The sequence below is a fragment of the Mustelus asterias genome, unplaced genomic scaffold (assembly GCF_964213995.1).
Source record: "Mustelus asterias unplaced genomic scaffold, sMusAst1.hap1.1 HAP1_SCAFFOLD_339, whole genome shotgun sequence".
NCBI classification, from domain to species: domain Eukaryota; kingdom Metazoa; phylum Chordata; class Chondrichthyes; order Carcharhiniformes; family Triakidae; genus Mustelus; species Mustelus asterias.
Genome location: NW_027590300.1, coordinates 131,423 through 203,511, shown reverse-complemented (window position 1 = coordinate 203,511; position 72,089 = coordinate 131,423).

Sequence of the window (72,089 nt, the reverse complement as noted above, 5' to 3'; positions counted from 1 at the left end):
TGAGCATTCTGCCGTTCCAGTCTCTCCACTGAATTTTCTGTATCTCAGTCTGCTTGCTGTATCTCAGCCGCTAACACACTCTCCTTTAATTTCCAAGGTTCAAACAATCCGACAACTTCTGACCCGATTTTCCTCATTGCAGTTTGTTCCCGTCTCCTGCACGGAATTAAACAGCGGCGTTTACCTGTGTGTCTGTTTCCAGGGAATCAGCTTCTTCATCCTGCAACAGAATGGTCCTGGAAACAAACAGTGTCGGTTTTAAGTGGATAGCAGGTGAGGATCCGCCCCTATTGACAAAGGAAGTTAGAACCAAAAGAACCATAGAAAATTACAGCTCAGAAACAGGCCTTTTGGCCCTTCTTGTCTGTGCCGAACCATTTTATGCCTAGTCCCACTGACCTGCACTTGGACCATATCCTTCCACACCCCTCTCATTCATGAACCCGTCCAAGTTTTTCTTAAATGTTAAAAGTGACCCCGCATTTACCACTTTATCCGGCAGCTCATTCCACACTCCCACCACTCTTTGCGTGAAGAAGTCCCCCCTAATATTCCCTTTAAACTTTTCTCCTTTCACCCTTAACCCATGCCCTCTGGTTTTTTTCTCCCCGAGCCTCAGCGGAAAAAGTCGAAGTCACTCTCCTTGTACTAGCGTTCAGGTGAAGAGCAGGTAATGTTTATTTTGACACTGAAATGTTTAAACATTACGTTTTGAATATGTTTAACACTTGTTTCAAATTCACTAAATTAAATTCTAATGCGAACAATTAAAATCCATCAAATTATCATTGGAACATCCTATCATTGTCCCTAGTTGAAAATGTAGCGACTGTTCCTTGGTAATATGTTTTTTAAAAAATATCTGAATCAGTTTGGAATGTATTCGAGGATTAGCGCCATTCCTACCACTCTCCCCTGTCCCCACCCCCACCCCAAAATCCCCAACGCCCCCAACGCCCCCAATCCCCAACGCCCCCAATCCCCAACGCCACCACCTCTCTCTGAAAACAGAAACCAACAGGCTACTGACGCACTGAGAGTGGAAATTCGAACTCATCATCATTTTAAATAGTCTTATTCTCTGACGTTGCCCCAACTTCTTGATCCGCGCCTGTCCAAAAGGGGAAATATTACCTGAGAATTCTCCCTGCTCGATAGGAAAGTTTTATTTCGTTTATCGCTCGTTAATAATTTGTTTGATTTCAGAAACAAGGTGATGACATTAAATATCAGCAGAGGTTCGAGCGTTGGACAAATACATTCTGCTCCGACATTCCCATTTTTTTCATCTTACATCAAACATGTGTTCAGATTGTCGACAGTTTCGGATTTTTTTTGGCCTTTCTTCATGCATTAAACCTACATCTGGAGAGAATATAAACTGAATACATTCTCTTATTGAAAACTTAATTCGATCCTTAATAACAACCTCTGATTCAAAGCTCCAATCTATTCCATTAGTCTGTTCCCAGTAACTCTCATAGAGTTACAGAGTCAGTCAGCACATAAACAGTCCCTTCGGCCCATCATGTCCATGCTGGCCATCAATTACCAATCTGCAATCATCTCATTTACCAGCACTAGATCCGTATTGGATTATGCCTTGACTATTAAAGTGCTAGTCCAGGCGCCTGTTCCATATTCCCACCATTCTGTGTGTGAAATAACATTTCCTCATATCCCCTCTTAACCACTTTCCCCTCTCCATGTTCCCATGCCCACCTGCCAGAGACACATGAAGTAAAAGTTTACTTCATCGTCACTAGTAAGGCTTACGTTAACACTACAATTAATTACTGTGAAATTCCCCTAGTCGCCACACTCCGGCGCCTAATCGGGTCAATGAACTTAACCAGCACGTCTTTCTGACTGTGGGAAGAAACTGGAGCACTCGGAGGAAACCCAGGCTGTCACGGGGAGAACGTGCTAACTCCACACATACAGTGACAAACGCCAGGAATCTGAGCGGATTCCTTGGTGCTGTGACACAGCAGCGCTAACCACTGTGCCACGCATCTGCCATTGGGAGAGATTCTTACAATATACCGTGTCTACCTTTCTGATAATTTTGTGTATCTCTATGAAGTTTCCCCTCAGCCTCCGTGCCTCCAGTGAAAGTGAACCCCGATTACCCTGTCTCTCCATAATGGCAGCAATTTCCCGTTCCAGACAACTCCTTGCTGAATCTCACTCTCAGCCCTCTCCAGTGGAATTATTCCATCCAAGAGTTTGGCGACCAGACTTTACACAATATTCCATCTGTGGATTAACTAATGATCTGAGATGGGCCTGGACCCCACTGCTCCTATAGCCTGTGTCTTGGATAATGAAGGCAAGCATTCAGTATGTCTTCTAAACTAACATATCTAGCAGCACCGGCTCCATCAGGGATCAAGGGACTTGCACCCCAGGTTCACGTTAGTCCTCAGTACTCCCTGCTGCCATTCTTGAATAAAGGGATCACATTAGATATCCCACGGTCACTTCGGCGAAGATGTCGATATCTCCCTCAGTGTGTCCCTGCAATCTCCTTCCGTGACTGCCACAGAAGACTGAGGTATAATTGCTTCAGGCCCTGGGGGTTTATGCACCAATATTCCCGCTAACACATCCAATCCCTCCTTCTTATTGATCTTAACGTGTTCTTGAATCTTACTGTTCCTGCTGAAATCTCCAGGTTTAAAATGTTTCCCCCTCTGTGTATAAAGATGAAAAAATAATGTTCGGCCTCAACCACGTCCTCTGACTCCTCGCACAGAGGTTCCTTTGTGCTCTGATGGGCCCCACTTTTCCCTGGTCATCCTCTCGCACCCAACATACTGAGAAAATGCCTTGCGGTTTTCCTTAGTGTGGTCTGCCAATTATATGTTGTGGCCCCTCTTTTCCCTCCTGATTGGTTTTTCAGCAGCTTGCTGAGACCCTCCCTCATTTTCCGTGCTCTGCACATACCACTTACTCCTTTTCCTCCCTTTTATGGAACCCTCGATACCTCTTGACTTCCAGGATTCCCTGGACTTGCCGAACTTACTCTTCACTCTGAGAGAAAACCAACGGGCCCTGCATTCTCACTCTGGCACTTTAATAGACATCCATTTTCCAAATATATATTGACCTGTAGGGAACTGATCCCAGTCTACGTTTGCTGGAAACTGTCTTATGATATTGAAATCGTCTTTCCCCCAATTCAAGTACTTGTTCACTGAACTCTCTTTATTCCTTTCCATATAACTGAGAAGCTGAGAGATTTCTGGCCATTGTTCCTAAAATGCCCGCCTCCTGACACTGCGACCAATTGCCTGGCTTCTTTCCCTTTGATTAGGTCTGGGACAGCACTTGCCCCATTCCAAACTGATTCAGATATTAAAAAAATATATATTACCAGTGAACAGTCGCTACATATTCAACAAGGGACAATGATAGGATGTTCCAATGATAATTGGATGGATTTTAGTTGTTCGCTTTAGAATTTAATATAATGAATTTGAAACAAGTGTTAAATGTATTCAAAACGTAATGTTTAAACATTTCAGTGTCAAAGTAAGCATTTCCTGCTCTTCACCTGAACGCTAGTATAAGGAGAGTGACTTCAACTCCCTTTGTCAAAAGGGGCGGATCCTCACCTGCTATCCATTTAAAATCGGCACTGTTTGTTTCCAGGACCATCCTGCTGCAGGATGAAGAATCTGATTCCCCAGAAAACAGACACACAGGTAAACGCCGCTGTTTGTTTCCAGGACCATCCTGCTACAGGATGTCGGACCTGCTTTCCCAGCAAACAGACACAACGGTAAACGCAATTCAGGTTCAATTCAGAGCATTAGACATGGTCCCATAATTCACCTTCAGACTACATCACCCACAAGATTGCGCCCATCAAACATTTACAAGGATAAGCTCCCTCTCCATTGTCCACCAACTGCAATGAGTGCAGAGGTAGCACAGGCTGAGATACAAAGATATTGTCCTTCTGCACAGTCCAAACACTAAACTTCAGTGCAGTTGTAGTAAAGTCTCTCAAACTCCAAATCACCCTGAGTGAGCAGTATGTACACTGCACCCCCCTGAATCTCTGTCATCTTTAAATCTCTGTCTCTCCATTGAAATATTCATGTGGGACAACTATCCATTGTGCCAGTCGCCATCTTCATTTTTTGTTTCAGATCATTTTCAAGCTGCCTTTCCCCCGTTGGCCGTGTTCCTTTAATTCTCAAAACCGGACTTTGACACAAGGCCCTAAAATCCTTGCAACCAGTCGCCATACTACAGGGACTGGAAAGAGAATCCGGAACGGATCTCACTGAGGTTTGGCCATATCCATTTTTATAAGATGATGCGACAGCGTGGCGACTCTTTGCGAGCTCTGCACGATATGATTAGAATGGATAACCCGCAAAACAATACTTCACATCAACCAAACAGATCAGTGACCACCCTTGCAGCACATGTTCAGAAGTGGAGGTGTTCGCTGATATCTGTACAATCTTCAGCATCATTTGTGAATCATTAGATGCAGAAACAGTGCGTGTCCAAATGCAGAAAGACCAGACCAGTTTCCAGGTCTGGTAGTCACTTCAGAAACAGAATCCGTGCGAGAAAATCAACAAAGATTAAACACTCACCTCAACCAACAGAAGAGTGGAACATTCTGCTTTCCCGGTCTGGACACTGAATCCTCTGAATCTCAATCTGTGTGTAATGCCTCAGCCGCTGGTGCACTCTCCCTTAATGTCCAAGGTTCAAACAATCCGACAGTTTATGACACGGTTTTCCAGAGTTCTGTCTTTTGCCGCCATCTGAAGCAGCGGCGTTTACCTGCCTGGCTGTTTGCAGAGTCATGATGTGGAGATGCCGGCGTTGGACTGGGGTAAACACAGTAAGAAGTTTAACAACACCAGGTTAAAGTCCAACAGCTTTATTTGGTAGCAAAAGCCACACACGCTTTCGGAGCTCCAAGCCCCTTCTTCAGGTGCGTGGGAATTCTGTTCACAAACAGAGCATATAAAGACACAAACTCAATTTACATGAATAATGGTTGGAATGCGAATACTTACAACTAATCAAGTCTTTAAGAAACAAAACAATGTGAGTGGAGAGAGCATCAAGACAGGCTAAAAAGATGTGTATTGTCTCCAGACAAGACAGCCAGTAAAACTCTATTCGGCCTCTGATATTCGGGTAAGCGTTCTCCAAGGCGGCCTTCGCGACACACGACAGCGCAGAGTCGCTGAGCAGAAACTGATAGCCAAGTTCCGCACACACGAGGACGGCCTCAACCGGGATATTGGGTTCATGTCACACTATTTGTAACTCCCACAGTTGCGTGGACCTGCAGAGTTTCACTGGCTGTCTTGTCTGGAGACAATACACATCTTTTTAGCCTGTCTTGATGCTCTCTCCACTCACATTGTTTTGTTTCTTAAAGACTTAATTAGTTGTAAGTATTCGCATTCCAACCATTATTCATGTAAATTGAGTCTGTGTCTTTATATGCCCTGTTTGTGAACAGAATTCCCACTCACCTGAAGAAGGGGCTTAGAGCTCCGAAAGCTTGCGTGGCTTTTGCTACCAAATAAACCTGTTGGACTTTAACCTGGTGTTGTTAAACTTCTTACTGTGTTTGCAGAGTGACCATCATCTTCATCCTGCAGCAGATTTGTCCTGGAAACAAATAAACATCGACTTTCAGCACAGCGGACAGCAGGTGGGGATCCGGCCCTATTGAAAATGGAAGGTGAAAACATACCAAAACAGCTATGATTCAGGACAAGAGCAAGTTTAAACATAGAAACATAGGAGATAGCAGCAGGAGGAGGCCTTTTGTCCCTTCGAGCCTGCTCCGCATTTCATGTCGATCATGGCTGTTCATCCAACTCAATAGTCTAAATCTCTCTTTAGTGCTTATTCAGATAGATTTAGAGAAAAGTTCACTGAATTCCTGTTATAAGAATTGTTTCCTTTAACTTGCAAATGTTCTTAATAACACTAAGTTTGAACCTGCGAACAAGTCCGTGTCATTTGATTGTCTCGCAGCAGCACCTGGGTAAAGGCGTTTTTCAGCAACAAACTTGTGGAAAGTCTGTCTGTGAGTTGCCACTGACAACACATGTTTCCAGAATCTGAACAAATCTGGATTCTGTGTCGGCTAAAGGCAGTTTTTCCCCCGTTCTTTAAACGGGAATTAAATCACATCACAACAAAATAACACAGAAAGCTGGACCTTCAAAAACAGGTCAAACCAAATCCGCCGATACAGCAACACAGAAAGCGATTCTGTTCCAGGATCAGTCAACAGACCTGGGAATAAAAATAGATGCAAAAGGATGTCAGGTGGTTCAAATGGGTGTCCATGGACTGGTGGAAGAGGTTTCAGTGGAACGAATAAACACACACAAGATTGGAAGGCAGGTGATGGGATAGGCGAAGGCAGACATTTCACCAACATGTGAGTGACAAAACACTACGATGAACACGTCTTCAGAAAATGTCCATAATCCTCCATTACAAACAATACACGTTCAAATGGAATGCATTATTATTAACTGTCCTTTGGTACAATGGCAAACACATTCCTGAATGACAGTTTATTGGTGTGAATAATGGACAGCTTGAAATTCCACCTCCTGTTTATAATAATGCTGATCATATCCGATAGGGTCTGGTGATTTTAATGATGAATTCAGTAATTCTGTATTTGAGAACTTCCTGCAAATGGAATATCAGAAAAGAGGCATAATACATATTTCTGGGATTGAGTGCTCTGTGCTGTGTTGGGGCTTTGAGAATGTCACATACTCGCTCCCGCCGAAATGTATCTATAAAAACTCAGTGACTAACGTGTTGGTCTGGAAATGCAAAAGGTTTTTTCTTTACATGTTTGAACCTGACTCACTGAGGTTCTGGTTTTTGACAATGTCCCCCCAGCTATTTTCTCTGGGAGGATATTTGACACTTCAGTCACGGTTTCATCCGGAGCCAAGAGTTAGTTTTGGAAAAGCTGATTTATTTCCCTCCTGGAGGGTCAGAGTTAGTTTAAAATTATTAATTCAGCAAAGGACCTGCTAAAACTGACCGCTCAAACAACACAATGGGAAACAAATGTTATTCAGTCAGTCTCGGGGGCAATAAACTCGCTGGTGTCCAGGGAATTGGAAAGCGTCACAAACAGCAGATGGAGCAAGTTGGCGTCAGGCTGCTTAACCACAGAGGAGACAAAACCCAGATTGAAAATGCTCCTTTGTCAGCAAAGTTAAAGCTGCTGTTATAAAGTGTATAATACAACACAATCTAGGAGCCCGTGCGGGAGACAGACACTGGGACAGAGAACTTCAAACACTGTTCATCAACTCACAGAGAGAAAAAAATTCAACAAATAATTAAACACCCACCTCACTCAAGAAAAGCATTGAGCATTCTGCCGTTGCGGTCTCTCCACTGAATTTTTTGAATTTCAGTCTGCTTGCTGTATCTCAGCCGCTAACACACTCTCCGTTAGCTTGGAAGGTTCAAACAATGTGGTTGCAGGGATGGTGTAGGAGGGAGGGTTTCAGCTACGTGGATAATTGGAACACATTCTGGGGAAGGTGGGACCTGTACAAACAGGACGGGGTGCACCTGAACCAGAGGGGCACCAATATCCTGGGAGGGAAATTTGTTACGGCTCTTCAGGGGGGTTTAAACTAACTTGTCCAGGGGGTGGGAAAAGGAGTGGTAGTCTGGAAGTCAGTGTTGAGGGTAGTGAGGTATTGGGGAAGGTATCAAGGTCAAGGGTGGGTACCAGTAGACAGGAAGGCGGGTTGAAGTGTGTCTACTTCAATGCAAGGAGCATCCGGAACAAGGTAGATGAACTTGGGGCGTGGATTGGTACTTGGGACTACGATGTTGTGGCTATTACGGAGACATGGGTAGAACAAGGACAGGAATAGTTGGACGTTCGGGGTATAGATGTTTCAGTAAGTGTAGGGAAGCTGGTAAAAGAGGTGGAGGAGTAGCATTGTTAATCAAGGATAGTTTAACGGCTGCAGAAAGGCACTTCGAGGGGGATCTGTATACTGAGGTAATATGGGCTGAAGTTAGAAATAGGAAAGGAGCGGTCACGTTGTTAGGAGTTTACTATAGGCCCCCAAATAGTAATAGAGATGTGGAGGAAGAAATTGCTAAGCAAATTATGGATAGGTGTGGGGGTCACAGGGTCGTTGTCATGGGGGACTTTAACTTTCCAAATATTGATTGGAACCTTTGTAGGTCGAATAGTTCAGATGGGGCAGTTTTTGTGCAGTGTGTGCAGGAGGGTTTCCTGACACAATATGTGGATAGGCCGAAAAAAGGTGAGGCCACAGTGGATTTGGTAGTGCATACACACAGGGACACAGAGAGATAGAATCTCAGATACACACAGGGACACAGAGAGAGAATCACAGATACACACAGGGACACAGAGAGAGAATCACAGATACACACAGGGACACACAGAGAGAATCACAGCACACACAGGGACACAGAGAGAGAATCACAGATACACCATAGAACCATAGAAAATTACAGTTCAGAAACAGGCCTTTTGGCCCTTCTTGTCTGTGCCGAACCATTTTATGCCTAGTCCCACTGACCTGCACTTGGACCATATCCCTCCACACCCCTCTCATCCATCAACCCGTCCAAGTTTTTCTTAAATGTTAAAAGTTCCCACTTTATCTGGCAGCTCATTCCACACTCCCACCACTCTCTGCGTGAAGAATCACCCCCTAATATTCCCTTTAAACTTTTCTCCTTTCACCCTTAACCCATGCCCTCTGGTTTTTTTCTCCCTGAGCCTCAGAGGAAAAAGCCTGCTTGCATTCACTCTATCTATACCCATCAAAATCTTATACACCACTATCAAATCTCCCCTCAATCTTCTACGCTCCAGGGAATAAAGTCCCAACCTATTCAATCTCTCTCTGTAACTCAGCTTCTCAAGTCCCGGCAACATCCTTGTGAACCTTCTCTGCACTCTTTCAATCTTATTTACATCCTTCCTGTAACTAGGTGACCAAAACTGTACACAATACTCCAAATTCGGCCTCACCAATGCCTTATATAACCTTACCATAACACTCCAAAATTTATACTCGATACTCCGATTTATAAAAGCCAATGTACCAAAGGCACTCTTTACGACCCTTTCCACCTGTGACGTCACTTTTAGGGAGTTCTGTACCTGTATTCCCAGATCCCTCCGTTCAACTGCACTCTTCAGAGTCCTACCATTTATCCTGTATCTTCTACTTTGATTTGTCCTTCCAAAGTGCAATATCTCACACTTGTCTGCGTTAAATTCCAGTTGCCATTTTTCAGCCCATTTTTCTAGTTGGTCCAATTCCCTCTGCAAGCTTTGAAAACCTTCCTCACTGTCCACTACACCTCCAATCTTTGTATCATCAGCAAACTTGCTGATCCAATTGACCACATTATCATCCAGATCATTGATATAGATGACAAACAACAATGGACCCAACACCGATCCCTGCGGCACACGACTAGTCACAGGCCTCCACTCAGAGAAGCAATCCTCCACAACCACTCTCTGGCTTCTTCCATAGAGCCAGTGTCTTATCCAATTTACTATCTCCCCATGTATACCTAGCGACTGAACCTTCCTAACTAACCTCCCATGAGGGACCTTGTCAAAGGCCTTGCTGAAATCCAGGTAGACAACATCCACCGCCTTCCCTTCGTCCACTTGGGAAATAGGTTAAAAAGTAGGGTCACTAGGGTGGCCATCTCTGGGCTGCTCCCAATGCCTCGTGCCAGTGAGGCTAAGAATAGGGAGTTAGTACAAATGAATGCTTGGCTAAAGGACTGGTCCAGGAGGGAGGGCTTCATTTTCATAGATCAATGGGAAGTTTTCAGGAGAGGATGGCACCTGTACAAGAAGGACGGGTCACAACTAAGTTGGAAGGGCACAAATATCCTGGCTGGGAGCTTTGCTAGTGCAGTTCGGAGGGGTTTAAACTAGTATGGCAGGGGGGTGGGGATCAAAATATTAGGTCTACAAGTGTGGAGGCTGGGGACGAGCTTGGGGCTGGGACAAGGCTGGCAAAGAAGAAGAGCACTCTGGGGGAGGACGACCTCACTGGGCCTGGAGGTCTGGGGTGCTTATACTTCAATGCAAGGAGCGTAGCAGGTAAGACAGACGAACTTGGGGCCTTAATGCGCACGAGGAATTTGGATGTGGTTGCGGTGACAGAGACTTGGTTGAAAGAGGGACAGGACTGGCAGCTGAATATTCCAGGGTACAAGTGTTTTAGGCGAGACAGAGGAGGGGCCAAAAGAGGTGGGGGAGTAGCGGTATTAGTTGGAGAGCATATTACAGCGGTGCAGAGGGAGGACAATTCAGAGGGGTCGTGTAACGAGTCACTCTGGGTTGAGGTTAGAAACAGGAAGGGCGCAGTCACTATGTTGGGGGTATACTACAGGCCCCCCAACAGCCAAGGGAAGTGGAAGAATGGATATGTCAGGAGATACTGGATAGGTGCAGGAAAAATAGGGTTGTTGTAGTGGGAGACTTCAATTTCCCTGGTATAGACTGGAAATCGCTGAGGGCAGGGACTCTGGATGGGGAGGAATTCGTAAAATGTGTACAGGAGGGTTCGTTGGAACAATATGTAGACAGCCCGACTAGAGAGGGGGCTATACTGGACCTGGTACTGGGGAATGAGCTCGGTCAGGTCTTCAAAGTTTTGGTAGGGGAACATGTGGCAAATAGTGACCACAATTCTGTTAGCTTTAGGAAAGTGATGGAAAAGGATGAGTGGTGTCCCAAGGGTAAGGTGTTGGATTGGGGGAAGGCTAACTTTAGTGGGATCAGGCAGAAATTGGCAGCTCTTGATTGGGAGAGGCTGTTTGAGGGTAAATCCACATCTGGTATGTGGCAGTCTTTTAAGGAACGGTTGTTAGGGCTACAGGACAAGCATGTGCCTGTAAAAAAGGATAGGAAGGGTAGGATTAGAGAACCGTGGATAACCAGGGAAATTGAGGGACTGGTCAAAAAGAAAAGAGAGGCGTATGTTAGGTCCAAGCAGCTAAAAATGGAGGGAGCTCTGGAGGAGTACAAAGAAAGTACGAAAATACTCAAACGGGGAATTAGAAGAGCAAAAAGGGGTCACGAAATGTTCTTGGCAGACAGGATTAAGGAGAATCCCAAGGCATTTTATTCATACGTTAGGAACAAAAGGGTTGTTAGGTAAAAAATCGGACCTCTCAGGGACAAAAGTGGGGACTTATGCTTAGAGCCCAAAGAAGTCGGGGAGATCCTAAATGAATACTTTGCGTCGGGATTCACAAAGGAGAGGGATGTGGTGACTGGGAGTGTCTCGGAGGGGAGTGTTGAACCGTTGGAGAAAATCTCCATTACAAAGGAGGAAGTGTTAGGTTTGTTAGAGAATATAAAGACTGACAAATCCCCAGGGCCTGATGGAATCTATCCAAGGCTGCTCAGGGAGACGAGAGGTGAAATCGTTGGGCCTCAGACGCAAATCGTTGTCTCGTCACTGGACGCAGGTGAGGTCCCAGAGGATTGGAGGATAGCTAATGTGGTCCCGTTATTTAAGAAGGGTAGGAAGAATAACCCGGGTAATTATAGGCCGGTGAGCTTGACGTCCGTGGTGGGGAAGTTGTTGGAAAAGATTCTTAGAGATAGGATGTATGCGCATTTAGAAAGGAATAAACTCATTAACGATAGTCAGCATGGTTTTGTGAGAGGGAGGTCATGCCTCACTAACCTGGTGGAGTTTTTTGAAGAAGTGACCAGAATGGTTGACGAGGGAAGGGCCGTGGATGTCGTCTATATGGACTTTAGTAAAGCGTTTGACAAAGTCCCTCATGGTAGGCTGGTGAAAAAGGTTGGATCTCATGGGATAAAGGGGGAGGTGGCTAGATGGGTGGAGAACTGGCTTGGTCACAGAAGACAGAGGGTGGTAGTGGAAGGGTCTTTTTCCGGCTGGAGGCCTGTGACTAGTGGAGTTCCGCAGGGCTCTGTATTGGGACCTCTGCTGTTTGTGATTTATGCAAACGATCTGGAAGAAGGTGTAACTGGGGTGATCAGTAAGTTTGCGGACGACACAAAATTGGCAGGACTTGCAGAAAGTGAGGTGCATTGTCAGAGGCTACAGAAGGATATAGATAGGCTGGAAATTTGGGCAAAGAAATGGCAGATTGGGTTCAATCCTGATAAATATGAAGTGATGCATTTTGGTAGAAATAATGTAGGGAGGAGCTATACATAAATGGCAGAACCATAAAGGGTGTAGACACGCAGAGGGACCTGGGTGTGCAAGTCCACAGATCCTTGAAGGTGACGTCACAGGTGGAGAAGGTGGTGAAGAAGGCACATGGCATGCTTGCCTTTATAGGACGGGGCATAGAGTATAAAAGTTGGGGTCTGATGTTGCAGATGTATAGAACGTTGGTTCGGCCGCATTTGGATTACTGTGTCCAATTCTGGTCGCCACACTACTGGAGGCTTTGGAGAGAGTACAGAGGAGGTTTACCAGGATGTTGCCTGGTATGGAGGGGCTTAGTTATGAGGAGAGATTGGGTAAACTGGGGTTGTTCTCCCTGGAAAGACGGAGGATGAGGGGAGACTTAATAGAGGTGTATAAAATTATGAAAGGCATAGATAGGGTGAACGGTGGGAAGCTTTTCCCCAGGTCGGTGGTGATGTTCACGAGGGGTCATAGGTTCAATGTGAAGGGGGGGGAGGTTTAACACAGATATCAGAAGGACATATTTTACACAGAGGGTGCTGGGGGCCTCTAATGCGCTGCCAGGCAAGGTGGTGAAGGCGGACACACTGGGAATGTTGAAGACTTATCTAGACAGCCACATGAACGGAGTGGGAATGGAGGGATACAAAAGAATGGTCTAGTTTGGACCAGGGAGTGGCACGGGCTTGGAGGGCCGAAGGGCCTGTTCCTGTGCTTTATTGTTCTTTGTTCTGGAGGAACAGACGGACGGTGCACAGTGAAACGTTATGCTGTTGATGGCAGCCGAGAATCAGAAAGATTGAAGGAACTCACAAGGTCAATCCTATTTTTGATGTGAGTGGGGTGAGAGAGAGAGTGTTGAGGTGAAGGGGAATTTTGAGGTGAGAGGTTCAGTGTTGAGGTGAGGGGTGTTGCTGTGGACGGTGGGAGTTGAGGTGAGAGGCGGTTACTGAGGTGAGAGGGAGTGTGTTGATGTGAGGAGGGAGCTTTCAGATGAGAGGGGAACAACATGGTGTTATATCAATACACACTGATCCAACAAACACTCCCAGGATATTTACTGCAGGGATTAGGTGTGAAGTCAGTCTGTCCCCTCACGCTGCCAGCCAGAGTGCGGAGGGAACGGTGACAGCCCTTAAACACGGAGCAAACATCATCTGCAACATCCCATCAAACACTCCAATGTCAGCTACAGAGGTCCAGTGTCACTCCCACCCCATCTTAACTGTGTGACCAGGCGGTCTCATGGCTGCTAAAGTGAAGGTTCAACTTAGTCAGGCAACCTTCAGGCTCGATATCCGTCAGCTTGCGCCCATCAGACATTTACAAGGATAAGCTGCCTCTACACTCCCATCAAATACCCTCATTGTAGATGCAGCACAGGCCCAGATACACAAACTGTCTCCCTCTACACTGTCCAAACACGAATCTCCAGTGCAGGTATAGCAGAGGGTGAGATAGACAGTGTGGACAGGTGAGAGGGGGGGAGCGTTGAGACGAGAGGGGGAGAGTGTTGAGGCGAGAGGGGGAGAGCGTTGAGGCGAGAGGGGGAGAGCGTTGAGGCGAGACGGGGAGAGCGTTGAGGCGAGAGGGGGGGAGTGTTGAGGCGAGAGGGGTGGACGTTGAGGCGAGAGGGGGAGAGTGTTGAGGCGAGAGGGGGGAGAGCGTTGAGGCGAGAGGGGGGGAGCGTTGAGGCGAGAGGGGGGAGCGTTGAGGCGAGAGGTGGAGAGCGTTGAGGCGAGAGGGGGAGAGCGTTGAGGCGAAGAGCGTTGAGGCGAGAGGGGGAGAGCGTTGAGGCGAGAGGGGGAGAGCGTTGAGGCGAAGAGCGTTGAGGCGAGAGGGGGAGAGCGTTGAGGCGAGAGGGGGAGAGTGTTGAGGCGAGAGGTGGAGAGCGTTGAGGCGAGAGGTGGAGAGCGTTGAGGCGAGAGGGGGAGAGTGTTGAGGCGAGAGGGGGAGAGTGTTGAGGCGAGAGGGGGAGAGCGTTGAGGCGAGAGGGGGAGAGCGTTGAGGCGAGAGGGGGAGAGCGTTGAGGCGAGAGGGGGAGAGCGTTGAGGCGAGAGGGGGAGAGTGTTGAGGCGAGAGGGGGAGAGGGTTGAGGCGAGAGGGGGAGAGGGTTGAGGCGAGAGGTGGAGAGCGTTGAGGCGAGAGGTGGAGAGCGTTGAGGCGAGAGGGGGAGAGTGTTGAGGCGAGAGGGGGAGAGCGTTGAGGCGAGAGGGGGAGAGCGTTGAGGCGAGAGGGGGAGAGCGTTGAGGCGAGAGGGGGAGAGTGTTGAGGCGAGAGGGGGAGAGCGTTGAGGCGAGAGGGGGAGAGCGTTGAGGCGAGAGGGGGAGAGCGTTGAGGCGAGAGGGGGAGAGCGTTGAGGCGAGAGGGGGAGAGGGTTGAGGCGAGAGGGGGAGAGCGTTGAGGCGAGAGGGGGAGAGCGTTGAGACGAGAGGGGGGGAGAGCGTTGAGGCGAGAGGGGGGAGCGCTGAGGCGAGAGGGGGAGAGCGTTGAGACGAGAGGGGGGAGAGCGTTGAGGCGAGAGGGGGGGAGAGCGCTGAGGCGAGAGGGGGGAGCGCTGAGGCGAGAGAGGGGGGAGCGCTGAGGCGAGAGGGGGGGAGCGCGGAGGCGAGAGGGGGAGAGTGTTGAGGCGAGAGGGGGGGAGCGCGGAGGCGAGAGGGGGAGAGGGGGGAGCGCTGAGGCGAGAGGGGGAGAGCGTTGAGGCGAGAGGGGGAGAGCGTTGAGGCGAGAGGGGGAGAGCGTTGAGGCGAGAGGGGGAGAGTGTTGAGGCGAGAGGGGGAGAGGGTTGAGGCGAGAGGGGGAGAGGGTTGAGGCGAGAGGTGGAGAGCGTTGAGGCGAGAGGTGGAGAGCGTTGAGGCGAGAGGGGGAGAGTGTTGAGGCGAGAGGGGGAGAGTGTTGAGGCGAGAGGGGGAGAGTGTTGAGGCGAGAGGGGGAGAGCGTTGAGGCGAGAGGGGGAGAGCGTTGAGGCGAGAGGGGGAGAGCGTTGAGGCGAGAGGGGGAGAGTGTTGAGGCGAGAGGGGGAGAGCGTTGAGGCGAGAGGGGGAGAGCGTTGAGGCGAGAGGGGGAGAGCGTTGAGGCGAGAGGGGGAGAGCGTTGAGGCGAGAGGGGGAGAGGGTTGAGGCGAGAGGGGGGGAGTGTTGAGGCGAGAGGGGGGAGAGCGTTGAGGCGAGAGGGGGAGAGCGTTGAGGCGAGAGGGGGAGAGCGTTGAGACGAGAGGGGGGGAGAGCGTTGAGGCGAGAGGGGGGGAGAGCGCTGAGGCGAGAGGGGGGAGCGCTGAGGCGAGAGAGGGGGGAGCGCTGAGGCGAGAGGGGGGGAGCGCGGAGGCGAGAGGGGGAGAGTGTTGAGGCGAGAGGGGGGGAGCGCGGAGGCGAGAGGGGGAGAGGGGGGGAGCGCTGAGGCGAGAGGGGGAGAGTGTTGAGGCGAGAGGGGGGGAGCGCGGAGGCGAGAGGGGGGGAGCGTGGAGGCGAGAGGGGGGGAGCGCGGAGGCGAGCGGGGGGGAGCGCGGAGGCGAGCGGGGGGAGCGCGGAGGCGAGCGGGGGGGAGCGCGGAGGCGAGCGGGGGGGAGCGTGGAGGTGAGAGGGGGAGGGTTGAGGTGAGAGGGGGGAGTGTTGAGGTGACAGTGGGAGTGTGGAGGTGAGAGGGGAATTTTGTTTTGGGGGTGAGGTTCTGTAACACACTGGTTGGCGCTGCTGCCTCATGGCGCCAAAGACCCGGGTTTGATTCCAGCCTCGGGTCACTCTCTGTGTGGAGTGTGCACGTTCTCCCCTGTCTGCGTGGGAATCCTCTGTGTGCTCTCATTTCCTCCCACACTCCAAAGATGTGGGAGTTAGTTGGATTAGCCATGCTAACTTGGGAGACGGGCAACGTACAGGACAGGTACTGGACGGGGTTAGATACAGAGTAAATTTCCCTCATCAATGTCCCCATCAAACACTCCCAGGACGTGTACAGCATGGGGATAGACACAGAGTAAATTTAAGACTGTGCCCATCAAACATTCACACGGTAAAATTCCCTCTGCACCACCCAGAACGGCTACAGCATTGGCCGGGGTGGGGGGGGTAGATACATAATAAACCTCTCTCTCCAGTGTCCTCATCAAGCACTCCCAGGATACCCAGGATAGGGACAGTACGTCGTTAAATGTAGAATAAATATCCCTCTATAATGTCCCCATCAAACTCTCCAAAGACAGATGCAACTAGTGAGAGTTCAGATGCAGCTCAGGCTGAGATTTCCAGAAACCTCCCATCACACTGTTTCACCAAGAACTCCAGTGAAGGGGTAGCAAGGGTGAGATGCACAAAAAATGTCTGCATAGACTGTCCAAACACTAAAGACCTGAGCAAGAGCAGCACAGGGTAAGGTCCACAGAAAATCTCTCCACACTGTCCTATCAGGAACTCGAGCGCAGGTGGACACAGAGATACATATAGTTCTGCTCTCCCTGTATATTGCCAGAAAAAAATCCCATGTATGGGTAAAGAAAAGTTCAATACAGATACATCTCCTCTTGATACTGACCTCTGAAACCCTCCCAGAACAGTTACACACGGGATTGCAGACAGAGCAAAGCTCACTCTGCAGTGTCCCATTGAATAGTTGACTGCAAAGGGTGTTTACTCTGTGTCGAACCCCATTCTGAACCATGTTTCTGTATTTGCCATTGGGTTCCTGTAAATTGTGCTTCCATTGAACATTTCCAAGAATAGGGACAGCACTGGGTAAAGTGTATGGTCTTGCTGCACTGCCAATTCAAACAGGCTGATAAAAGGGACGTGTATCTTCTGTATCAAACACGTTTCCATCACTGTCCATGAAGTAATCCCAGGGCAGCCTCACTGATAATGATATTTTCCACACGTGCTTTCATAATAACTGTCTTCTGTTAATTTGTTGTTATAGTTTTGTGAAATACTCCTTCAGATCTTTCCTAAATACAGTTCAGACACTTGGGAATTCGAATGAATGAATTGCAAACATTTTCTGTTGTAAAGAACATAGAAAAGCTACAGCACAAACAGGCCCTTCGGCCCACAAGTTGCGCCGGTCATGTCCCTACCTACCTCGGCTTATATACAGGCTTACCAAGAACCCTCAATCCTATTAAGTCCCATGTACTCATCCAGGAGTCTCTTAAAAGACACCATCGAGTTTGCCTCCACCACCACTGGCGGCAGCCGATTCCACTCACCCACCACCCTCTGAGTGCAAAACCTACCCCTCACATCTCCTCTGTAGCTATTCCCCAGCACCTTTAACCTGTGTCCTCTCGTAGCAGCCATTTCAGCCCTGGGAAAAAGCCTCTGTGAGTCCACCTGATCTATACCACTCAACATCTTTTATACCTCTATCAGGTCACCTCTCATCCTTCATCTCTCCAAGGAGAAAAGACCGAGCTCTCTCAACATATCCTCATGAGGCATGCCAACCAATCCAGGCAACATCCTTGTAAATCTTCTCTGCACCCTTTCAATAATTTCCACGTCCCTCCTGTAATGAGGCGACCAGAACTGAGCACAGTACTCCAAGTGGGGTCTGACGAGGGTCTTATATAGCTGCATCATTATCCCCGGACTCCTAAACTCAATCTCTCGATTGATGAAGGCCAGGTGAAAACTGCCCCAGTTAAGTAAATCAGATTGATCAACTGATTGCAATCAATGCCAAATGGGGAATAATTGTCCCGTGTAGAAGTGAGAACCCGTTCCATATTGTGATTGTTTGCAGTATTGGGACAGTGAGATGACCCGATCCAACACAAGAACACTTTGCAATATCTCCCAGTAACAGTGAGTCTGTGTGTCAGCGTTAACCAAGCGGGGTGACATTCCCGGTGGTGCTGACATCTCACGCAGAGTGAAAACCAGAATTCAATTGGTGGGGATTGCCTTGTTAAATTCAGCTGGGGATTTATTGAGGGAATTTGTGAAAATGCATGTGGAGATCTTATACAATCTAATTGAAAAACATTTCGAAATCCGTTTCTCCAACTGACTGTACAGAACAGAAGAGGTACATTTATAGAGATCTCAAGGTGAATAACATTAGTTCCAGTCACTGAACACCAGCAGTAACTTTGTAATGCATATCATTTTATACATGTTTCACATGCAGTGAATATATTTATTTTAATTCCGGTCTCTGAGCAGTCAGATATTGATACAGATAATTCTGATATTTAGCACCATGCTCCCACACTGCCACCTCTGCTTGACCTGAAATAGATGCTCTGTTCCGCAATTATTTAATCCAAGTGTATTCGTGGAGGAACAAACTTACATTCTGCATTCAAACTTTATGTTGTTGAGATCAGCCCAGGATCAGAATGATTGAAGGAGCGGAAGGTTTTTGAGACAGTTTGTGTGACGCTGCTGCTGTGTTGCCTTTATTCGTTTTGTAACGTGGGGGTCGCAGGGAATCAGTAGCGACAATAAGAGTGAGGTCAGTGATGTATCTGTTTGTCAGTTGGTAATAAGAATGAAGTCGGTGATACACCTGGAAGGTAAAGGCAGTAGGGATGAGGTTAGCCATGCACCTGGATGTGTATTGACAATCAGAGCAATTCAGTAATGTATCTGTGCAGGTTGTGAAAGGAGAGTGCGGTCACTGCTGTTCCTAAATACCTGGTTCCAATAAGAATCAGGTTATTTCTGCATCTGCAGGGACAGGTGTAGCATCGGGGAAACACAAGATAAAACTCCATCTGCAATTTCCCCAGCAAACACACCCAGGGCAGGGACAGCGGGCGGATGTTTGGATTGTGTGGAGTAGGGGTGCTGTGTGTGGTGGGGGGAGTGGGAGGGGGGATCCTACAGAATAAAAGTAACGCTACACTGTCCTTGTCCATCTCTCCAGGAGCAGGTACAGACCAGTTGGACACAGAAAACTGCCTCTGCACTCTTCCATCAACCTTTACTGCGCAGAGACAATATTAGATCTCTTCGCATTCCCAAAAAAACAGCACGGGGTTATATTCAGAGTGAAGCTCCCTCTACACTGACCTATCAAACACTCCCAGGACACGTACAGCACGGGGTTATAAACAGACTAAAGCTCCCTCCACACTGTCCCCCGTCAAACACTCCCTGGGCAGATACAGCATGGTGTTAGATATAGAGTAAAGCTCCCTCTACACTGTCCCCATCAAACAGTCCCAGGACAGGTTGAGCACGGGGTTAGATACAGAGTAAAGCTCCCTCTACACTGTCCCCATCAAACAGTCCCAGGACAGGTAGAGCACGGGGTTAGATACAGAGTCGAGCTCCCTGAACACTGTGCCCCATGAAACACTCCCAGGACAGATACAGCATGGGGTTCGATACATTCTAAAGCTCCGCTTGCACTATCTCAACCACATGCTGTCAGGACCAGTAAGGTACATGTATAGATATAGTCATAGAGGTTTACTGCATGGAAACAGGCCCTTCGGCCCAACTTGTCCATGACGCCCTTTTTTTTTTAAACCCCGAAACTTATCCCAATTGCCCGCGTTTGGCCCATATCCCTCTATACCCATCTTACCCATGTAACTATTTAAATGCTTTTTAAAAGACAAAATTGTACCCGCCTCCACTACTACCTCTGGCAGCTCGTTCTCGACACTCACGACCCTCTGTGTGAAAAAAGTGCCCCTCTGGACACTGTTGTATCTCTCCCCTCTCACCTTAAACCTATGCCCCCTAGTTTTAGACTCCCCTGCCTTTGGGAAAAGATATTGACTATCTCGCTGATCTGTGCCCCTCATTATTTTATAGACCTCTCTAAGATCACCCCTCAGCCTCCTCCGCCCCAGAGAAAAAAGTCCCAGTCTATCCAGCGTCTCCTTGTAACTCAATCCATCAAGTCCCGGTAGCATCCGAGTAAATCTTTTCTGCACTCTTTCTAGTTTAATAATATCCTTTCCATAATAGGGTGAACAGAATTGCACACAGTATTCCAAGTGTGGCCTTAGCAATGTCTTGTACAAATCCAACAAGACATTCCAACTCCTGTATTCAATGTTCTGACCGATGAAACCAAGCATGCCGAATGCCTTCTTCACCACTCTGTCCACCTGTGACTCCTCTTTCAAGAAGCTATGAACATGTACCCCTAGATCTTTTTGTTCTGTAACACTCCCCAGCGCCCTACCATTAACTGAGGAAGTCCTGCCCTGGTTCAATCTACCAAAATGCATGACATCGCATTTGTCTAAATTAAACTCCATCTGCCATTCGTCAGCCCACTGGCCCAATTGATCAATATCCCATTGCAATTGGAAATAACTTTCTTCACTGTCCACTATGCCACCAATCTTAGTGTCATCTGCAAACGTGCGAACCATACCTCCTATATTCTCATCCAAATCATTAATTTAATGACAAATAACAGTGGACCCAGCACTGATCCCTGAGGCACAGCACTGGTCACAGGTCTCCAGTTTGAAAAACAGTTCTCTGCAACCACTCTCTAGCTTCTGTCAAGAAGCCAGTTTTGTATCTAGTTAGATGGATCACCCGAGATCCCGTGAGGTTTAACCTGATGCCACAACCTTACATGTGGTACCTTGTCAAAGGCCTTGCTGCAGTCCATGTAGACAACATCAACGGCACTGCCCTTATCTACCTTCTTGGGAGAGGGGGGGAGTGCGGGTGCGAGGGGGGGGGGGTGGAGTGCGGGTGCGAGGGGGCGGGGGGGGGAGTGCGGGTGCGAGGGGGCGAGGGGGGAGTGCGGGTGCGAGGGGGGGTGGAGTGCGGGAAGGGGGGTGGATTGCGGGTGCGAGGGGGGTGGAGTGCGGGTGCGGGGGGGGGTGGAGTGCGGGTGCGAGGGGGGTGGAGTGCGGGAAGGGGGGTGGATTGCGGGTGCGAGGGGGGTGGGGTGCGGGGGGGGGGGTGGAGTGCGGGAAGGGGGGTGGAGTGCGTGTGCGAGGGGGGGGTGGAGTGCGGGTGCGAGGGGGGTGGAGTGCGGGTGCGAGGGGGGGTGGAGTGCGGGTGCGAGGGGGGGTGGAGTGCGGGTGCGAGGGGGGGTGGAGTGCGGGTGCGGGGGGGGTGGAGTGCGGGTGCGGGGGGGATGGAGTGCGGGTGCGGGGGGGGTGGAGTGCGGGTGCGAGGGGGGTGGAGTGCGGGTGCGAGGGGGGATGGAGTGCGGGTGCGAGGGGGGGTGGAGTGCGGGTGCGAGGGGGGGTGGAGTGCGGGTGCGGGGGGGTGGAGTGCGGGTGCGAGGGGGGGAGGAGTGCGGGGGGGTGTGGAGTGCGGGTGCGGGGGGGGTGGAGTGCGGGTGCGGGGGTTGGAGTGCGGGTGCGGGGGGGGGTGGAGTGCGGGGGGGGTGGAGTGCGGGTGCAAGGGGGGGTGGAGTGCGGGTGCGAGGGGGGTTGGAGTGCGGGTGCGGGGGGGGTTGGAGTGCGGGTGCGAGGGGGGGTGGAGTGTGGGTGCGAGGGGGGGTGGAGTGCGGGTGCGAGGGGGGGGAGGAGTGCGGGTGCGGGGGGGTTGGAGTGCGAGTGCGAGGGGGGGTGGAGTGTGGGTACGAGGGGGCGGTGGAGTGCGGGGGGGGTGGTGTGCGGGTGGGGGGTGGAGTGCGGGTGCGAGGGGGGGGAGAGAGAGGGTGCGAGGGGGGTGGAGTGCGGGTGCGAGGGTGGGTGGAGTGCGGGTGCGAGGGGGGTGGAGTGCGGGTGCGAGGGGGGGAGAGAGAGGGTGCGAGGGGGGTGTGGAGTGCGGGTGCGAGGATGGGTGGAGTGCGGGTGCGAGGGGGGGTGGAGTGCGGGTGCGACGGGGGGAGAGAGAGAGTGCGAGGGGGGTGGAGTGCGGGTGCGAGGGTGGGTGGAGTGCGGGTGCGAGGGGCGGTGGAGTGCGGGTGCGAAAGGGGGGTGGAGTACGGGTGCGTGGGGGGGTGGAGTGCGGGTGCGAGGGGGGGTGGAGTGCGAGGGGGGTGGAGTGCAGGTGCGCGGGGGGGTGGAGTGCGGGTGCGGGGGGTGTGGAGTGCTGGTGCGAGGAGGGGTGGAGTGCGGGTGCGAGGGGGGAAGAGAGAGGGTGCGAGGGGGGGTGGAGTGCGGGTGCGAGGGGGGTGGAGTGCGGGTGCGAGGGGGGGTTGGAGTGTGGGTGCGAGGGGGGGGGGTGGAGTGCGGGTGCGAGGGGGGGTGGAGTGCGGGTGCGAGGGGGGGTGGAGTGCGGGTGCGAGGGGGGGTGGTGTGCTGGTGCGAGGGGGGTGGAGTGCGGGTGCGAGGGGGGGGTGGTGTGCTGGTGCGAGGGGGGGTGGTGTGCGGGTGCGAGGGGGGGTGGAGTGCGGGTGCGAGGGGGGGGTGGTGTGCTGGTGCGAGGGGGGGTGGTGTGCGGGTGCGAGGGGGGGTGGAGTGCGGGTGCGAGGGGGGGTGGAGTGCGGGTGCGAGGGGGGGAGAGAGAGGGTGCGAGGGGGTGGAGTGCGGGTGCGAGGGGGATGGAGTGCAGGTGCGAGGGGGAGGTGGAGTGCGGGTGCGGGGGGAGTGGAGTGCGGGTGCGAGGGGGGGGTGGAGTGCTAGTGCCAGGGGGTGTGGTGTGCCGGTGCGAGGGGGGTGGAGTGCGGGTGCGAGGGGGGGGGTGGAGTGCGGGTGCGAGGGGGGGGGGTGGAGTGCGGGTGGGTGGATTGCGGGTGCGAGGGGGGGTGGATTGCGGGTGCGAGGGGGGGGTGGATTGCGGGTGCGAGGGGGGGGTGGGTGCGGGTGCGAGGGGGGGGTGGAGTGCGGGTGCGAGGGGGGGTGGAGTGCGGGTGCGAGGGGGGGTGGAGTGCGGGTGCGAGGGGGGGTGGAGTGCGGGTGCGAGGGGGGTGGAGTGCGGGTGCGAGGGTGTGTGGAGTGCGGGTCCGAGGGGGAGGTGGAGTGCGGGTGCGGGGGGGTGGAGTGCGGGTGCGAGGGGGGGGTGGAGTGCTAGTGCCAGGGGGGGTGGAGTGCGGGTGCGAGGGGGGTGGAGGGGGGGGGGTGGGTGCGGGTGCGAGGTGGGGTAGAGTGCGGTTGCGAGGGGGGGGTGGAGTGCGGGTGCGAGGTGGGGTAGAGTGCGGGTCCGAGGGGGGGTTGGAGTGCGGGTGCGAGGGGGTGTGGAGTGCGGGTGCGAGGTGGGGTAGAGTGCGGGTGCGAGGGGGGGGTGGAGTGCGGGTGCGAGGTGGGGTAGAGTGCGGGTCCGAGGGGGGGGTGGAGTGCGGGTGCGAGGTGGGGTAGAGTGCGGGTGCGAGGGGGGGTTGAGTGCGGGTGCGAGGGGGGGTGGAGTGCGGGTGCGGGGGTGGTGGAGTGCGGGTGCGAGGGGGGGTGGAGTGCGGGTGCGAGGGGTGGTGGAGTGCGGGTGCGAGGGGGGTGGAGTGCGGGTGCGAGGGGGGTGGAGGGGGGGGTGGGTGCGGGTGCGAGGGGGGGGTGGAGTGCGGGTGCGAGGTGGGGTGGAGTGCGGGTGCGAGGTGGGGTGGAGTGCGGGTGCGAGGGGGGTGGAGTGCGGGTGCGAGGGGGTGTGGAGTGCGGGTCCGAGGGGGGGGTGGAGTGCGGGTGCGAGGTGGGGTAGAGTGCGGGTGCGAGGGGGGGTGGAGTGCGGGTGCGGGGGTGGTGGAGTGCGGGTGCGAGGGGGGGGTGGAGTGCGGGTGCGAGGGGGGGTGGAGTGCGGGTGCGAGGGGGGGTGGAGTGCGGGTGCGAGGTGGGGTGGAGTGCGGGTGCGAGGCGGGGTGAGAGAGGGTGCGAGGGGGGGTGGAGTGCGGGTGGGAGAGAGGGTGCGAGCAGATTGTTGAGATTGAGGAGAGGAGAGGATTGTTGAGGAGATTGGGCGGCACGGTAGCACAGTGGTTAGCACTGCTGTTTCACAGCTCCAGGGACCCGAGTTCGATTCCCGGCTCGGGTCACTGTCTGTGTGGAGTTTGCACATTCTCCTCGTATCTGCGTGGGTTTCCTCCGGGTGCTCTGGTTTCCTCCCACAGTCCAAAGATGTGCGGGTGAGGTTGATTGGTCATGCTCAAATTGCCCTTACTGTGTCCTGGAATGCATTGCTTCGAGGGATTAGTGGGTAAATATGTCGGGATAAGAGGGTAGGGCCTGGGTGGGATTGTGGTCGGTGCAGACTCGATGGGCCGAATGGCCTCTTTCTGTACTGTTGGGTTGCTAAGATTTCTAAGAGAGATGGGGAGAGTGCAGGGTAGAGCGAGTGAGCTGGAACGGGGGTTGTTGAGGCCTGGGAGTGTGTTGAGGTTGGAGGGGGAATGTTGATGTGAGAGGGGGAGCATCATGAGGAGGGGGATATCTTGAGTGGAGTGTGAGTCATGGGATGAGGTTGGAAAATGTTGAGGAGTGGGTCAGTGTTGAGATGTGAGGAGACAGTTGAGATGAGAGGTGAGATTGTTGAGGTATGAAAGAGGAGAGTGGGTCAGAGACAGACAGTGTTGAGATGATTCTGGGAGTGTTGAGGTGAGATGGAGATTGTTGAGGTGTGAAGGAGGACAGTGGGTCAGAGACAGACAGTGTTGAGGTGATTCTGGGAGTGTTGAGGTGAGATGGAGATTGTTGAGGTGTGAAGGAGGAGAGTGGGTCAGAGACAGACAGTGTTGAGGTGATTCTGGGAGTGTTGAGGTGAGATGGAGATTGTTGAGGTGTGAAGGAGGAGAGTGGGTCAGAGACAGACAGTGTTGAGGTGATTCTGGGAGTGTTGAGATGAGAGGTGAGATTGTTGAGGTGTGAAGGAGGAGAGTGGGTCAGAGACAGACAGTGTTGAGGTGAGATGGAGATTGTTGAGTTCGAGGGGGGAGTGTGGATTTGAGAGTGAGACCGGTGACCAGACGGGGGAATGTTAAGATGAGAGGGAATTGTTGATGTGAGAGAGAGAGATTGTTGAGGTGAAAGGGGCGTGTGGAAGTGAGAGGGACAGTGATGACATGAGGGGGTGTATTGAGATGAGGGGGGGGTTTGTTGAGGTGAGAGGGGGGGAAAGTTGAGGTGAGATGGCGGGAGCTGAGGTGAGGCAATGTGCTGAGATGAGAAGGGAGAGCTGACGTGATGGGGGGAGAATGTTGTGGTGAGACAGAGGGTAGGATTTTATCCCCCGCGCTCACCCCTAAATCGGATCATCCCACCAGAGGTAATGGGATCTTCACACGGTCTGTGCCCGTCTGCTCCGACTCCCATGCGGTGTGGGACGGGAGATTTATCTCTTGGGGATGTTGAGTTGAGAGTGTGAAGCTGAGTGGGGAGTATAGAGATGAGATGGGTAGTGTTGTGATGCGTGGGGTAATGTAGAGGTGAGCGGGAGGATTGATGTGAGGGGGGAATATGTTAAGGTGGGAGGGGGAGAGTTGTGTTGATTGGGGGAGTGTTGAGCTGAGAGGCGGTGTTCTGGTGAGAGGGAATGATGTTGACCTCAATGGGAGAATATACATGTGAGAAGTTGAGTGTTGAGGTGAGAATTTGCCTGTTCCTATGAGAGGGGATGTGTTGAGGTGCGGGGATGTGTGTTGGTGTGTGGGGATGTGTTGAGGTGGTGGAGAGTGCTGGGTTGAGGGGAAGTGTTTTTGAGGGGTGAGAGTGTTGAGGTGAGAAGGGGAGTTTTGTCATGAGAGGGACATTGTTCCATTGAGGCACGGCATAGAACATAGAACAGTACAGCACCGAACAGGCCCTTCGGCCCACGATGTTGTGCCGAGCTTTATCTGAAACCAAGATCAAGCTATCCCACTCCCTATCATCCTGGTGTGCTCCATGTGCCTATCCAATAACCGCTTAAATGTTCCTGAAGTGTCTGACTCCACTATCCCTGCAGGCAGTCCATTCCACACCCCAACCACTCTCTGAGTAAAGAACCTACCTTGGACATCCTTCCTATATCTCCCACCATGAACCCTATAGTTATGCCCCCTAGTTACCGCTCCATTCACCCGAGGAAATAGTCTTTGAACGTTCACTCTATCTATCCCCCTCATCATCTTATAAACCTCTATCAAGTCTCCTCTCAACCTCCTCCGCTCCAAAGAGAAAAGCCCAAGTTCCCTCAACCTTTCCTCATAAGACCTACTCTCCAAACCAGGCAGCTTCCTGGTAAATCTCCTTTGCACTCTTTCCAGTGTCCCCACATCCTTCTTGCAGTGAGGTGACCAGAACTGCACACAATAGTGTTAAGGTAATGGGGCATGTCGAGCTGAGGGGAGGGATGTTCATGTGAGAGGGTTGTGTTGATGTGTGAGGGGGAGTATTAAGGAGAGCGTGGAGTGTTTAGATAGGAGTGGTCGCTGAGATCAGAAGGGGTGGGTTTTGAAATAAGGGAGGTGTGGATCGCAGGCGGTGAATTCGGGTGTGAGGGGGAAAATTTAGAACGAGACGGATAGTGTTGAGGAGAAAGGGTGTAATGTCTGTGATAGAGATTGTGTAGAGAGGGGAAGGGGAGTATTGAGGTGAGCGGGGGTGTGTTGAGGTGAGGGAGTGTGTTGCAGTGACAGGACAGTGTTGGTGTGAGAGAGAGAGTGTTGGGGTAATGGGGAGTGCTGAGTTGAGGGCGTGAGTGTTAATCTTGTCATGTGAGTGGACCTTTAAGAATTATTGTTTAAAACATGCAGCTTACATGGAGGTGGAGCTAAGATGTGGCAGTCAGGTGGTAGTTTTTTTTTGGTATTTTAGTTTAGTTTTGGGAAGCAATTTAGCAGCAAGCTCAGAAGCAATCTCTCTCTCTCTCCCTCTCCTTCTCTTTTTAAAAGGCTGTGTTTTGCCAAATAGATTCGACTGCAACCTCTGCTGAGTTTCTTCTCAAGGGATTTTGAGCATTCAGCCCAGGAGGCTGGACACGTGTAATAATTTGGCATTAACCTCTGCTGTATTGTGGTGATTTGGAGGGTTTTGTGGATTGGATGTTGGCTTTGGTTGGAACACACCAGAGATATGTCCTTCAGAGTTGTACATTATCGTGGTTGTTGTGTTTCTTGTTTGTAATTGTTAAATGTTCTTGCTAATTGTCTTACTATGAATGTCAACAATATTCTTAATTAAACTTTGTATTGAATAAGAGTTCCTCGTGGGTCAGTTCACTCACACCTGAAGTGAAACCTCCCGTGCTCCTTCTAGCCAGATTCAAGGTAAAGAGTTATAGGTCACTCGAGCTTCATGGAACACCTGGGAGTATCCAACATGACTGAGAACAACTGGGGGCTCCGGGATTGAAACCTGTATTTCTGGATTGATTTGGGATTAGTGAACTCAAAGACAGTGAGTGGTGAGCAGATTTGTGTTTTCTTTTCAGGTGTTGTATTCCAGTTTAAATAGGGAGTGTGGTTTGGATTAATGTCTCTTTCAGAGGCTCAGAAGTTTCTGCGGGTGGAGGAAGTCACGCAAGTTACCTGACAGATAGTGACTAAAGCAAAGCTTTTGGAATTGGAAACACATTGCAGTTGACATTGTCTGACAGAGTACGGAAAGGAGAGATAATTGTGGCAATAGCACAACATTTGGAATTGTCTGAAGCTCAGTCAGAATCGTTGGAAATGGCGAGAATTCAGTTACAAATGAAACTGACTCAATATAAAAAATAGAAAGAAACCCTCCAGTACAGAAAGAGACCATTCGGCCCATCGAGTCTGCACCGACCACAATCCCACCCAGGCCCTACATCCCTACATATTTACCCACTAATCCCTCTAACCTACGCATCTCAGGACACAAAGGGCAAATTTTTGCATGGCCAATCAACCTAACCCACATATCTTTGGACTGTGGGAGGAAACCGGAGCACCCGGAGGAAATCCGCGCAGACACGAGAAGAATGTGCAAACTCAACACAGACAGTGACCCAAGCCGGGAATCGAACCCAGGTCCCTGGAGCTGTGAAGCAGCAGTGCTAACCACTGTGCTACCGTGCCGCCCGGTGTAATGTCTGTGTGATAGAGATTGTGTGGAGAGGGGAAGGGGAGTATTGAGGTGAGCGGGAGTGTGTTGAGGTGAGGGTGTGTGTTGAAGTTACAGGATAGTGTTGATGTGAGAGGGAGAGTAGCTAACAAGTAGTGAATTAAAACGATTTGAATTACAGGGAAAAGAAAAGGAAAGAGAGGAACAGCAAGGAAAATAATTAAATCAATCTGAATTACAGGCAAAAGGGAAAAAGGAGGCAAGGGAAAAGGCAAAATAGAGAGACTTTGAACTTCGGAAACTGGCCTTCAAATGTAAACATCGGGTACGATTGGCGGAGGTAAAGGGTAAAGTACAGTCTGAGGGTAGGGATGAGGATAGTGAGAGAATGAGGGGCAGAAAATACATCCGGAGATAGAAAAGGCAACATTACAATCATCATGGGGGACTTCAATATGCAGGTGGACTGGGAAAATCAGGTAGGTCGTGGATCCCAAGGGAAGGAATTTGTGGAATGTTGAAGAGATGGTTTTTTGGAGCAGCTTCTAACAGAGCCGACTAGGAAACAGGCAATTCTGGATTTGGCGATGTGTAATGAGGCAGAATTGATCAGGGAACTGAAGGTGAAGGAAACCTGAGGGAGCAGTGATCACAATATGATAGAATTTACCCTGCAGTTTGAGAGGGAGAAGCTGGAATCAGATGTAACTGTATTACAATTAAATAAAGGTAATTACAAAGACATGAGGGAGGAGCTGGCCAGAGTTGATTGGAAAGGGAGCCGAGCAGGGGAGACAGTGGAACAGCAATGACAGGAGTTCTTGAGAGTTATTTGGGAGGCACAACAGGGATTCATCCCAAGGAGGAGGAAACATGCCACAAGGAGGACGAGGAATCCATGGCTGACGGGGAAGCCAAGGACAGCATGAAAGCAAAAGAAAAAGCAGACAAATTGGCGAGGATTAGTGGGAAGGCAGAGGATTGGGAAGCCTTTAAAAGTGAGCAGAGGACAACTAAAAAAGCAACAAGGGGGGAGAAGATGAAATATGAGTGTAAGCGAGCTCGTATTATAAAAAAAGACAGGAGGAGTTGTTCCAATATATAAAAGTTAAGAGAGAGGCAAAAATGACCATTGGATCACTGAAAAATGAGGCTGGAGAAGGAATAATAGGAAACAAAGAAATGGCAGAGGAACTGAATAGTTTGCATCAGTCTTCACGGTGGAAGACACCAGTGGGATGCCAGAGCTTCAGGAGAGTCAGGGGGCACAGCTGAGTGTAGTGGTCATCACTAAGGAGAAGTTTCTGGGGAAACTGAAAGGTCTGAAGGTGGATAAATCACCTGGACCGGATGGACTACATCCCAGGGATCTAAAAGAGATCGCTGAGGAAATTGTGGAGACATTGGTAGTGATCTTTCAGGAATCACTGGAGGCAGGGAGGGTACCAGAGGACTGGAAAGTAGCTGATGTAACCCCACTGTTTAAGAAGGGAGGGAGGCAGCAGACGGGAAATTATAGGCCGGTTAGACTGATTTCAGTCATTGGCAAGATTTACGAGTCCATTATTAAAGATGAGATTGCGGAGAACTTGGAAGTGCATGATAAAATAGGACTGAGTCAGCACGGCTTCGTCAAGGGGAGGTCATGTCTGACAAATCTGTTAGAGTTCTTTGAGGAGGTAACAAGGAAGTTAGATAGGGAGAACCTGATTTATTTAGATTTCCAGAAGGCCTTTGATAAGGCACAGCATAGGAGACTGTTAAATAAGTTAAGTGCCAATGGTGTTGAGGGCAAGATCCTCGCATGGATAGAGGATTGGCTGACTGGCAGAAGGCAGAGAGTGGGGATGAAGGGATCGTTTTTCAGGATGGCAGCCGGTGACAAGTGGTGCGCCTCAGGGGTCGGTGCTGGGAACACAACATTTTACAATATACATTAATAATTTGGAAAAATAAAATGAAGGCACTGTTGCTAAGTTTGGTGATGATGCAATGATATGCAGAGGGACAGGGAGTATTGCGGAAGTGGGCGGGGGGAGTGGGAGGAGGAGGGCTGCAGAAGGACTTGGACAGGTTAGGACAGTGGATAAAGAGGGGGCAGATGGAATACAATGAGGAAAAGTGTGAGGTTATGCACTTTGGAAGGAGGAATGGAGGCAGAGACTATTTTCTAAATGGGGAAATGCTTCGGAAATCAGGTGCACAAAGGAATCTGGGAGGCCTTGTTCAAGATTCTCTAAAGGTTAACCTGCAGGTTGAATCGGCAGTTTGGAAGGCAAGTGGAATACTGGCAATCATGTCGAGAGGCCCCGCAGCAGGTTCAGACCCACCCACGTTCAGACAGAGACGCTGTTCAGATTCACACAAGGTTCGGACTCGGATCATGTTCAGATTCACACCGTGTACAGATTCACCTCAGCTTCACAATCATAGAAACATTGAAATATAGGAACAGCAGGAGTAGGCCATTCGGCCCTTCGACCCAGCTCCGACATTCAGTTTGATCATGGATCATCATCAACTTCGATATCCTGACCATCCCTTGCTCCCATATCCCGTGAGCACTTTAGCCCCAAGAGCGATACATAATTTCTTCCTGAAATCACGAAAGTTTTTGGCCTCAGCTACTTTCTGTGGTAGCGAAGTCCATAGATCATCAGAGTGGAGAAATTTCTCCTCACCTCTGTTCTAAAAGGTTGATGCTTCTCCTCAAACCATGAACCCTAGTCCTCAACCCCCTGAGCATCAGGAACATTCTTTCTGAATCTACCCTGTCTAAACATGGTCCAATATTATATGTTTCACTCTAATGAACTGCAATGAATAAAGCCCTAACCGCCTGAGTCTCTCTTCATATCACAGACTTGCCATCCCAGGAATCAGCCTGGTAAACATTCGCTGTACTCCCTCTATAGCGAGGATATCCTTCCTCAGATAAGGACACCAAAACTGCACACAATACTCGAAGTGTGGCCTCAGCAATGCCCTGTACAACTGCAGTGACACATCTCTCTTCCTGTACTCCAATCTTATCCCTATGAAGGGCAGCATTACAGTTGTCTTCTTTACTGCCGGTTGGACATGCGCGCTGATTTTCACTTACTGATGCATACGGACACCAAGGTCTCGCTGAGTATCCACCTCTCTCAATTTACACCCATTCAAATAATAATCTGCCTTCCTATTATTGCTGCTAAATTGGATAACCTCACATTTACCCACATTTTACTGCAACTGCTTTGCACATGCCCACACATTGAGCCTGTTCAAATCACACTGAAGCATGTCTGCATGTTTCTCATAGCTCACCCTCACACACCTTTTATCATCTGCAAATTTGGAGATGATACATTTATTTCCATTTTCAGAATAATTAATATATAATGTGAGCAGTTGGGGTCCGTGCACAGATTCCTGCAGAACCCCACTAGACACTGACTGACAATCAGAAAAAGGCCCATTTATCGCCAACTCTTTGCTTTCTATCAGTGAACCAGCTTTCTATCCGTCTCAAAACATTGCCTGTAATCCCATGTGCTTTCACTTTACATGGCAGTCTATGTGAGAACTTGTCAAAAGTCTTCTGAAAGTCTCAATAAACACATCTGCTCACGGCACTTTCTGAACAGTAATGTCTGGTCGACACCTACCCACACTGGACCTGGCCGTAAGGGACCGGGCAGTAAGGGACACAAGACACAGCAATACCTCTCCACCCACTTCCCTAAACTCCCACACTTACCCCAGCTCTCAGTGCTTCACTCTCTGCAGCTTGCACTCTGTGGAGCTCCCTGAGTGGGCACATTTCACAGGCCTCAGTTTGGTAGTTTATATTTGCCCGTGTCCAACTCATGAACCTGATTGAAGTCACTGCACCCCCTCCCCCTCTAGGTCTGAGTAACCGCCGAGGGCTGACCACCTTGGAAGCCTTTTTTGGAGTTTCAATGCTGGGTCCGGTTCCTGCTGCTCAGCCTCGGAAGTGAGTGGGGTTCAGCAGACCGGAGCTCGCCTCTTCCACCATGAGCGTGTGGCCCGAGTTCCCTTTATCGGGTGACAATGTGGTCGAGAGGCTAAACCCACTGTGTCCATTTCAGACTCCGAGGTTCCCACTGGCGGAGATGGGGAACAGGAGCCGGAGTGCCTGGAATTCTTTCCAAAGTTCCCGGTCTGCTGGGAATTGATTTTTCCTGCACGGCTTGGGGCTGCATGGCTTGTAGATGATTGAAGCATTCCCACAGGATGGTATCTCCCAAGCGGACTTGATAGGAAACTGGCCCTGTTCCAGACTCGACCGTGCCTCATAACCACGTGGATCCATTGCCATGATTCTTTACCAATAACCTATCACCTGCCTTTAGGTGCCTCTCCCGGCTGGTGGGATCGGCACTGGGTGTCAGCTCCCGCCCTCAGAAGGTCAGACTTAACACTGGGCGGAGTGAACTTCCCATGACCAACTCTGCTGGGGCTATTCCAGTTGTTGAAGAGGGGAGGTCGGGGGGAGGTTGGGGGGTGTCGTTCTGTAATTGAAGATGAAATCTGGATGGTTTGGTGTCCAAAGAGACTGACGGATGGTATTTTGAACCTGCTTTTACTGTTTGGGCCGCTCTTTCTGCCAGGCCGTTGGATGATGGGTAATATGACACTGCCCGACGTGTCAAATTCTGTCCAACTTCATGTAATGCACAAATTCCTGGCTGATGAAGGGTGGCCCATTTTCAGAAACTAACATTTCCGGGATCCCGGGTGTCATGAAAGAGGTGTGAAGTTTCTCCACTCTTGTCCTTGTGTTTCAGTAACTCACCCTGTGTCCGGCCATCCATTTTGAATCAGCATCTACCATTACCAGGAACATAGACCCCATGAACGGACCGGCACTCTCCGTGTGCAGCCACGTCTACGGATGTCCTGGCCATTCCCATATGTGAAGAGTAGTGACTGGTGATAGTTCTGCCCTTGTTGATATTGCCAACACTGACCCACGGGCAAATATCCGTCCCCATACCTGGCCACCAACAGGGCAACTTGGAGGATCTTCAGTTTGCCACTCCTGGGTGGCCATGGTAAAGTTGACCATGGGATGGTGACCCTGGCTCAGGATGACACTCTTGAACCCCAAAGGCGTGTGCCATCTTCCACAGTCAGCTGCTCTCTGCCACTTCAATATGGGTGCAATTCAGGCTGTAATGGCCTTTTGGATTCCCCCATCAGCACTCGCTGCTTCAATTCATTCAGGAATGGGGAATCTTACGTCCACAGCCGAATATTATTGGCTGCCACTGGGAGAGTTTTGAGAAAGTTCATGATTACCGTCTCTTCCATTGGGAATATGACAAGTGTCTGTTAATCGTAGCCAACTCAAGGCACCTACCTGAACGACTCAGCCTCCTGGAAGGTGTTCCAATCAATAATGGTCGGCGGACAGTAATAAAGCCCACAGCTGGATATGGGCCAATATTATGGGCTGCACCGTCATGCAGGTCCTTCTGGAATTTCTTTGCCCAAACTATCACCGGAGACGAGGTGTCACAGTGGTTAGCGCTGCTGCCTCGTAACGCCAGAGACCTGGGTTCAGTTCCTGGCTTGGGTCATTGTCTGTGCGGAGTCTGCACATTCTCTCCGTATCTGCGTGGGTTTACTCTGGTTTCTCTGGTTTCCTCCCACTGTCTGAAAGACGTGCTGGGTAGGTGCAGTGTCCATGCTAAATTCTCCCTCAGTGTGACCCGAACAGGCACCAGTGTGTGGCGACTAGGCGATTTTCACATTAACTTCATTGCAGTGTTAATGTAAGCCTACATTTGACACTTTATAAATATTAAACTTCCTCTGAATATGAATGGTTGAATATCGCTGGGAAACCTCATCTAGCTGTCAGTATAAGTGCACGTGAATAAGTTCATAATTGGAAACAAGAATCCTCCTGCCAGCTTTGAAGCGAAGTCCTCGATCAGAGGGATTGGGTATTTATCCAGCTGTGAGAAACAGTTTACCGTTTGTTTAAAATTTCCCAGTACAAAGTATTTGTATTCACTCTTGGGACTTGGGTGTCACTGGTCGGCCAGCATTTATTGCCCATCCCTAGTTGCCCATGTTCAGTGGGCAATTAAGTGTCAACCACTTTGAGTCACATTTAGTCCTGACCACATAAGGACGACAGATTTCCTCCCCTGGGACATTGGTGAACCAGATGGGTTTTTCCGAAAATCGACAATGCTTTTATGGTCACCAGCTGATTCTGAATTCCAGATATATTTATTCAAATTCCACCACTCTCCTTGTCCCTCTCCTTCTCTGTCCCCCTTTTCTTATTTCTCTGTCTTTCTCTCTCTCTCTACCTCGCTCTGTCTTTTGCTCTTGCTGTGTCCATTGTACTCATTCAGTCTCACTGTTTCAAATTCACTGACGCTCTCTGTCTCTGTTTCTCTCTGCCTCCCTTTCTGTCTCCCTCTCTCATTACATTCTGCCATCTGTCTCCCTCTGTCTCCCTTTCTCATTCCCTGTCCATCTCCCTCCCCATTTCCCCCAATCTCTATCCCTGTTTTTCTCGCTCTGAGAGTCCCTATCTGTCTCTGTCCTTTTTCTTTCTCTCTCTCTCTGTTTCTCTACCTGTATCTGTTAGAAACTCTTTCAAACTGTGTCACGCTCCATGTATTTGTACCCGTCCCTCTCTCTGTCAACCTCCATCTCTCTATCACTCCCAGTTTTGCTCTCACTGCCCTCTCTCTCTCTTTATCTGTCACTCTCTCTGTCTCTGTGAGGCTGTTTGTTATTTATATTTGAAAGTCCAATAGAAAGAGTCAGGGGTCTTTTAGCTGTAGTTTCGTCTCAGGGTCTGATGAGTTGAAGAATTGCAGTAAGGGGAGCTTTCAGCAGATTTTTCAGCTGCTGCCTGAAGTGAGTCTGTGTCACAGCATAAATGGCAGTGTTTGTACAACAACTTGTGAGTTGCAACATGAAACCAAAGTCCAGAACATAGAAATCTAACCATACCGACTGATAGCCCAAATAATCCATCCGACTCCACATAGAATAAACCATTAATGTCGACCATAAGAGGATGAAATTGGCTGAGATAACAAACAGTAAAATGATGGATTTCCTGCGACTCTCCATCTCAGGGTCTCTGGGATTCTCCCCACTGCTGTGAGCCCGGAGTCTCCTGCGGGCTCTGCTGCTCATTAAAATGTGTCTGACGGTGAAAACGTTGAGCAGCAGAATCAGGGCGAACGGGACAGCCGGGGTTAGAATGTGGTGGAGGAACTCGATTGTTGTCCAGACCCGAGAGAACAGAACATCCTCTGTGACCTCACAAAACCAGGGGTCGTTCCACAGCCGATATCTATTTAATAACATAAAATACCAGAAAATGTTCTTTAAACAGCTCAGCACCGTCACTGTTCCCAGAACCACAGCCGCCGATTTCTCACTGCAATATTTACTCTTCAGCTTGGGGCAGCAAATGGCCACAAATCGATCAAAGGTGAAAGTGACGGTGAACAAGACAGAACAGTCAGTGGCTGCATAAAGCAGGACGGCGTGGATGTTACACACGGGGAGCGAGCGCAGGAAAACAAACTGTTCCCGATAAAGAATGGGAATGTGTCTGAATATCAGGTCGAGGATAACGACCAGCAGATCCCCCGCTGACATGGCCACCAGGTAACGAGTCACACATTTGGACAGACCACAGTGTCTGCTCGTCAGTGTCACAATTGTGATTATGTTCACTGTCAGGAAGGGAAATAAAGAATAAAATTAGACAGGATTCAGGGAAAGAAGTTCCCATTTGGACTGAGGATGGGTTGAAATAAAAAAGAATGTATACACATAAAATCACTTATTTTTTTAAAACCAGCACGTCTTTTGCAGTGTGAGAGGAAAGTGGAGCATCCGGAGAAAACCCACACAGACACGGGGAGAAGGTCCAAACTCCACACAGACAGTGACCCAAGCCTGGAATTGAACCCAGGTCCCTGACGCTGTGAATCAGCAGTGCTAACCACTGTGTCACCGTGCTGCTCCATGGTAGCAACACAGTGGTATATATTTGGGAGTGAGATTTCCGGAGAGTCCACAACATTGACCCTCACTCAGCGACAAGTAAATAGCCCCCTCCCTTGTGGGGGATTTGGAGGGTATGAAGGATGAGGGAGTAAACCTTACAGAAAATCCAGACTGGAGTCCTGTAGATGGTAATCTGCCATCTCTCAGACAGTTTACTGACAACCCCTGCAAAAGGTTAGTCATGGCATGAATCAGTTCCGGCTTCCCAGATTGCCTGGATCCACGACAGTTCACCGGCATCCACCACAGGTCCACAATGCCATCTCCCTGGCCCGACAGTGAACCCTGGAACACAGACTCGTGTTTATCAACTACAGCTCAGCCTGCAACACCATTAGTCCTACGAAACTCATGTCCAAAGTCCGTGGCCCTGGGCTTGGCTCCTGCCTCTGCAATTCGATCCTCAACTTCCTAATCCATAGACAGCAAAATTAAGGACAGTCAACAACATCTCCTTCACAATCATCCTGAACAGCGGTGCCCCGTAAGGCTGCGTCCTCAGCCCCTTACTATACTCCTTATACACTGGTGACTGTGTGGCCAAATTCCCCTCTAACTCGATTTCCAAGTTTGCTGATGACACCTGCAGTGGTTTATATTTGAAAGTCCATTAGAAAGAGTCAGGGGTCTTGTAGCTGTAGTTTCCTGTCAGGGTCTAATGAGTTGAAGAATTGCAGTAAGGGGAGCTTTCAGCAGATTTATTAGCTGCTGCCTGAAGTGAGTCTGTGTCACAGCATAAATGGCAGTGTTTGTACAACAACTTGTGAGTTGCAACATGAAACCAAATTCCAGAACATAGTAATCTAACCATACCGACTCAGCCCAAATCATCCATCCGACTCCATATAGAATAAACCATTAATGTCGACCATAAGAGGATGAAATTGGCTGAGATAACAAACAGCAAAATGATGGATTTCCTGCGACTCTCCATCTCTGGGTCTCTGGGATTCTCCCCACTGCTGTGAGTCCGGAGTCTCCTGCGGGCTCTGCTGCTCATTAAAATGTGTCTGACGGTGAAAACGTTGAGCAGCAGAATCAGGACGAACGGGACAGCCGGGGTTAGAATGTTGTGGAGGAACTCGATTGTTGTCCAGACCGGAGATTCTATCACATCCATTGTGACCTCACAAAACCAGGGGACGTTCCCCAGCCAATATCTATTTAATAACATAAAATACCAGGAAATGTTCTTTAAACAGCTCAGCACCGTCACTGTTCCCAGAACCACAGCCGCCGATTTCTCACTGCAATATTTACTCTTCAGCTTGGGGCAGCAAATGGCCACAAATCGATCAAAGGTGAAAGTGACGGTGAACCAGACAGAACAGTCAGTGGCTGCATAAAGCAGGACGGCGTGGATGTTACACACGGGGAGCGAGAGCAGGAAATCAAACTGTTCCCAATAAAGAATGGGAATGTGTCTGAATATCAGGTCGAGGATAACGACCAGCAGATCCCCCGCTGACATGGCCACCAGGTAACGAGTCACACATTTGGACAGACCACAGTTTCTGCTCGTCAGTGTCACAATTGTGATTATGTTCACTGTCAGGAAGGTAAATAAAGAATAAAATTAGACAGAATTCAGGGAAAGAAGTTACCATTTGGACTGAGGATGGGTTAAAATAAAAAAGAATGTACACACATAAAATCACTTAAATCTTTTTTTTAAATCCAGCACGTCTTTTGCAGTGTGAGAGGAAAGTGGAGCATCCGGAGGAAACCCACACAGACACGGGGAGAAGGTCCAAACTCCACACAGACAGTGACCCAAGCCTGGAATTGAACCCAGGTCCCTGACGCTGTGAGTCAGCAGTGCTAACCGCTGTGTAACCGTGCAGTCCATGGTAGCAACACAGTGGTATATATTTGGGAGAGAGCTTTCCGGGGAGTCCACAACATTGACCCTCACTCAGCTACAAGGATGAGGGAGTAAACCCTGACAGAAAATCCAGACTGGAGTCCTGTAGATGGCAATCTGTCGTTTCTCAGACAGTTTACTGACAATCCCTGCAACAGAGCTGGGACCAAAGAGGGCTGGTTTGACCCTTGCCTCTGGACAATACTAACAATTGGCAGAGGGAGATCCTGATGCCTTGACAGCACGGAATCTCTATTATATTTACACAGAACTGTACCCTGGAGAGGAGATCACAGCATTGTGGCCACTATTAGCACAACACAGGAAAAAATAGTAATCTCACACTCGATTGGCACAGAACACAACTTCCAGTGTTTGCTTTCAAGAGTGGGAGAAAGCTTCAGGTTTCAGCGAATCGCTATCGTCCATAATGCTCAGTGCGATTACTGCTGTCCCACGTTGGTCTACTGGACCAGTGCAGCTGCATCAGTCCTCTCTCGGCAGGAAGGTTGCCAATCTATGCACCAGGTAAAACTCAAACAAAGGCCAGTACCAAAGGAAAAGCCAAGCAGGCTGCCTTAATGCCTATCGTCCGGTGACTCTGATGTCCAATATTATGAAATGCAGCAAAAGGTTAGTCATGGCATGAATCAGTTCCGGCTTCCCAGATTGCCTGGATCCACGACAGTTCACCGACATCCACAACAGGTCCACAATGCCATCTCCCTGGCCCGACAGTGAATCCTGGAACACAGACTCGTGTTTATCAACTACAGCTCAGCCTGCAACACCATTAGTCCTCCGAAACCCATGTCCAAAGTCCGTGGCCCTGGGCTTGGCTCCTGCCTCTGCAATTGGATCCTCAACTTCCGAATCCATAGACAGCAAAATTAAGGACAATCAACTACATCTCCTCCACAATCATCCTGAACAGCGGTCGCCGTAAGGCTGCGTCCTCAGCCCCTTACTGTACTCCTTATACACTGGTGACTGTGTGGCCAAATTCCCCTCCAACTCGATTTCCAAGTTTGCTGATGACACCTGCAGTGGGTCGGAGGAAGAGACAGAGAATCTGGTGAACTGGGGCGACAACAACAATCTCTTCCTCAATGTCAACAAAGCAAATTGACTTCTGGAAGCCTAGTGGAGTACATGCCCCGATCTACATCAATGGGATGAAGTTGAAATAGTCGAGAGCTTCACGTTTTAGGGTCCACATCACGAAAAACCTTTCCTGGTTCCTCCATGATGTCCCTATCATTAAAAAAGTATCCGAACGTCTCTATTTTCTCAGAGGTTTACAGACATTTGGCATGTCAGCTGCGACTCTCACCAACTTTTACAGATGCACCATAAATAACATTCTAGCTTGGTATGGCTCCTGCTCTGTCCAAGACTGCAAGAAACTTCAAAGCTTGATGAATGCAGACCAGTCCATCACTCAAACCAACCTCCCACTCATTAACTCTGTCTAAACTTCCCGTTGCCTCACAAAAGTAACCAGCCTAATTCAGGAATAGCGCACCACAGACATCAACTCTTCCCACTTGTTCCATTGGAGAAAAAGATAAACAATGTGTGAGGACATGGACCAACCGACTCATAGAATCATAGAAACACTACAGTGCAGAAGGGGGCCATTTGACCCATCGAGTCAACACCGACAACAATCCCACCCAGGCCCTATCCCCGAAATCCCACATATGTAGCCTGCTAATCCCCCAAACATACATATCCCAGGACGCTAATGGGCAGTTAACATGACCAATCAACCTAACCTGCACATTTTGGACTGTGGGTGAAAACCGCAGCATCCGGAGCAAACCCATGGCGACACGGGTAGGATGTGCAAATTCCACACAGACAGTGATCCAAGCCGGGAATCGAACTCAGGTTCCTGTGAGACAGCAGCGCTAACCATTGTGCCACCATGCTGCCGACTCAGGAACAGCTTCTCTGCTGCCATCAGACGTTTGAATGGACCCACATTGCATTAAGATGATCTTTTACTACATCCTAGCTATGACTGCAACATTACATTCTGCCCTCTCTCCCTCTCTGTGTACAGTATGCTTTGTCTGTATGGCACTCAAGCAACAACACTTTTCACTGTATATCCAATGTTATGAAATGCATCAAAAGGTTAGTCATGGCATGAATCCATTCCGGCCTCCCAGATTGCCTCGATACACTACAGTTCACCTACCTCCCCAACAGGTCCACAGACACCATCTCCCTGGCCCAACACTGAACTCTGTAACACTGTAACTCTGAACATAGAGAAGGAGAGAGTGCAGAATGTAATGTTGGACTCAGAGCGAGGGTGTAGAATAAGATCATCTGAATGCGATGTGGGTCCATTAAAACGTCAGATGGCAGCAGAGAAGAAGCTGTTTTTGAGTCGGCAGCATGGTGGCACAATGGTTAGCACTGCTGTCTCACAGGAACCTGAGTTCGATTCCCGGCTTGGATCACATATTTATTATATGTGAAAATAATAAACCAAATCAAATCAGTCTTTCGCATCTCAAGCTGAAACATCAGCACAATGTGCCCTGACCTTACCAATGAACTTATGCAGGTTGATGATGTACACGGGACGGCTGTGATCGAGACTGAATTTACAAGGCTGAATGTGGACATTGGGGAGCTGCGAGAAACTGGACTTGCTCACAGTGGATTCTTTCCAGAGGAACACCACACGTTCTTGTAATAGGAGAAATCCCAACAAGCGAGATGTGAGAATGGAACAAAGTTTTAAAAAGAAGCTTCACTGGTGCTGATGGAATCCCAGGAATTGAAATGGGATCCCTGATGCTGTGAGGCAGCAGTGCTAACCACTGTGCCATACTGCCATCCTGCAAGGTGCCCTGGAGATATCCAAGATCACGGCCAGGACACCATCATCACCATATCCGTAGTAGGGAAATGATTGGAAAACAATTCTGAGGGACAGAATTAATCTCCACTTCGAGAGGTAGGGATTTATGAACAATAGTCAGCATTCCTTTGACAGGGGGAGATCATGTCTAACAATTCGCTGGAATATATTGAGGAGGTGACTGGATGAGGAGATGAGGGAAGTGCAGTCGATGTAGTCTACGTGTTCTTCAGAAAAGCTTTTGACAAATATGGAAGACTGAACAAGGAAGTGATTCCGACTGGAACCAGGTCAATTTGGTAAATTATATTCAAAATGGCTGAGTGGCAGAGGGTGATGGTGGAAGGTTGTTTTTGTGACTGCAAGCCTGTGTTCAGTGGGGTTCCACAGCGATCGATGTTGGGTCCCTTGCTGTTTGTAGTGTACATTGATGGTCATGAATGTGTGAGGTGTGATCAGTAAGTTTGCAGATGATACAAAAATTGGTGGTGTGGTAAATATTGAGGAGGAAAGCCTTAGATTACCGGAATCATAGAATCCTACAGTGCAGAAGGAGGCCATTCAGCCCATCGAGTCTGCACTGAGCACAATCCCACCCAGGCGATATCCCCTGAACCCCATGCATTTACCCAAGCAATTCTCCCTGACAGTAAGTCCAGTATATCCTGGCCAATCCACCTAACCCACAAGTCTTCCGACTGTGGGCGGAAACTGGAGCACCCGGAGGAAACCCATGCAGACACGGGGAGAATGTGCAAACTCCACACAGATGTGGTCCAAGCCAGAAATGGAACACACGTCCCTGGCGCTGTGGGGCAGCAGTGCTAACCACTGTGCCACCGTGCTGAGGAAACTGAAAGGCTGGGCAAATGGGCAAATGTAATTTACACCTGACGAATGTGAGGCCGTGCATTTGGGATGACTATCCGGGCAAGGAAATGCACCATGTCCGGTCGAGTCTGAGCAAGTGCAGAGGACCAGAATGAATTTGGGCTGCAGATATGTGGATCCCTAAAAGCAGCAAGACAGGTAGATGAGGTGGTTAAGACGACATGTAGGATACTTGCCTTTAGCAGCCGCAGCACAGAATATAAGAGCTGGGAGGTGATGATGGAAGTTTATAAAACGCTGGTTAGACCAGAGCAAGAGAACTGTGTGCAGCTCTGGTCATCACACTACAGGAAGGATGTGATTACACTGGAGACGGTGGAGAGGAGATTCACCAGGATGCTGCCTGGGCTGGAGAGTTTCAGCTATGAGGAGAGGCTGGTTAGGCTGGGTTTTTTACCTTAGAGCAGAGACGGCAGGAGGTGGAGTGGGTGTAGTGGGTGGTGATGGGGAATGCTTTCAGGTGGGGGCGGGGGGGGGAACTGAGTGATATGAACAAAATTATGTGGCACAAAGATAGGAAGAAAGCTTTTCCCTTTAGTAGAGGTGTCAATAAACAGAGGGGCGTGGATTTAAGGTAAAGGGCAGATGTTTGTGTGGATTTGAGGGAAAATGTTTCCATCCACAGGGTGCTGGGATCCGCAGCTCACGGCCTGAAAGGATGGTAGAAGCGGGAACAACCACAAGAGGCATTTAGATCAGCAACTCAAACGCCAGAGCATATAATTATTAAACTGGAAAGAGTGCAGAAAAGATTTACTCGGATGCTACTGGGACTTGATGGATTGAGTTATAAGGAGAGGCTGAATAGACTGGGACTTTTTCCCCTAGAGCGTAGGAGGCTGAGGGGTGATCTTATAGAGGTCTATAAAATAATGAGGGGCACAGATCAGCTAGATAGTCAATATCTTTTCCCAAAGGTAGGGGAGTCTAAAACTAGACGGCATAGGTTTAAGGTGAGAGGGGAAAGATACAAAAGGGTCCAGAGGGGCAATTTTTTCACACAGAGGGTGGTGAGTGGCTGAAATGAGGGGCACCTACCTTTGCCCTCGAACTTGCCCGGTGCCCTCAATGGCCTTCAGTTCTCCCGGCGAGGTCATCATGACTCGTCCTCATACATGTGGCCAGCTGTTTCCTCACCGGACCCAACCTCTCCCGGTGAGGCTGCAAAGGCACGTGTGGCGCACAATTCCATCCCAGGCTCACTAATTTCATTTAAATTTGTTTTAAAATAAATTGAAATAATTTATTCAGCCTCTTGCCGGAAATGGGCAGGAGACTGAATCCGCTGTTTATCCATTGCCGGTGAAGGTTACAAGAGATGAGAAATGGGACGTGGACCTGAGTTCCAGGCTGTCACGCGGTTTTACTTGATCACCCCACCATCAATGGACAGGGAGTAGCTGTTATCCTGCCCCCCTACCGTGTGTGTGTTGCGTGTGTCTATATTGTCTGTACCAGTATGCATGTGTGTGTGTGCGTGTTAGTGTGTGAGCAACAGAGTACCTGACGAGTGTTCCTAAGTGTGCATTATTCTGGAGTGTTGCAGCAATTTTGGTTCTTGAATTTGTGAGTGAGTGGAAGTAAGTGTCTAAACCTGATTGCTTCGATCAACAAATGTGTGTATTAATGTATGTGTGTTTGGGTGTGTCTGTGTGTTTGTGTTCCTGTTGCTCTCGGAGAGATTGTGGTGGCACAGGGGATAGCATTGCTGCCTCACAGCACCAGAGGTCCTGGTTCAATTGCAGGCTTGGCCCCTGTCTGTGCAGATTCTGCATGTTCTCCCCATGTCTGCGTGGGTTTCCTCCGAGTGCTCCAGTTTCCTCCCACTATCTGAAAGTTGTGCTGGTTGTGTGCATTGGCCGTGCTAAATTCTCCCTCAGTGGACCTGAACAGGCGCTGGAGTGTGGTGACTCGGGGATTTTTATAGTAACTTCATTGCAATGTTAATGTTCGCATACTTGTGACACTGATGAATAAATTTCAAATTTAATGAAATATGTTCTCTGTCTGTGAGATCCTGCTGTGCAGATATGACCAATAAAATTAATTCTGCGGCCTGGTGATTGGGTGGGTGAACTGGTGTTATATGTAGAGGGTGAAAAGGATTCTGTCTCAATCTTTTACGCACGGTGGAATAGTGTTTGAGGTCACATGTCTATGGAAAGTCACAGCACTCAGAAGACATCCCAGCCCATAGACCCTGAGACAATTGTCAGTGGCTGAAAGAATTAATAACCGGATACAGAGATTCAACAAGAGCAGCAAACCCAGTACAGGAAATGACAAGAAAATCAATACAGTTAAACAGCCTTTCTAGAATTAGGAACTGGACACAGGGGACGGGACTTTCCAGCCTCACTCTTCCCCAAGCTGCAAAATCCCACCCGTGTTCAACAGACCTTCCCATTCTCCGCCCCTCGCCTGCTCCGATTCCCGTGGCGGTCGGGCCGGTCCAATTCCAGCCAGAGACTTACCCGGAACACCAACAATCGCCAGGAGGGGATAGTAAACTCATTCAATCACGAACAGTAGATATTGAATCCGATCAGCTGATGGCATCCAATAATCAGAAGTAAACACAGAAATCCAATAGAATAAACTCCTGTCCTTGGTTGGAACATTCCTGTTCATTGTTGCCAGATTCTGATCCATTGTTGGAAGATTCCAATCCATTGTTCCCAGATTCTGATCCATTGTTGGAAGATTCCAATCCATTGCTCCCAGATTCTGATCTCTCCTCTCCCTCCCTCTCTCTCCACAGCCGCTGATCTCTGTTGGTGTCGGAGTTGCCGCTCCCGCTGACTCAATGGGACAACACATTGAACGGAATCCCTTATTAATCGAAGAGGTAAATCCCTCCAGGCACACTAATCGGATCCATGGAGACTCACATCAATTCCAGTCACTAAACAAACAGCTTCACTGAACCCCCTTCAATCCAACACTTTTTATCCCCAACGGAGAACAGTTACAGCCTCGATGGGGTGTTGAGGGTCAGGGAGGGATGGAAAGTTGGAAATAATGTAGGGTCAATATTAATTCGATACAGCAGAGATCACTCTGCTCGTGTTAATTTTGAGACGACGAGAATACAAAAGGAGGGGTGTACTGCTGAGGGTTTATAAGACACTGGTCTGACCGCATTCACAATATTGTCAGCAATTTTGGTCCCCGTATCTGAGGAAGGATGTGCTGGCCTTGGAGAGGGTCCAGAGCAGGTTCACAAGAATGATGCGGGGAATTAAAGACTTGACGCATGAAGAGCGTCTGAGGACTGGGGGTCCACACTCGATGCAGTTTGGAAGTATGCGGAAGGGGATAACATTGAAACTTACAGAATAATGAAAGGCCTGGATCGAGTGCACTTGGGGAAGATGTTTCCATTAGTTGGGGAGACTTGGACCCGAGGGCACAGACTCAGAGGGAAGGGATGGCCCTTTAGAAATGTGATGTGGAGATGGTGGTGTTGGACAGGGGTGTGCGCAGTAAGAAGTCTCACAACACCAGTTTCCCACTCACCTGATGAAGGAGCAGCGTTCCGAAAGCTCGTGATTCGAAATAAACCTGTGGGACTTTAACCTGCTGTTGTGAGACTTCTTACTTCAGAACTGAGACGAGGAGGGATTTCTTCAGCCAGAGGGTGGTGAATCTGTGGAATTCATTGCCACACAAGGCTGTGGAGGCCAGATCATTGAATGTATTTAATAAAGAGATAAATAGGTTCTTGACTGGTACAGCGATCAAGGGTTACGGGGAGAAAGCAGGAGAATGGGTTTGAGAAACTTATCAGCCAGAATTGAATGGTGGAGCCGGCTCGACGGGCCCAATGGCCTCATTCTGCTCTTATATCTTATTGTCTGATGGGTATCATGGTCGTGGTTTTTAGATGAAGTTAACGTCAATCAGGGTTGATATAGTCTGCTTAATCCAGGTTGTAGCAGATCTTATGTACAGCTCATGGACAGAACAATCTTAGTATAGGACTTCACACGGATCAATCTCCAAGCATGACGTACAGTACAGTCTTAGCTCGAGTCATCAGATAGAACTATCTCTCAGTGTTATGTACAGTACAATCTGAGGCTTCAGATAGAACTATCTCTGTGTTCTGTACAGTACAATCTGAGGCTTCAGATAGAACTATCTCTCAGTGTTATGTACAGTACAATCTGAGGCTTCAGATAGAACTATCTCTGTGTTATGTACAGTGCAATCTTTGGCTTCAGATAGAACTATCTCTCAGTGTTATGTACAGTACAATCTGAGGCTTCAGATAGAACTATCTCTCAGTGTTATGTACAGTGCAATCTTTGGCTTCAGATAGAACTATCTCTCAGTGTTATGTACAGTACAATCTGAGGCTTCAGATAGAACTATCTCTCAGTGTTATGTACAGTACAATCTGAGGCTTCAGATAGAACTATCTCTCAGTGTTACGTACAGTACAATCTGAGGCTTCAGATAGAACTATCTCTCAGTGTTATGTACAGTACAATCTCAGGCTTCAGATAGAACTATCTCTCAGTGTTATGTACAGAACAATCTGAAGCTTCAGATAGAACTATCTCTCTGATTTACGTACAGTACAATCTGAGGCTTCAGATAGAACTATCTCTCAGTGTTATGTAGAGTACAATCTGAGGCTTCAGATAGAACTATCTCTCAGTGTTATGTACAGTACAATCTGAGGCTTCAGATAGAAATATCTCTGTGTTACGTACAGTACAATCTGAGGCTTCAGATAGAACTATCTCTCAGTGTTACGTACAGAACAATCTGAAGCTTCAGATAAAACTATCTCTCTGTTTTACGTGCAGTACAATCTGAGGCTTCAGATAGAAATATCTCTGTTACGTAGAGTACAATCTGAGGCTTCAGATAGAACTATCTCTCAGTGTTATGTACAGTACAATCTGAGGCTTCAGATAGAACTATCTCTCAGTGTTATGTACAGTGCAATCTTTGGCTTCAGATAGAACTATCTCTCAGTGTTATGTACAGTACAATCTGAGGCTTCAGATAGAAATATCTCTGTGTTACGTACAGTACAATCTGAGGCTTCAGATAGAACTATCTCTCAGTGTTATGTACAGTACAATCTTTGGCTTCAGATAGAACTATCTCTCAGTGTTATGAACGGTACAATCTGAGGCTTCAGATAGAACTATCTCTCAGTGTTATGTACAGTACAATCTGAGGCTTCAGATAGAACTATCTCTCAGTGTTATGTACAGTACAATCTGAGGCTTCAGATAGAAATATCTCTCTGTGTTACGTACAGTACAATCTGAGTCTTCAGATAGAAATATCTCTCTGTGTTACGTACAGTACAATCTGCGGCTTCAGATAGAACTATCTCTCAGTGTTACGTACAGAACAATCTGAAGCTTCAGATAAAACTATCTCTCTGTTTTACGTACAGTACAATCTGAGGCTTCAGATAGAAATATCTCTGTGTTACGTACAGTACAATCTGAGGCTTCAGATAGAACTATCTCTCAGTGTTATGTACAGTACAATCTGAGGCTTCAGATAGAACTATCTCTCAGTGTTATGTACAGTACAATCTGAGGCTTCAGATAGAACTATCTCTCAGTGTTATGTACAGTACAATCTGAGGTTTCAGATAGAACTATCTCTCAGTGTTATGTACAGTACAATCTGAGGTTTCAGATAGAACTATCTCTCAGTGTTATGAACAGTACAATCTGACGCTTCAGATAGAACTATCTCTCAGTGCTATGCACAGTACAATCTGAGGCTTCAGATAGAACTATCTCTGTGTTATGTACAGTGCAATCTTTGGCTTCAGATAGAACTATCTCTCAGTGTTATGTACAGTACAATCTGAGGCTTCAGATAGAACTATCTCTCAGTGTTATGTACAGTGCAATCTTTGGCTTCAGATAGAACTATCTCTCAGTGTTATGTACAGTACAATCTGAGGCTTCAGATAGAACTATCTCTCTGTGTTACGTACAGTACAATCTGAGGTTTCAGATAGAACTATCTCTCTGTGTTACGTACAGTACAATCTGAGGCTTCAGATAGAACTATCTCTCAGTGTTATGTACAGTACAATCTGAGGCTTCAGATAGAACTATCTCTCAGTGTTATGTACAGTACAATCTGAGGCTTCAGATAGAACTATCTCTCAGTGTTATGTACAGTACAATCTGAGGCTTCAGATAGAACTATCTCTCAGTGTTATGTACAGTACAATCTGAGGCTTCAGATAGAACTATCTCTCTGTGTTATGTACAGTACAATCTGAGGCTTCAGATAGAACTATCTCTCAGTGTTATGTACAGTACAATCTGAGGTTTCAGATAGAACTATCTCTCAGTGTTATGTACAGTGCAATCTTTGGCTTCAGATAGAACTATCTCTCAGTGTTATGTACAGTACAATCTGAGGCTTCAGATAGAACTATCTCTCAGTGTTATGTACAGTACAATCTGAGGCTTCAGATAGAACTATCTCTCAGTGTTACGTACAGTACAATCTGAGGCTTCAGATAGAACTATCTCTCAGTGTTATGTACAGTACAATCTGAGGCTTCAGATAGAACTATCTCTCAGTGTTATGTACAGAACAATCTGAAGCTTCAGATAGAACTATCTCTCTGTTTTACGTACAGTACAATCTGAGGCTTCAGGTAGAACTATCTCTCAGTGTTATGTACAGTACAATCTGAGGCTTCAGATAGAACTATCTCTCAGTGTTATGTACAGTACAATCTGAGGCTTCAGATAGAAATATCTCTGTGTTACGTACAGTACAATTTGAGGCTTCAGATAGAACTATCTCTCAGTGTTACGTACAGAACAATCTGAAGCTTCAGATAAAACTATCTCTCTGTTTTACGTGCAGTACAATCTAAGGCTTCAGATAGAAATATCTCTGTTACGTAGAGTACAATCTGAGGCTTCAGATAGAACTATCTCTCAGTGTTATGTACAGTACAATCTGAGGCTTCAGATAGAACTATCTCTCAGTGTTATGTACAGTGCAATCTTTGGCTTCAGATAGAACTATCTCTCAGTGTTATGTACAGTACAATCTGAGGCTTCAGATAGAAATATCTCTGTGTTACGTACAGTACAATCTGAGGCTTCAGATAGAACTATCTCTCAGTGTTATGTACAGTACAATCTTTGGCTTCAGATAGAACTATCTCTCAGTGTTATGAACGGTACAATCTGAGGCTTCAGATAGAACTATCTCTCAGTGTTATGTACAGTACAATCTGAGGCTTCAGATAGAACTATCTCTCAGTGTTATGTACAGTACAATCTGAGGCTTCAGATAGAAATATCTCTCTGTGTTACGTACAGTACAATCTGAGTCTTCAGATAGAAATATCTCTCTGTGTTACGTACAGTACAATCTGCGGCTTCAGATAGAACTATCTCTCAGTGTTACGTACAGAACAATCTGAAGCTTCAGATAAAACTATCTCTCTGTTTTACGTACAGTACAATCTGAGGCTTCAGATAGAAATATCTCTGTGTTACGTACAGTACAATCTGAGGCTTCAGATAGAACTATCTCTCAGTGTTATGTACAGTACAATCTGAGGCTTCAGATAGAACTATCTCTCAGTGTTATGTACAGTACAATCTGAGGCTTCAGATAGAACTATCTCTCAGTGTTATGTACAGTACAATCTGAGGTTTCAGATAGAACTATCTCTCAGTGTTATGTACAGTACAATCTGAGGTTTCAGATAGAACTATCTCTCAGTGTTATGAACAGTACAATCTGACGCTTCAGATAGAACTATCTCTCAGTGCTATGCACAGTACAATCTGAGGCTTCAGATAGAACTATCTCTGTGTTATGTACAGTGCAATCTTTGGCTTCAGATAGAACTATCTCTCAGTGTTATGTACAGTACAATCTGAGGCTTCAGATAGAACTATCTCTCAGTGTTATGTACAGTGCAATCTTTGGCTTCAGATAGAACTATCTCTCAGTGTTATGTACAGTACAATCTGAGGCTTCAGATAGAACTATCTCTCTGTGTTACGTACAGTACAATCTGAGGTTTCAGATAGAACTATCTCTCTGTGTTACGTACAGTACAATCTGAGGCTTCAGATAGAACTATCTCTCAGTGTTATGTACAGTACAATCTGAGGCTTCAGATAGAACTATCTCTCAGTGTTATGTACAGTACAATCTGAGGCTTCAGATAGAACTATCTCTCAGTGTTATGTACAGTACAATCTGAGGCTTCAGATAGAACTATCTCTCAGTGTTATGTACAGTACAATCTGAGGCTTCAGATAGAACTATCTCTCTGTGTTATGTACAGTACAATCTGAGGCTTCAGATAGAACTATCTCTCAGTGTTATGTACAGTACAATCTGAGGTTTCAGATAGAACTATCTCTCAGTGTTATGTACAGTGCAATCTTTGGCTTCAGATAGAACTATCTCTCAGTGTTATGTACAGTACAATCTGAGGCTTCAGATAGAACTATCTCTCAGTGTTATGTACAGTACAATCTGAGGCTTCAGATAGAACTATCTCTCAGTGTTACGTACAGTACAATCTGAGGCTTCAGATAGAACTATCTCTCAGTGTTATGTACAGTACAATCTGAGGCTTCAGATAGAACTATCTCTCAGTGTTATGTACAGAACAATCTGAAGCTTCAGATAGAACTATCTCTCTGTTTTACGTACAGTACAATCTGAGGCTTCAGGTAGAACTATCTCTCAGTGTTATGTACAGTACAATCTGAGGCTTCAGATAGAACTATCTCTCAGTGTTATGTACAGTACAATCTGAGGCTTCAGATAGAAATATCTCTGTGTTACGTACAGTACAATTTGAGGCTTCAGATAGAACTATCTCTCAGTGTTACGTACAGAACAATCTGAAGCTTCAGATAAAACTATCTCTCTGTTTTACGTGCAGTACAATCTAAGGCTTCAGATAGAAATATCTCTGTTACGTAGAGTACAATCTGAGGCTTCAGATAGAACTATCTCTCAGTGTTATGTACAGTACAATCTGAGGCTTCAGATAGAACTATCTCTCAGTGTTATGTACAGTGCAATCTTTGGCTTCAGATAGAACTATCTCTCAGTGTTATGTACAGTACAATCTGAGGCTTCAGATAGAAATATCTCTGTGTTACGTACAGTACAATCTGAGGCTTCAGATAGAACTATCTCTCAGTGTTATGTACAGTACAACCTTTGGCTTCAGATAGAACTATCTCTCAGTGTTATGAACGGTACAATCTGAGGCTTCAGATAGAACTATCTCTCAGTGTTATGTACAGTACAATCTGAGGCTTCAGATAGAACTATCTCTCAGTGTTATGTACAGTACAATCTGAGGCTTCAGATAGAAATATCTCTGTGTTACGTACAGTACAATCTGAGGCTTCAGATAGAACTATCTCTCAGTGTTACGTACAGAACAATCTGAAGCTTCAGATAAAACTATCTCTCTGTTTTACGTACAGTACAATCTGAGGCTTCAGATAGAAATATCTCTGTTACGTACAGTACAATCTGAGGCTTCAGATAGAACTATCTCTCAGTGTTATGTACAGTGCAATCTTTGGCTTCAGATAGAACTATCTCTCAGTGTTATGTACAGTTCAATCTGAGGCTTCAGATAGAAATATCTCTCTGTGTTACGTACAGTACAATCTGAGGCTTCAGATAGAAATATCTCTCTGTGTTACGTACAGTACAATCTGAGGCTTCAGATAGAACTATCTCTCAGTGTTACGTACAGAACAATCTGAAGCTTCAGATAAAACTATCTCTCTGTTTTACGTACAGTACAATCTGAGGCTTCAGATAGAAATATCTCTGTGTTACGTACAGTACAATCTGAGGCTTCAGATAGAACTATCTCTCAGTGTTATGTACAGTACAATCTGAGGCTTCAGATAGAACTATCTCTCAGTGTTATGTACAGTACAATCTGAGGCTTCAGATAGAACTATCTCTCAGTGTTATGTAGAGTACAATCTGAGGTTTCAGATAGAACTATCTCTCAGTGTTATGTACAGTACAATCTGAGGTTTCAGATAGAAGTATCTCTCAGTGTTATGAACAGTACAATCTGACGCTTCAGATAGAACTATCTCTCAGTGCTATGCACAGTACAATCTGAGGCTTCAGATAGAACTATCTCTGTGTTATGTACAGTGCAATATTTGGCTTCAGATAGAACTATCTCTCAGTGTTATGTACAGTACAATCTGAGGCTTCAGATAGAAATATCTCTCAGTGTTATGTACAGTGCAATCTTTGGCTTCAGATAGAACTATCTCTCAGTGTTATGTACAGTACAATCTGAGGCTTCAGATAGAACTATCTCTCTGTGTTACGTACAGTACAATCTGAGGTTTCAGATAGAACTATCTCTCTGTGTTACGTACAGTACAATCTGAGGCTTCAGATAGAACTATCTCTCAGTGTTATGTACAGTACAATCTGAGGTTTCAGATAGAACTATCTCTCAGTGTTATGTACAGTACAATCCGAGGCTTCAGATAGAACTATCTCTCAGTGTTATGTACATTACAATCTGAGGCTTCAGATAGAACTATCTCTCAGTGTTATGTACAGTACAATCTGATGCTTTAGATAGAATTATCTCTGTATTACGGACAGTACAATCTGAGGCTTCAGATAGAACTATCTCTCTGTGTTATGTACAGTACAATCTGAGGCTTCAGACAGAACTATCTCTCAGTGTTACGTACAGTACAATCTGAGGATTCAGATAGAAGTATCTCTCAGTGTTATGTACAGTACAATCTGAGGCTTCAGATAGAACTATCTCTCAGTGTTATGTACAGTACAATCTGAGGCTTCAGATAGAACTAGCTCTCAGTGTTATGTACAGTACAATCTGAGGCTTCAGATAGAACTATCTCTCAGTGTTACGTACAGTACAATCTGAGGCTTCAGATAGAACTATCTCTCAGTGTTATGTACAGTACAATCTGAGGCTTCAGATAGAACTATCTCTGTGTTATGTACAGTACGATCTGAGGCTTCAGATAGAACTGTCTCTCAGTGTTATGTACAGTACAATCTGAGGCTTCAGATAGAACTATCTCTCAGTGTTATGTACAGTGCAATCTTTGGCTTCAGATAGAACTATCTCTCAGTGTTATGTACAGTACAATCTGAGGCTTCAGATAGAACTATCTCTCAGTGTTATGAACAGTACAATCTGAGGATTCAGATAGAACTATCTCTCAGTGTTATGAACAGTACAATCTGAGGTTTCAGATAGAACTATCTCTCCGTGTTATGTACAGTACAATCTGAGGCTTCAGATAGAACTATCTCTCAGTGTTATGTACAGTACAATCTGAGGCTTCAGATAGAACAATCTCTCAGTGTTATGTACAGTACAATCTGAGGCTTCAGATAGAACTATCTCTGTGTTATGTACAGTACAATCTGTGGCTTCAGATAGAAATATCTCTCTGTGTTACGTACAGTACAATCTGAGGTTTCAGATAGAACTATCTCTGTGTTACGTACAGTACAATCTGAGGCTTCAGATAGAACTATCTCTCAGTGTTATGTACAGTACAATCTGAGGCTTCAGATAGAACTATCTCTCAGTGTTATGTACAGTACAATCTGAGGCGTCAGATAGAACTATCTCTCAGTGTTATGGACAATACAATCTGAGGCTTCAGATGGAACTATCTCTCAGTGTTATGTACAGTACAATGTGAGGCTTCAGATAGAACTATCTCTCAGTGTTATGTACAGTACAATCTGAGGCTTCAGATAGAACTATCTCTCAGTGTTATGCACAATACAATCTGAGGCTTCAGATAGAACTATCTCTCAGTGTTACGTACAGTACAATCTGAGGCTTCAGACAGAACTATCTCTCAGTGTTATGTACAGTACGATCTGAGGCTTCAGATAGAACTATCTCTCAGTGTTATGTACAGTACAATCTGAGGCTTCAGATAGAACTATCTCTCAGTGTTATGTACAGTACAATCTGAGGCTTCAGATAGAAATATCTCTCAGTGTTACGTACAGTACAATCTGAGGCTTCAGATAGAACTATCTCTCAGTGTTACGTACAGTACAATCTGAGGCTTCAGACAGAACTATCTCTCAGTGGTATGTACAGTACAATCTGAGGCTTCAGATAGAACTATCTCTCAGTGTTATGTACAGTACAATCTGAGGCTTCAGCTAGAACTATCTCTCAGTGTTACGTACAGTACAATCTGAGGCTTCAGACAGAACTATCTCTCAGTGTTATGTACAGTACAATCTGAGGCTTCAGATAGAACGATCTCTCAGTGTTATGTACAGTACAATCTGAGGCTTCAGATAGAACTATCTCTCAGTGTTACGTACAGTACAATCTGAGGCTTCAGACAGAACTGTCTCTCAGTGTTATGTACAGTACAATCTGAGGCTTCAGATAGAACTATCTCTCAGTGTTATGTACGGTACAATCTGAGACTTCAGATAGAACTATCTCTCAGTGTTATGTACAGTACAATCTGAGGCTTCAGATAGAACTATCTCTCAGTGTTATGTACAGTACAATCTGAGGCTTCAGATAGAACTATCTCTCAGTGTTATGTACAGTACAATCTGAGGCTTCAGATAGAACTATCTCTCAGTGTTATGTACAGTACAATCTGAGACTACAGATAGAACTATCTCTCAGTGTTATGTACGGTACAATCTGAGACTTCAGATAGAACTATCTCTCAGTGTTATGTACAGTACAATCTGAGGCTTCAGATAGAACTATCTCTCAGTGTTATGTACAGTACAATCTGAGGCTTCAGATAGAACTATCTCTCAGTGTTATGTACAGTACAATCTGAGGCTTCAGATAGAACTATCTCTCAGTGTTATGTACAGTACAATCTGAGACTTCAGATAGGACTATCTCTCAGTGTTATGTACAGTACAATCTGAGGCTTCAGATAGAACTATCTCTCAGTGTTATGTACAGTACAATCTGAGGCTTCAGATAGAACTATCTCTCAGTGTTATGTACAGTACAATCTGAGGATTCAGAAAGAACTATCTCTCAGTGTTATGTACAGTACAATCTGAGGTTTCAGATAGAACTATCTCTCTGTGTTATGTACAGTACAATCTGAGGCTTCAGATCGAACTATCTCTCAGTGTTATGTACAGTACAATCTGAGACTTCAGATAGGACTATCTCTCAGTGTTATGTACAGTACAATCTGAGGCTTCAGATAGAACTATCTCTGTGTTATGTACAGTACAATCTGAGGCTTCAGATAGAACTATCTCTCAGTGTTATGTACAGTACAATCTGAGGCTTCAGATAGAACTATCTCTCAGTGTTATGTACAGTACAATCTGAGGCTTCAGATAGAACTATCTCTGTGTTATGTACAGTACAATCTGAGGCTTCAGATAGAACTATCTCTCTGTGTTATGTACAGTACAATCTGAGGCTTCAGATAGAACTATCTCTCAGTGTTATGTACAGTACAATCTGAGGCTTCAGATAGAACTATCTCTGTGTTATGTACAGTACAATCTGAGGCTTCAGATAGAAATATCTCTCTGTGTTACGTACAGTACAATCTGAGGTTTCAGATAGAACTATCTCTCTGTGTTACGTACAGTACAATCTGAGGCTTCAGATAGAACTATCTCTCAGTGTTATGTACAGTACAATCTGAGGTTTCAGATAGAACTATCACTCAGTGTTATGTACAGTACAATCTGAGGCTTCAGATAGAACTATCTCTCAGTGTTATGGACAATACAATCTGAGGCTTCAGATAGAACTATCTCTCAGTGTTACGTACAGCACAATCTGAGGCTTCAGATAGAACTATCTCTCTGTGTTATGTACAATACAATCTGAGGCTTCAGATAGAACTATCTCTCAGTGTTATGTACAATACAATCTGAGGCTTCAGATAGAACTATCTCTCTGTGTTATGTACAATACAATCTGAGGCTTCAGATAGAACTATCTCTCAGTGTTATGTACAGTACAATCTGAGGCTTCAGATAGAACTATCTCTCAGTGTTACGTACAGTACAATCTGAGGCTTCAGATAGAACTATCTCTCAGTGTTATGTACAGTACAATCTGAGGCTTCAGATAGAACTATCTCTCAGTGTTACGTACAATACAATCTGAGGCTTCAGATAGAACTATCTCTCAGTGTTACGTACAGTACAATCTGAGGCTTCAGATAGAACTATCTCTCAGTGTTATGTACAGTACAATCTGAGGCTTCAGATAGAACTATCTCTCAGTGTTATGTACAATACAATCTGAGGCTTCAGATAGAACTATCTCTCAGTGTTACGTACAGTACAATCTGAGGCTTCAGACAGAACTATCTCTCAGTGTTATGTACAGTGCGATCTGAGGTTTCAGATAGAACTATCTCTCAGTGTTATGTACAGTACAATCTGAGGCTTCAGATAGAACTATCTCTCAGTGTTATGTACAGTACAATCTGAGGCTTCAGATAGAACTATCTCTCAGTGTTATGTACAGTGCGATCTGAGGTTTCAGATAGAACTATCTCTCAGTGTTATGTACAGTACAATCTGAGGCTTCAGATAGAACTATCTCTCAGTGTTATGTACAGTACAATCTGAGGCTTCAGATAGAACTATCTCTCAGTGTTATGTACAGTACAATCTGAGGCTTCAGATAGAACTATCTCTCAGTGTTATGTACAGTACAATCTGAGGCTTCAGATAGAAATATCTCTCTGTGTTATGTACAGTGCGATCTGAGGTTTCAGATAGAACTGTCTCTCAGTGTTATATACAGTACAATCTGAGGTTTCAGATAGAACTATCTCTCAGTGTTATGTACAGTACAATCTGAGGTTTCAGATAGAACTATCTCTCAGTGTTATGAACAGTACAATCTGACGCTTCAGATAGAACTATCTCTCAGTGCTATGCACAGTACAATCTGAGGCTTCAGATAGAACTATCTCTGTGTTATGTACAGTGCAATCTTTGGCTTCAGATAGAACTATCTCTCAGTGTTATGTACAGTACAATCTGAGGCTTCAGATAGAACTATCTCTCAGTGTTATGTACAGTGCAATCTTTGGCTTCAGATAGAACTATCTCTCAGTGTTATGTACAGTACAATCTGAGGCTTCAGATAGAACTATCTCTCTGTGTTACGTACAGTACAATCTGAGGTTTCAGATAGAACTATCTCTCTGTGTTACGTACAGTACAATCTGAGGCTTCAGATAGAACTATCTCTCAGTGTTATGTACAGTACAATCTGAGGCTTCAGATAGAACTATCTCTCAGTGTTATGTACAGTACAATCTGAGGCTTCAGATAGAACTATCTCTCAGTGTTATGTACAGTACAATCTGAGGCTTCAGATAGAACTATCTCTCAGTGTTATGTACAGTACAATCTGAGGCTTCAGATAGAACTATCTCTCTGTGTTATGTACAGTACAATCTGAGGCTTCAGATAGAAATATCTCTCAGTGTTATGTACAGTACAATCTGAGGTTTCAGATAGAACTATCTCTCAGTGTTATGTACAGTACAATCCGAGGCTTCAGATAGAACTACCTCTCAGTGTTATGTACATTACAATCTGAGGCTTCAGATAGAACTATCTCTCAGTGTTATGTACAGTACAATCTGAGGCTTCAGATAGAATTATCTCTGTGTTACGGACAGTACAATCTGAGGCTTCAGATAGAACTATCTCTCTGTGTTATGTACAGTACAATCTGAGGCTTCAGACAGAACTATCTCTCAGTGTTACGTACAGTACAATCTGAGGATTCAGATAGAAGTATCTCTCAGTGTTATGTACAGTACAATCTGAGGCTTCAGATAGAACTATCTCTCAGTGTTATGTACAGTACAATCTGAGGCTTCAGATAGAACTATCTCTCAGTGTTATGTACAGTACAATCTGAGGCTTCAGACAGAACTATCTCTCAGTGTTACGTACAGTACAATCTGAGGATTCAGATAGAAGTATCTCTCAGTGTTATGTACAGTACAATCTGAGGCTTCAGATAGAACTATCTCTGTGTTATGTACAGTACGATCTGAGGCTTCAGATAGAACTGTCTCTCAGTGTTATGTACAGTACAATCTGAGGCTTCAGATAGAACTATCTCTCAGTGTTATGTACAGTGCAATCTTTGGCTTCAGATAGAACTATCTCTCAGTGTTATGTACAGTACAATCTGAGGCTTCAGATAGAACTATCTCTCAGTGTTATGAACAGTACAATCTGAGGTTTCAGATAGAACTATCTCTCAGTGTTATGAACAGTACAATCTGAGGTTTCAGATAGAACTATCTCTCCGTGTTATGTACAGTACAATCTGAGGCTTCAGATAGAACTATCTCTCAGTGTTATGTACAGTACAATCTGAGGCTTCAGATAGAACAATCTCTCAGTGTTATGTACAGTACAATCTGAGGCTTCAGATAGAACTATCTCTGTGTTATGTACAGTACAATCTGTGGCTTCAGATAGAAATATCTCTCTGTGTTACGTACAGTACAATCTGAGGTTTCAGATAGAACTATCTCTGTGTTACGTACAGTACAATCTGAGGCTTCAGATAGAACTATCTCTCAGTGTTATGTACAGTACAATCTGAGGCTTCAGATAGAACTATCTCTCAGTGTTATGTACAGTACAATCTGAGGCGTCAGATAGAACTATCTCTCAGTGTTATGGACAATACAATCTGAGGCTTCAGATGGAACTATCTCTCAGTGTTATGTACAGTACAATGTGAGGCTTCAGATAGAACTATCTCTCAGTGTTATGTACAGTACAATCTGAGGCTTCAGATAGAACTATCTCTCAGTGTTATGTACAATACAATCTGAGGCTTCAGATAGAACTATCTCTCAGTGTAACGTACAGTACAATCTGAGGCTTCAGACAGAACTATCTCTCAGTGTTATGTACAGTACAATCTGAGGCTTCAGATAGAACTATCTCTCAGTGTTATGTACAGTACAATCTGAGGCTTCAGATAGAACTATCTCTCAGTGTTATGTACAGTACAATCTGAGGCTTCAGATAGAAATATCTCTCAGTGTTACGTACAGTACAATCTGAGGCTTCAGATAGAACTATCTCTCAGTGTTACGTACAGTACAATCTGAGGCTTCAGACAGAACTATCTCTCAGTGTTATGTACAGTACAATCTGAGGCTTCAGATAGAACTATCTCTCAGTGTTATGTACAGTACAATCTGAGGCTTCAGATAGAACTATCTCTCAGTGTTACGTACAGTACAATCTGAGGCTTCAGACAGAACTATCTCTCAGTGTTATGTACAGTACAATCTGAGGCTTCAGATAGAACGATCTCTCAGTGTTATGTACAGTACAATCTGAGGCTTCAGATAGAACTATCTCTCAGTGTTACGTACAGTACAATCTGAGGCTTCAGATAGAACTATCTCTCAGTGTTATGTACGGTACAATCTGAGACTTCAGATAGAACTATCTCTCAGTGTTATGTACAGTACAATCTGAGGCTTCAGATAGAACTATCTCTCAGTGTTATGTACAGTACAATCTGAGGCTTCAGATATAACTATCTCTCAGTGTTATGTACAGTACAAACTGAGGCTTCAGATAGAACTATCTCTCAGTGCTTTGTACAGTACAATCTGAGACTACAGATTGAACTATCTCTCAGTGTTATGTACGGTACAATCTGAGACTTCAGATAGAACTATCTCTCAGTGTTATGTACAGTACAATCTGAGGCTTCAGATAGAACTATCTCTCAGTGTTATGTACAGTACAATCTGAGGCTTCAGATAGAACTATCTCTCAGTGTTATGTACAGTACAATCTGAGGCTTCAGATAGAACTATCTCTCAGTGTTATGTACAGTACAATCTGAGACTTCAGATAGGACTATCTCTCAGTGTTAAGTACAGTACAATCTGAGGCTTCAGATAGAACTATCTCTCAGTGTTATGTACAGTACAATCTGAGGCTTCAGATAGAAAAATCTCTCAGTGTTATGTACAGTACAATCTGAGGATTCAGATAGAACTATCTCTCAGTGTTATGTACAGTACAATCTGAGGCTTCAGATAGGACTATCTCTCAGTGTTATGTACAATACAATCTGAGGCTTCAGATAGAACTATCTCTCAGTGTAACGTACAGTACAATCTGAGGCTTCAGACAGAACTATCTCTCAGTGTTATGTACAGTACAATCTGAGGCTTCAGATAGAACTATCTCTCAGTGTTATGTACAGTACAATCTGAGGCTTCAGATAGAACTATCTCTCAGTGTTATGTACAGTACAATCTGAGGCTTCAGATAGAAATATCTCTCAGTGTTACGTACAGTACAATCTGAGGCTTCAGATAGAACTATCTCTCAGTGTTACGTACAGTACAATCTGAGGCTTCAGACAGAACTATCTCTCAGTGTTATGTACAGTACAATCTGAGGCTTCAGATAGAACTATCTCTCAGTGTTATGTACAGTACAATCTGAGGCTTCAGATAGAACTATCTCTCAGTGTTACGTACAGTACAATCTGAGGCTTCAGACAGAACTATCTCTCAGTGTTATGTACAGTACAATCTGAGGCTTCAGATAGAACGATCTCTCAGTGTTATGTACAGTACAATCTGAGGCTTCAGATAGAACTATCTCTCAGTGTTACGTACAGTACAATCTGAGGCTTCAGATAGAACTATCTCTCAGTGTTATGTACGGTACAATCTGAGACTTCAGATAGAACTATCTCTCAGTGTTATGTACAGTACAATCTGAGGCTTCAGATAGAACTATCTCTCAGTGTTATGTACAGTACAATCTGAGGCTTCAGATATAACTATCTCTCAGTGTTATGTACAGTACAAACTGAGGCTTCAGATAGAACTATCTCTCAGTGCTTTGTACAGTACAATCTGAGACTACAGATTGAACTACCTCTCAGTGTTATGTACGGTACAATCTGAGACTTCAGATAGAACTATCTCTCAGTGTTATGTACAGTACAATCTGAGGCTTCAGATAGAACTATCTCTCAGTGTTATGTACAGTACAATCTGAGGCTTCAGATAGAACTATCTCTCAGTGTTATGTACAGTACAATCTGAGGCTTCAGATAGAACTATCTCTCAGTGTTATGTACAGTACAATCTGAGACTTCAGATAGGACTATCTCTCAGTGTTATGTACAGTACAATCTGAGGCTTCAGATAGAACTATCTCTCAGTGTTATGTACAGTACAATCTGAGGCTTCAGATAGAAAAATCTCTCAGTGTTATGTACAGTACAATCTGAGGATTCAGATAGAACTATCTCTCAGTGTTGTGTACAGTACAATCTGAGGTTTCAGATAGAACTATCTCTCTGTGTTATGTACAGTACAATCTGAGGCTTCAGATCGAACTATCTCTCAGTGTTATGTACAGTACAATCTGAGACTTCAGATAGGACTATCTCTCAGTGTTATGTACAGTACAATCTGAGGCTTCAGATAGAACTATCTCTGTGTTATGTACAGTACAATCTGAGGCTTCAGATAGAACTATCTCTCAGTGTTATGTACAGTACAATCTGAGGCTTCAGATATAACTATCTCTCTGTGTTATGTACAGTACAATCTGAGGCTTCAGATAGAACTATCTCTCAGTGTTATGTACAGTACAATCTGAGGCTTCAGATAGAACTATCTCTGTGTTATGTACAGTACAATCTGAGGCTTCAGATAGAAATATCTCTCTGTGTTACGTACAGTACAATCTGAGGTTTCAGATAGAACTATCTCTCTGTGTTACGTACAGTACAATCTGAGGCTTCAGATAGAACTATCTCTCAGTGTTATGTACAGTACAATCTGAGGTTTCAGATAGAACTATCACTCAGTGTTATGTACAGTACAATCTGAGGCTTCAGATAGAACTATCTCTCAGTGTTATGGACAATACAATCTGAGGCTTCAGATAGAACTATCTCTCAGTGTTACGTACTGTACAATCTGAGGCTTCAGATAGAACTATCTCTCTGTGTTATGTACAATACAATCTGAGGCTTCAGATAGAACTATCTCTCAGTGTTATGTACAATACAATCTGAGGCTTCAGATAGAACTATCTCTCTGTGTTATGTACAATACAATCTGAGGCGTCAGATAGAACTATCTCTCAGTGTTATGTACAGTACAATCTGAGGCTTCAGATAGAACTATCTCTCAGTGTTACGTACAGTACAATCTGAGGCTTCAGATAGAACTATCTCTCAGTGTTATGTACAGTACAATCTGAGGCTTCAGATAGAACTATCTCTCAGTGTTATGTACAATACAATCTGAGGCTTCAGATAGAACTATCTCTCAGTGTTACGTACAGTACAATCTGAGGCTTCAGATAGAACTATCTCTCAGTGTTATGTACAGTACAATCTGAGGCTTCAGATAGAACTATCTCTCAGTGTTATGTACAATACAATCTGAGGCTTCAGATAGAACTATCTCTCAGTGTTACGTACAGTACAATCTGAGGCTTCAGACAGAACTATCTCTCAGTGTTATGTACAGTTCGATCTGAGGTTTCAGATAGAACTATCTCTCAGTGTTATGTACAGTACAATCTGAGGCTTCAGATAGAACTATCTCTCAGTGTTATGTACAGTACAATCTGAGGCTTCAGATAGAACTATCTCTCAGTGTTATGTACAGTGCGATCTGAGGTTTCAGATAGAACTATCTCTCAGTGTTATGTACAGTACAATCTGAGGCTTCAGATAGAACTATCTCTCAGTGTTATGTACAGTACAATCTGAGGCTTCAGATAGAACTATCTCTCAGTGTTATGTACAGTACAATCTGAGGCTTCAGATAGAACTATCTCTCAGTGTTATGTACAGTACAATCTGAGGCTTCAGATAGAACTATCTCTCTGTGTTATGTACAGTGCGATCTGAGGTTTCAGATAGAACTGTCTCTCAGTGTTATATACAGTACAATCTGAGGTTTCAGATAGAACTATCTCTCAGTGTTATGTACTGTACAATCTGAGGTTTCAGATAGAACTGTCTCTCAGTGTTATGTACAGTACAATCTGAGGCTTCAGATAGAACTATCTCTCAGTGTTATGTACTGTACAATCTGAGGCTTCAGATAGAACTGTCTCTCAGTGTTTTGTACAGTACAATCTGAGGCTTCAGATAGAACTATCTCTCAGTGTTATGTACAGTACAACCTGAGGCTTCAGACAGAACTATCTCTCAGTGTTATGAACAGTACAATCTGAGGCTTCAGATAGAACTGTCTCTCAGTGTTATGTACAGTACAATCTGAGGCTTCAGATAGAACTATCTCTCAGTGTTATGTACAGTACAATCTGAGGTTTCAGATAGAACTATCTCTCAGTGTTATGTATTTTATTATTAAATTCATCATTTTATTGCCCAGAACTGAAGAGTCCCTTCTGCTGGATGAACATGGAATACCGAGCGGGGGTGGGGTGTTTATTTGGGGTGGGGGTGAGGGTAGGGCGTGTGGGGCTGTCCCATACGGGGCACCGTCTGCACCTTTAAAATCAAATCCAAAGTTACAAGAGTTTTTTCCCCCTCCTAATGTTTTCATTGTAACTATGATCTGATGTCAGGGATGGGAATCAGTTTGTCAGATGGGAGCAGGCACAGCACAATTCTCCGGTAGAATAGGCCTTCTGGACAATCGCCGGGTAAACCCTTAACTATCAGGGGCGCAACAAGTACGATAATACCCAGCACCCCCCCTTCCCATTACCAGACAGCACCAACCCCCCCCCCCTCGACACCGCCCTCCAGCCCATGCTTCAACCTATTACTAATTAAAACTCTGTCTGTCTCCTCAAATTTGCCATGTCCCAGCATCCACCGCACTCCGAGGTAATGAATTCCACAGATTCACCACCCATTGAGAGAAGTAATTTCTCCCCATGTCTGTTTTAAATCTGCTGCCCCTTTCCCGTAAGATGCCCTACATTGTTCTACACTGTGATTCCTGATAGGCTGCTTTATACCACTCCCACTACAGTGGCACAGTGGTTAGCACTGCTGCCTCACAGCGACAGGGACCTGGGTTCGATTCCCGGCTTGCCTCACTGTCTGTGTGGAGTCTGCACGTCCTCCCCGTGTCTGCATGAGTTTTCTCCGGGCGCTCCGGTTTCCTTCCAAAGTCCCATAGAAGTGCTGGTTAGGTACATTGGCCATGCTAAATACTCCCTCAGTGTTCACAAAAACGGGCGCCGGAGTGTAGCAACTGGGGGATTTTCACAGTAACTTCATTGCAGTGTTGATGTAAGCCTACTTGTGACACGAATAAATAACCTTTATACTTATTCACTGATGCTTGAGTGTTAAACATCCCGATACAATCAGCACTTGTTTACACAGCAAAAACAATCCCATTCCAAGAGATACATGGGAGAGTGAACATCGAAGAGCCTGTTCCTCTGCAGCACTTTTCTTTGTTCTTAAGGCATAAATATCTTTAAGCATGTTGATTTTGAAATAATTTTATCCAAGATTTAACATAAATCTGTCTTCTTCACATCAGGTTATGGATCTGACTTTTATGGTAAGAAAAACATCCTTCAGTTCAGTTCCTGTTATTCAACTCCTCCAAAACAGTCATGGGGGCGATGGGTTATTCACTCAGACATTTCCCTAAGATGCTTTTAATGTGATAATGCTTGGAAATTTAAACAGATAGTGAAAAAATCATGACAGTTCAATGAATCTGATCACATTGCAGAATGCCAAGACTAATATAACCTGCTGCCTGGCTAATTGGATTAGCTCTGCTGCCTCACAGCACCAGGGACACAGGTTCGATTCCCGGCTTGGTTCACTGTCTGTGCGGAGTCTGCATGTTCTCCCCATGTCTGCGTGAGTTTCCTCCGGCTGCTCCGGTTTCCTCCCACAGTCTGAAAAACGTGCTGTTAGGTGAATTGGCAATGCTAAAGTGTCCTCAGTGTCCACCGATGTACTGGATAGGTGGATTGGCCATTCCACATTGCCCCCTAGTGTCCACAGATGTATTGGATTGGTGGATTGGCCATTCGACATTGCCCCCTAGTGTCCACAGATGTACTGGATAGGTGGATTGGCCATTCCACATTACCCCTTCGTGTCCACAGATGTACTGGATAGAACATAGAACATAGAACATTACAGCGCAGTACAGGCCCTTCGGCCCTCGATGTTGCGCCGACCAGTGAAACCAATCTAAAGCCCCTATAAAATTCACTATTCCAATATCATCCATATGTTTATCCAATAACCATTTGAATGCTCTTAATGTTGACGAGTCCACGACTGCTGCAGGCAGGGCATTCCACGCCCTTACTACTCTCTGAGTAAAGAACCTACCTCTAACGTCTGTCCTATGTCTCTCACCCCTCAATTTAAAGCTATGTCCCCTCGTGCTAGCCAACACCATCCGAGGAAAAGGCCTCTCACTCTCCACCCTATCTAATCCTCTGATCATCTTGTATGCCTCTATTAAGTCACCTCTTAACCTTCTCTCTAACGAAAACAACCTCAAGCCCCTCAGCCTTTCCTCATACGATTTTCCCACCATACCAGGCAACATTCCGGTAAATCTCCTCTGCACCCTTTCCAACACTTCCACATCTTTCCTATAATAAGGCGACCAGAACTGTACGCAATACTCCAAATGCGGCCGCACCAGAGTTTTGTACAGTTGCAGCATGAACTCCTGGCTCCGAAACGCAATCCCTCTACCAATAAAAGCTAACACACCCTATCAACCTGGGTGCCAACTTGCAGGTATCTATGCATATGGACTCCCAGATCTCTCTGTTCATCCACATTACCAAGTATCTTAACATTAGCCCAGTATTCTGTATTCCTGTTACTCCTTCCAAAGTGAATCACCTCACACTTTTCCGCATTAAACTCCATTTGCCACCTCTCAGCCCAGCTCTGCAGCTTATCTATGTCCCTCTGTAACCTGTCACTTCCCTCCGCACTGTCAACAACTCCACCGACTTTAGTGTCATCCGCAAATTCACTAATCCATCCTTCCACGCCGTCATCCAGGTCATTAATAAAAATGACAAACAGCAGCGGCCCCAAAACAGATCCTTTCGGTACACCTCTAGTAACTGAACTCCAGGATGAACATTTCCCATCAACCACCACCCTTTGTTTTCTTACAGCTAGCCAATTCCTGATCCAAACCACCAAATCACCCTCAATCCCATGTGTCCGTATTTTCTGCAAACGCTTACCATGGGGAACCTTATCAAACGCTTTGCCGAAATCCATATACACCACATCAACCGCTTTACCCTCATCCACCTCTTTGGTCACCTTCTCAAAAAACTCAATAAGGTTTGTGAGGCACGACCTACCATTCACAAAACCGTGCTGACTATCCTAATCAAATTATTCCTTTCTAGGTGATCATAAATCCTAACTCTTATAATCCTTTCCAATACTTTGCCCACAACAGAAGTAAGGCCCACCGGTCTATAATTACCAGGGTTGTCCCGACTCCCCTTCTTGAACAAGGGGACAACATTTGCTATCCTCCAGTCTTCTGGCACTGTTCCTGTAGACAATGACGACACAAAGATCAAAGCCAAAGGCTCTGCAATCTCCTCTCTAGCCTCCCAGAGAATCCTAGGATAAATCCCATCCGGCCCAGGGGACTTACCTATTTTTACCATTTCCAGAATTGCTAACACCTCCTCCTTATGAACATCAATCCCATCCAGTCCAACAGCCTGCATCTCAGTTCTCCCCTCAACAACACTGTCCCTCTCCAGTGTGAATACCGACGAAAAATATTCATTTAGTGCCTCTCCTATCTCTTCAGACTCCACGCACAACTTCCCACTCCTGTCCTTGACTGACTCGAATCTCACCCTAGTCATTCTTTTACTCCTGACATACCTATAGAAAGCTTTAGGGTTTTCCTTGATCCTACCCACCAAAGGCTTCTCATGTCCCCTCCTGGCTCTTCTGAACTCTTTCTTTAGGTCCTTCCTGGCTAACTTGTAACTCTCAAGCGCCCTAACTGAGCCTTCACGTCTCATCTTAATATAAGTTTTCTTCCTCTTCAAAAGAGATTCAACCTCTTTACTAAACCACGGTTCCCTCACACGACTGCTTCCTCCCTGCCTGACAGGTACATATTTATCGAGGATGCGTAGTAGCTGTTCCTTGAACAAGCTCGACATTACAATTGTGCCCATCCCCTGCAGTTTCCTTCCCCAACCTATGCCAGCGAAATCTCGCCTAATCGCATCATAATTTCCTTTCCCCCAGCTATAACTCTTCTCGTTCGATATATACCTATTCCTTTCCATTGCTAAGGTAAACGTAATCGAATTGTGGTCACTGTCACCAAAGTGCTCACCTACCTCCAAATCTAACACCCGGTCTGGTTCATTACCCAGTACCAAATCCAATGTGGCCTCTCCTCTTGTTGGTCTATCTACATCCTGCATCAGGAAACCTTCCTGCACACATTGGCCAAAGATTGGCCCCTTTAAAGCACTCGAACTATAGCTTTTCCAGTCAATATTTGTAAAGTTAAAGTCCCCCAGTACAACTACCCTGTTACTTTCACACCGATCCAGATTCATCTTTGCAATCTTTTCCTTTATATCTCTGGAACTTTTCGGAGGTCTATAAAAAAACTCCCAACAGGGTGACCTCTCCTTTCCTGTTTCTAACCTCAGCCCAAACTACCTCAGTAGACGAGTCCTCATCAAATGTCCTTTCTGCCACCGTAATACTGCCCTTGACTAATAATGCCACACCTCCCCCTCTTTTACCACCTTCCCTGCACTTACTGAAACATCTAAACCCCGGAACCTGCAACAACCATTCCTGTCCCTCCTCTATCCATGTCTCCGAGATTGCCACATCATCGAAATCCCAGGTACCAACCCATGCTGCAAGATCACCCACCTTATTCTGGATGCTCCTGGCGTTGAAGTATACACACTTCAAACCGCCTTCCTGCCTGCCAGTACACTCCTGCGACTCTGAAACCTCATCCATGACCTCACTACTCTCAACCTCCTGTACACTGGAGCTACAATTCAGGTACCCACCCCCCTGCTGAATTAGTTTAAACTCTCCCGAAGTGCATTAGCAAATTTCCCCCCCAAGATATTAGTACCCCTCTGGTTCAAGTGCAGACCATCCTGTTTGTAGAGGTCCCACCGAACCTAGAAAGAGCCCCAATTGTCCAGGTGTCTGAATCACTCCCTCCTGCACCATCCCTGTAACCACGTGTTCAACTGCTCTCTCTCCCTATTCCTCTCCTCACTATCACGTGGCATGCGTAACAAACCAGAGATAACAACTTTGTTTGTTCTCGCCCTAAGCTTCCACCCTAACTCCCTGAATTTCTGCCTTACATCCCCATCCCTTTTCCTACCTACGTCTTGAGTGCCTATGTGAACCACAACTTGGAGCTGGTACCCCTCCCCCTTAAGGATATCGAAAACACGATCCGAGACATCATGGACTCTGGCTCCTGGGAGGCAACACACCGACCGCGAGTCTCTCTCATTCCCGCAGAATCTCCTATCTGTCCCTTTAACTATGGAGTCCCCAATGACTAATCCTCTACTTCTCTCCCCCCTTCCCTTCTGAGCCACAAGGACAGACTCTGAGCCAGTGACCTGTACACCATTGCTTACCCCTGCTAAGTCGTCCCCCCCAACAGCATCCAAAAGTGTACTATCCCCAATTTCTACGACATTTTTTGTTTCTCCCCCCTACTTGGATGGCTCCCTGTACCTTGGTGCTGGATAGGTGGATGGGCCATTCTACATTGCCCCTTAGTGTCCACAGATGTGCAGGTTAGGTGGATTGGCGATTCTACATTGCCCCTTAGTGTCCACAGATGTAATTCTTCGGTGGATTGGCCATTCTAAATTGCCCCCTAGTGTCCAAAGATGTGCGGGTTAGGTGGATTGGCCATTCTACATTGCCCCCTAGTGTCCACAGATGTGCGGGTTAGGTGGATTGGCCATTCTACATTGCCCCTTAGTGTCCAAAGCTTTGCAGCTCAGGTGAATTGGTCATGCTAAATTTAGCACTCATGCCACGATGAATCGTAGAATTCTAGTGCAAAAGGAGGCCATTCAGCCCATCGAGTCTGCACCAGCCACAATCCCATCCATGCCCTGTACCTATAACCCCATGCTTTTACCCCAGCTCGTCTCCCTGACACTCAGGGGCAATTTAGCATGGCCAATCCACCTAACCTGCATATCTTTGGAGTGTGGGAGGAAACCTGAGCACCCGGAGGAAACCCACGCAGACACGGGGAGAACGTGCAAACTCCACACAGACAGTGACCCGAGGCCAGGAATCGAACCCGGGTCCCTGGCACTGTGACACCCCACGAAGGATCAATCTATTTCTGAATATCAAGATTTATTAATGTTGGGGGTACGGAGTGTGAGCAGAATAAGAGGATTTTAGGGCACCTTCGTGTTGAGCTGGGCCAGAGAACGGGGGTTTATACATTTCAATTCAGTTTGTAAAATCTGGAAATAAGTCAGTGAAAATAGCGGTGAAGTTGATGGGTTGTTTTAAAAACCTGACCAGTTCACTGATGTACTTCGGGAGAGGTGCTGACCCAGGCTCAGCTCTACGTGACTCCAGCCCCACACCAATGTGGTTGACTCAACTGTCCTCTGAAGTGACTGAGTAAGCCCTGTGGTTGTAAGAAAGCTCCAACGATGAATTTCCAAGGATGGACACTAAAGTCAGCAATGCCCACACACTGAGAATGAACAATACTGATTTTGGCACGACACGTCGGTTATGTTACACCACACTAAGGGCCTCATGGTCTGATTTGCCAGCGGGATAAAGCCTCAGAACAGTAGGTTGTGTAGTGTCCAAACATGTGCAGGTTGGGTGGATTGGCCATGCTGAATTGCCCCTTAGTGTCCAAAGATGAGAAGGATAGGTGGATTAACCATACTAACTTGCCCCGTGGTGTCCAAAGATATGGAGGATCGGTTGATTGGCCATGTTAAATTGCCTTAACGGCGCGAAAACTTTGTAAAGTCAGGTGTGAGGCAATTACTACAATCCGTGCAGATGTCCACTTTACCAAGGCCCGAAAATGGCCACGATCCGAACCGCGCCCGAAATGGGTGATGCATTTAAATTGACTTAATGAGCTGGATGCCCAATCTTACCTGCATTTCCCCCCTTACCATCGCGTTCGCCCGTCCAGATTCGGCGCGGAACAGATGTGCTCGGCAAAGGTCTGTTTCGGGCAGTCCAGCTCTGAGGAGGTAAGATCAGAGCTTCTGGCGGCTCTCTGACTCAGATCAGTGGTGGGGGGAGAGGGGGGTGTGGGTGCGGGAGGCCGGAGGTGGATCAGATCATTCTCTGGTCATGGGGGGAGGGGAGGGAGGTGGATCAGATAATTCTCTGGTGAAGGGGGCAGGGGTGGGAGGGTTGCCGTTGCCATTCTGCGGGTGATTGGTGCGGGGGGGGGGGAGGGTAAGGGGTCGCGATCGGTCTGGGCAGTGGGGGAGGTGGGTGTAAAGGGGGATAGTTATGTTGTGGGGTGGGGCGATGTCTGTGGGGGCCATCACTCCCACTTTTCGCTCCCAGGTCACTTTATCCGCTTGTTGCTGCCCGGGAGCGATGTGACAGGGGCGCCCATTTCAGATGTATTTCTCACTGCGCACGTGCAGTTCAGAGCTCCGATCGGAGTTGCAGCGTTTCGAGAGCGAGAAGCCCCGCCCACAGAGCGATTCAGACTCACAATGTTTTTTCCAGGGTAAGTGCGTATGGGGCCCCCGGAGAACAGATTTCCAAGTCAGATCTGAATTGCGTACAGATTCAGCGCTTGGTATCAAAATGGTAATATCGGGCCCTTAGTGTACAGAGGTGTACAGGTTCGGGGGATTGGCCATGCTAAATTGCCCCTTAGTGTCCAAAGACATGCTGGTCAGGTGCATTGGTCATGCTAAATTGCCCCTTAGTGTCCAAAGACATGCTGGTCAGGTGCATTGGCCATGCTAAATTGCCCCTTAGTGTCCAAAGACATGCTGATCAGGTGCATTGGCCATGCTAAATTGCCCCTTAGTCTCCAAAAACATGCTGGTCAGGTGCATTGACCATGCTAAATTCTCCCTGAGTACATGCGAACAGGTGCCGGAGTGTGGCGACTTGGGGATTTTCACAGGCGATTCATAGAGATTTACAGCATGGAAACAGGCCCTTTGGCCCAACTTGTCCACACATCCCAGTTTTCACCAATAGGCTGGTCCCAATTGCCCGCATTTGGCCCATACCCCTTTATACCCATAGAAATCATAGAATCCCTAATGTGCAGAAGGAGGCCATTTGGCCCATTGTGTCTGCACCAATCACAATCCCACCAAGACCCTATCCCTGTAACCCCACCCATTTATCATGCTCGTCCACCTGACACTAAGGGGCAATTTACTATGGCCAATCAACCTAACCTGCTCACCTTTGGACTGTGGAAGGGAACTGGAGCACCCGGGGGAAACCCACGCAGACACGGGGAGTATGTGCAGACTCCACACAGACAGAGACCTGAGGCTGGAATTGAACCCGGGTCCCTGCCGCTGTGAGGCAGCAGTGCTAACCACTGTGCCACCGTGCAGCCCATCTTATCCATGTAACTGTCTAAATGCTTTTTGAAAGGCAAAATTGTACCCCCTCCACTACTGCCTCTGGCAGCTCGTTTGCAATAAGTGACTTTTCAATAAAATTAACTTAATTGCAGAGTTAATATAAGCCTACTTGTGACCAATAAAACTTTAATCTGTAAACGGTGCCATCTTTGATGAAGAGTAAGATAAAAGCAAAATACCGCGGATGCTGGAATCTGAAATAAAAACAGGAAATGCTGGAAAAACTCAGCAGGTCCGACAGCATCTGTGTGGAGAGAATAGAGCAAATGTTTCAACTCTGGATGACCCTTCGTCAGGCTCAAAGCGTTGTCTCTATTCTCTCTTCTGTCTGTGTGGAGTTTGCACATTCCCTCCGTGTCTGTGTGGGTTTCCTCTGGGTGCTCCGGATTCCTCCCGCAGTCCAAAGATCTGCAGATTAGGTGGATCGACCATGATAAATCGCCACTTAGTGTCAGGGGGACTAGCAGGGTAAATATGTGGGGTTACAGGGATAGGGCCTGGGTGGGATTGTTGTTGGTGTAGGCTCGATGGGCCAAATGGCCTCCTTCTGCACTATAGGGTTTCTATGATTCACAGATGCTGTCAGACCTGCTGGGATTTTCCTGTTTTTCCTGTTTTTGATGAAGTTAT